General features: G+C 46.2%; 2 protein-coding genes across 2 annotated transcripts; one reads left to right on the top strand and one right to left on the bottom strand.

The window, feature by feature from the left end:
- The first annotated feature begins 4,019 nt into the window (after positions 1-4,019).
- On the top strand, positions 4,020-10,754 carry LOC138374213 (myeloid cell surface antigen CD33-like). The gene is made up of 6 exons (XM_069456926.1): positions 4,020-4,056; positions 4,120-4,500; positions 4,700-4,978; positions 6,614-6,707; positions 7,053-7,251; positions 10,584-10,754. Exons 1-6 carry the CDS (start codon positions 4,020-4,022, stop codon positions 10,752-10,754), a joined length of 1,161 nt encoding a protein of 386 aa, XP_069313027.1.
- A 6,832-nt stretch (positions 10,755-17,586) lies between these two features.
- NLRP5 (NLR family pyrin domain containing 5) lies at positions 17,587-54,132 on the bottom strand. The gene is made up of 12 exons (XM_069456927.1): positions 53,760-54,132; positions 46,758-46,814; positions 44,535-44,591; positions 42,596-44,180; positions 39,426-39,596; positions 37,949-38,116; positions 34,888-35,061; positions 30,868-31,038; positions 28,038-28,208; positions 25,837-26,007; positions 22,881-23,051; positions 17,587-17,719 (listed from the first exon to the last, which is right to left on the bottom strand). The coding sequence occupies exons 1-12, from the start codon at positions 54,046-54,048 to the stop codon at positions 17,587-17,589; spliced, it is 3,318 nt and encodes a 1,105-aa protein (XP_069313028.1). The 5' UTR covers positions 54,049-54,132.
- Between the last annotated feature and the right edge of the window lie 10,441 nt (positions 54,133-64,573).

The raw sequence follows: 64,573 nt of genomic DNA on the forward strand, positions 1-64,573 counted from the left end.
CAGCCCCCGCGCAGCGTGAATGGCCGTGTTTCCCCCATTGCTGGACAACGAGGTGCGAATGCCACGGCCAGGACTGGGGCCTCGCAGGGTCTGTCCCCTGCCAGACTGTCCTCCTGATCTCTCCCTTCCCTGCATCTCTCAACATCTCCCCCAACCCCTGGGTCAAGCCCTCCTGTGACTCTGAGGCTTTGCATATGCAGTTCCTCCTCCTGAAACGCCCTTCCCTCCCCACTCCTATCTCTATGTGCCCTGGTCACCCTGCAGGCTCAGTCTTCAGTGTCATCCAGGGGTGTGTGTGTGTGTGTGTGTGTGTGTGTGTAATTCTTGTATGATACAAAGTGGAGGGTGACATTCATTCGTTCATTTATAGACTGTTCTGTTAACTATTACTGATCACCTACTGTGTGCCAGCATTATTGTATATGCGGGGGTTCATCAGTAGACACAGTGTCAAAAATCTCTGTCTTCATAAGCTCTTGTCCTGGAGCCTAGAAGGAGAAGAATAAAATTGAACAAATAAAGAATATTTGACCGTGTTTGATGACAATATACGTTTAGAGAAAAGCAATGCATAAAAAGGTGAGTATGATACACTGGGGACAGGTTCCGTGTCTGACGGTGTGAGGAGGTGATGTCTGGGCACAGAGGTGAGGGCGGTGAGGAGTCAGACTCCGAGTCTGAGTAGGGAAAAGCGTCCCAGGAGGAGGGAAGAGGGAACAGCGAGCGCAGTGCTCAGAGGCAGCGGCAGGCCGGGTCCTGTGGACATGCCAAGGGCCTGTGTCTGAGAGCAGAGGGCGGCAGGAGGAGGGGAGCAGTGGGGAGCACGGGGCTGACACCCAGGACCCCGGAGCCTTTGGGGACAGCAGAGACACGACTGCACTTGCACTGTGACAGGTCCTGCCAACTGCCCTGGTCAGGGAGCCTGGGAAGGCGCCACTGGACCCCCCAGGGGGAGGGATGGCGGCTGAAGCAGGGAGGCGGGGCCGGGCTGAGGATGTGCTTTGGGATATGTTGAAAGTCAAGCCAACATGGTTTTCTAATGGGCGTGGTCAGTGAGGGGACCGAAAGACACGGATGACGCCAGAATCGTCCCCTGAGCACCTGGAAATAAGGAGTTGTGTTCCATGCAGGTCTGCAGAGAGGAGAGATTTGAGGGGTAGTGTTAATTTTGAGGTGTCACTTGATATGCAAATGGGGATGTCAGAAAGACGACTGGATACAGTGTAACACATGTGCATGGGAGCGGGAGCCTGCCAGTCTGGAAAAGACATTGTTAAGACAGCCAAAGAACAAGTTACAGATCGGGAGAAAATATGTGGAAATAGATCTCTGATAAATTACTTGTATCCAGAATATGTCAAGGATTCTCAAAATTAAACAATCAATAAACAACAGCAATAACAAAAAACCAGTTTCATAAAAAAAAAAAAAAAAAAAAAAAAAAAAACAGCCACTCAGCAACCAAAACACAAAACACTTTTAAAAACGGACAAAGGGTGTGTATGACATTTCCAGAAAAATACACAAATGGTTGATAAGGATACAAAAAGACATTCAACATCACCAGTCACTAGGGAAATGCAAATCAAAACCACAATCTCGAACATCATGTTGTATGCCTTTGACACATATAATGAAAAACAACAACAATTAAGAAACAACCGCAGTGAGAAACTACTTCATGCCAATGCTAGCAATTTCGTATAAATATAAACTTACACAAAGCATGTAGCCAAACACCTGACTCCAAGGTATTTTCCAAAGAGAAACAAAAACTTGTGTTCAAACACAGAAACCTCTGTGTACATATTTATAGCAGTTTTATTTCATAGTCACCTAAACTTGGACGTAAAATTAGTGTTCTTCCATTGTTAAATGTGTACAGAATGGGGGTCTATGGAAACAGCAGAATACCAGTCATCAATAAAAAGGAACAAACTATTGATTCATACACTTTATCTCAGGGATGGCCCTCCAAGGCATTATGCCAAGAGAATGAATCAGAATTTCGGCTACATTTTTTAATGATTTCACTTATGTGACATTCTGTAAAAGGCATGTCAGCAGGGATGCAGAAGTGATCAGCATTTTTTCAGAGATTAAGTGTGGAGGGTTGGTTGACCACCAGGAGACAGCAGCGGGGATGTTTTGGGCAACAACACTCCTCAGTGTCCCGACTCTGGGTAGATAGCTGTGTACACCTGTCAAATCACATGGAACTCCATACGATACAGAGTGAAGTTGACAGTACCGAAAATTAAAAAGCACTAAAAATTTTAAAAATACAAAATGCCACTACATTCTCACTAGAAATGATAAAATATAACGACTGACAATACCAAGCGTTGATGAGGTTGTGGAGCTACTAAAATTCTGGGGCATGGCTGGGAAGAGTGGTAAAAAAAATAATGGCGATATGGCATCTCTTTGGTTCTCCTGGAGAGAGTTGGAACCCATTCTATTAAGTGAAGTATCCCAAGAATGGAAAAATAAGCACCACATGTACTCACCAGCAAACTGGTTTCCCTGAGTGCACATTTGGGAATAACACCAATTGGGTATCGGACAGAGGTGGGGGCTGGGGGGAAGGGATGGGTGTATACCTACTTGATGAGTGCGATGCGCACTGCCTGGGGAATGGACACGCTTGAAGTTCTGACTTGGGGGGGATGTGGGTGGGGGGAGGGGATGGGTGCATACCTACATGATGAGCATGATGTGCACTGTCTGGGGAATGGACACACTTGAAGCTCAGACTCGGGGGGGATGGGGAGGCATGGGCAATATATATAACCTGAACTTTTGTACCCCCATAATGAGCTGAAAAAAAAAAACAACACAACACCATGTGGACAACAGGCTGGCAATTCCTACTAACATTAAACATATAGGTAGTCTTTGATCTAAGGATTCCTCTTCTTGTGTATACTCATGAGTATAAAAACACGTCTGTAAAAAAAGACCTGTATCTGCATATCTATAGCAAAAACTGGAAAATCCCAAATGTGTATCAATAGTGAATAAATAGAAGACTATTGTACACCCGTACAATGAAATACTACCTAGCAATAACACATGGGGAACTACAAAAATACCTCCTTTCCATGCTACACGGAAGTGAAGCATTAATGGAAAAGAAGTTTCTATGAACCCGTGATCGTCCTTTTATTTTACCTGAACTTGCTGCCTGGTTCTTATTTTGGACACGGCAGTGAAACTTTGCAAATCAGTGTACTAGACGCCACGGAAAAACTCCATATCCATATTTCTTATAAAACACGACGCTGCCATGACATATGACAACCCCACCAGTGTCCACAGCCCCGAGGCCAGACGGCACGTGTGTGGTGAGGACGTGAGGCTATGGATGGGGAGCAGCTCAGGGGCAGGGACCAGGTCAGCGGTGTCTGTTTTTGTCTCCAGCCGCGCAGACACACAGATGCTCACTATGTGTTTGGAGAATGAATGAATGAATGAATGGCTTCCACCTTCACTGTACCTAGGAACCCTCTTCATGTCTTCCCCCCGGACACTCACACAGACCCTACAGAATCCCATATCACGCAGGGCCAGCTGCCCCACAGGTCTGCATGAGCCTGTGACTCTGGGAACGGCCAGGGGTGAACAGCTCCCGAATGTAAACGGTGGTGCTCAGAACAGCATCTCAGAGTAGGAGGACCTTAGACACTCATGGGTGTCCAATTCCTCAGATGTCCCCAGAGGTCGTAGTCAAGGCTCTGCTGTTAGAGAAAAGCTCCCGAGATGGGACACAGGATGCAGCCTCTGCTCCTTCTCTGCTCCCCTCTGGGCAGGTGTCTGGGATCCCTGGGCCCTGGGTTTCAGTGTGCTCTGCACAGAGGGGGAGAAGCTCGGACCACACATGAGTCTGAGCTTCCTCCTTTGCCAAACTCTGAAGTCTCGCTTCCTCCCCAGCTCTGCGTGGGTCCTGCCACCCTTCCCCTCCACTGTCCTTCCCCTTCTCTGCTCACACAGGGACTGCAAGAACCCTCCGCTCAGAAATGCTGCTGCCGCTGCTGCTGCCCCTGCTGTGGACATGTGAGTGGCCTGGGGGAGAGGGGCGGTGGGGGCTGAGCCCAGCTGACCTTTGTTTCCCCACAGGGGCCCTAGCTCAGGATCCGGGATATCAACTAGAAGTGAAGGAGTCGGTGATGGTGCAGGAGGGTCTGTGCGTCCTCGTGCCTTGCACAGTTCTTTATCCCCAAAAGTACCGCTACAGGATCAACTCTGTTTATGGCTACTGGTTCCGGGAAGGAGCCAAAGAATTCCAGGATGCTCCCGTGGCCACAAACAACCCAGCTCGAAAAGTGCAGGAGGAGACCCAGGGCCGATTCCACCTCCTTGGTGATCTCCAGATTAAGAACTGCTCCCTGAGTATCACAGATGCCCGGAGGAAGGACAATGGGTCATACTTTTTTCGCGTAGAGAGCGGAATAACAAAATGGACTTACAAATCTCCCCAGCTGTCTGTGCATGTGACGGGTACGGCTCGGGCTCTAGGAGCAGCCCACAGGGGGAGGTGGTGGGGGCTGCAGGGCTGGGCTGGGACCCCCGTCCTGGGAGGGGCTGGGGGTGCAGCCTGTCAGGCTCAGGGGAGGAGCTGGACCAGAGCCTGAGCTCCTCTCAGGGCCGCACCTCAGACCTTCCCTCCTGACCCTGCGTGTCCCCCTCTTCTCCCCAGCCCTGACCCACACGCCTGACATCCTCCTCCCGGGGACCCTGGAGTGTGGCCGCCCCACCAACCTGACCTGCTCTGTGTCTTGGGCCTGTGAGCAGGGGACGCCCCCCATCTTCTCCTGGATGTCACCTGCCCCCACCTCCCTGGGCCCCAGGACCACTCGCTCCTCGGTGCTCACTCTCACCCCACGGCCCCAGGACCACGGCACCAACGTCACCTGCCAGGTGAAGTTCCCCGGAGCTGATGTGACCACAGAGAGAACCATCCAGCTCAACGTGTCCTGTGAGAGCTGGGCCAGGACACCCTGGTCCCTGAGGGTGTGGGGATGTGGTGGGGGAGCAGGAGGGCTGGGGCGGGGGAGGCTTGGTGGCTGTGTGCTGGAGGCCTGGCTGAGCAGGAGACCTGGAAGGACACAAGCCCTGTCCCTCGTGCATTTCTATGGCTCCCGGGGCAGGGGAGCAGCGCCTACCCTCATCTCACCCCCGCCCAGCTAGAGAGGGCCATCCTGTCTTAGATGGTCCGCAGAGCCCACCAGTTGGTGTCTCCCTAGAGGACAGCCCAGGTAGGCCTCTGTCAGGCTGTTGCTGGTGTAGGCTCTGTGCTGGGTTTGGTCAAGGCTGGACTTTCAGAGTCAAATGGTTGCAGGACAGGCCTGCAGTTGGACACAGGTAGCCCCATCGAGTCTCTTGGTTAAGGACTTTTGGGGAGTGAGCAGCAACTTCCTGTCTTCACGTCCCACTTAGTGCTCTTCATTCCTCCCTTCACTGCGCAACGTGGGGGCAGTTTGAAATCGACTTTATTTGTTAGAGCAGTTTTAGGTTCACAACATAATTTAGAGGAAGGTAAAGAGAGTTCCCATATTCCCTCTGCCCCAACAAATGTACAGCCTCCCCCATTATCAACACCCCTGCCAGAGTGGGACATTTGTTACCATCAGTGAACCTATATTGACACATCATTGTCACCCGAAGTCCATAGCTGGCATTAGGGTTCACCGTTGGTGTTGTACATTCCTACTCCCATCATTCTACCCAGCATAGGAGCTCAGCCATGTCAGCATTCCACGGGCTTTGACAAATGCATAATGACACGCATCCACCTCAATAGTATCATATACGAATAGTTTCACGGCCCTAAAAATCTCTTTGGGGCATCATTTTATTTAATGTCAATCCCTCAGCCCATGGCTCTGACCTCTGTCCAAAGACCAATGCTGTCTCCACTGCTCTCTTTCCTCTGAGAATGGCATCTTGTCCCCTCGCTGGAGAGGCGGCACCACTGGGGCAGGGATAATTCCCAGGTCCCTCAGTAGTGCTCATCGAATTGTTGCCGTGCGATGCTCGGAGACACATCCCCGGCTCTGGGTGTTGGGATCCCAGGAGGCACAGCCAGGCAGGCCCAGGAGAGCTGCCCAGGTCTGACTGGAAGCTCAGGGAGCCACCTCCCTGCCCACCCCACTCCCAGCCCCTCTGGAGGCACAAAGGACCCGCTTTGACTCTGAGTGACAGGACCAGAGAGGAAACTCAGACACGCTCCCAGGGAAGGAAGGAGGGAGAAGGTCTGTCAGCATCCCGTAGTTCTCTCTCTCCATCTCTCTCTCTCTGAAATGCCAAGGGCGCCCAGAGCTTCATGGTCCTAATGAGGCCAGGTCTGGGGTGTGTGGCAGAGACCCAGGGTGGAGAGGAACCCGGGCCCTGGAAGAAATGAGGTTTGCTGGACAGGATTGTGGGGCTGGACAGGAGGTGCCAGGTAGACTGTGTCCTTCGTCTCATGGGTCTGGAAATGGCTGGGGTCCTATGATGGGTGGAAGGAGCTAAACCCAGGTTCTGAGGCGAGGGGCCCTCCCTTGCTGGAGAGCAGGGGGCACATGGGTGTGTGTCAGGATTGCAGGTCACCCCAAGTCTCTCTTGTCTGCAGGGAAACCTGACACCAGAGCACGAGTGGTTCAGGGGGCCGTCGGGGGCGCTGGTGTCACCCTGCTAGCTCTCTGTCTCTGCCTCGTCTTCTTCACGTGAGCATCGGCTCTGGGTCAGGCGTGGGCCAGAGGTGGAGACGAGGGACCTGGAGTTGGAGGGACCTGAAGGGCTGGGAGGGCCTGGAGCAAGGGCAGGGGGTGCTGGTGTTGAGGATCCAGCCTACAGCTGCAGGGCCGGGCCTGGGTCTGTCCCCAGTCCCAGGTCCCAGACATGCAGGAAGTGAGAGGGGTGGAGACAGGGGGACCTTGTTACAAAGTCTGGTTATGAAGGCTCTTGGGCTAGTCCACGCTCCACCTGCCACAGTCACTCATTCCAGACCAGTAACAGTGACCCCACAGCCTGAGCAAAGCAGGCCCAAAGGCCCTGGTGTCTCCCATCAGGGTGAAGACCCGCAGGAGGAGGGCAGCCAGGCCAGCGGCGTCCAGCAGCGACACCCACCCTGCAGCAGGGCCCCCCTGCCTGGTGAGTGATGGGGCACCCGGCGTCCAGGCTGCCCCGCAGACACCTCCTCGGGTGGCCCACAGTCTTGCCCCGTTCAGCACGCCCCCAGCTGAGCTCGTCACCTTCCCTCCTGTTTTCGTACGATTTAGTACTATGCAGGCAAGGTAAGGCCAACAGAGCAGGAGACCACCACCATTGAAAAGACAGTTTGTGCCTGTGTACCACCAACCCATGCAGGCCACGTGGAGAAGCACCAGGGTCAGACAGAGGGCAGAGGGAGTGAGGGGGCGACGCAGGCAAGAGTCATTACTGCGGTTTTCCTGGAAAGGAATGGGTGAGACAGGTTTGGGATTGGCCCCTTTGAGTAGTTGCAGCAGACCCTGGGGTTTAGGGGCTGTCTCTAGCTGTCTGGTACCTGGCCCTGTGGTGGTTAGAGCAGGAGAATAGTGTGTGCCATGTAAGAGCTCAAGGAAGGACGGGTTGGTGGCGTGGGCTTTGGAGGGATTGGCTTGCACAGGAAAGGTGCACCGTAGGCGAGTCCTCTGCTGTCTCTAGATAGCTGCCGTCCCCGGGAGAGCCAGTCTCTGCAGGGTCAGCAAGGCCCCAGCTGTCAGACCATCAGAAGGGCACAGTTAACGCACCCCTAAATGTGCTCCTTCTGCTGGGTTATGCGTCTGTCTGGTGGCACTCTTGTCCCCATTGCCCAACTTGAGACCTGGCCCCATCTGGCCCAGTCCTCCATCTCTTCCTCCTGTGCCATGTGCCACAAGCGTGTCCGAGCTTCTTCTGAACACAGCTTAACACACCCGCTCCCTCCGAGCCAAGCCCCTTCTACCCTCATCCTGCCGCAGCCCCACCTCCCATCTCCCTCCCCAGCCCGTGAGTGTCCCCTCCCTGACAGGTCATTGTCCCATCACTCCAGAGATGGAATACACTGCTTCTCCACACTGCCGAACTATGAGCACCCAAACGGCTCGGTCTGGCAGTTGGGGCAGGAAATCCAGGGTCACCGTCAATGCTATCTGCCCCCACGCTCCCCTCTCGGCCACCTCGAGCAGAGCAAGCTTTCTGCATCTCAGCGCCAGTGCTCAGCCGGCCCCAGTGCCCACATGCCTACGTCCACCTGCCCCACCCTGCTCGTCCTTCGAGCAATGACTTCCATTAATGTACTTAACTGTCACTACGGTGCACACCACTGTGAGCGTTTGGAACACAGGCTCAGCAGTCACCCACTCCTTCTGCTAATGTCTATCTGCTCCCACTTGTCAACTATTCTAGGTGCTTGTGCGATTTATGTATTTTTAAGAACACATATTTTACAAATGTAAAACATCCCAGCTATCAAGATCTTACCTTTATTGGGGTGTGGGATGTAAATGATGAACAAGTAAGTCGTGCAAATACACAGGCAACAGGCGGGAAGTGAGTGCTATGGCAGGATATGAAGTGGGAGAACAGGAGGGAAACCGGGGGCTGCAGGGGGCCCTTTGAGCAAACATCTTCCAGAAAAGAAAGAGCACAATGTGAGAGCCGGGAGAGTCACTGAGGACTCCAAACGCAGGGCAGCGCACACCAGGGCTCTCAGACCGGAGCACATCTGACACGTGAAAGAAACAGAGCTCAGGACAGTGCGGTTAGAGCAGAGTTGTGTTGGGGGTGGGGACTGAGTGATGGTGGGTAGGAAACGAACTTGGAGAGACTGGAGGCTGCAAATATTGCAGGGTCCTGCAGGCCACCATGGTTATTTACACATTTTAAACAAAAGAGTGACATGAACTGGTACTCATTTTAATGCTACAGGGAGAGAGGGCATGTTGTAAGAAGTGTAGAAGAGCACAGATCAGGTAGAAGGACACACAGAGATCCAAGAGATGACAGACTTAGTCCTGGGCAGGTACGATGAATCTCACGTGGAGAACTTGGGCTCTGGATACATCTAGAAGATGAAGCCAACAGTATTTGCTAATGAAGTGACAGTGCATGGGAGGAATGAGCAAAGATGGCTCATGCCTTCTGCTTTGTGGGTATCACAGAGGTCAAAGGTGGCTCCACAGATGTCCTGGGATGTCACGGATGTTCATGGATGTCCAAGATGACTCCATAGATGTCATAGACACCAAAAATGATGTTAATGTGGTTGCCCAAAATTCAAACTTAAGGAACCAAATTGTCAATGACTACAATTGTCAACCCTGCAGTAGGAGCATAGTTTGAAGAGTGGATCAATCATCATTTTGGTTACTGTAAATTTGAAGGTGTTAGCAGACATCCAAATGTAGATGGCAAAAATCTGGAGTTCAGGAGAGGGGTTTATGTAGGAGACCCCTTGATGTGGGGGCACTGAACTTCAAGGTCTGATGGTGGATGAACCCACACAGAAGAGATGGGGTCCACAGACAAAGCCTTGGGACCTCCCAGCATTTAGTGTCAGGGAGATAAGTTGGAAACAGCAGGAAGCCTGAGGAGTGGCATGGAGGAGGAAGGAATGACCAGGAGGGTGCAGGGTCGGGTCCTAGTGGCCAAGGGGAGAAGGGGCTTCAGGAAGCAGAAACTGGTCATTTGTTTCAAGTGCTGATTTGTTCAGTAAGATAGGATCTGAGAAATGGCCGTCTGAACTCAACCAAGTGGTATTACAGCTGATCTTGTCAAAAGCAGTTCTGTTTGCCTGGTGGGGGAAGATCTCTTGATTAGAGAGGGTTCAAGAGAGAATGGGAGGAGAGGCTGTGGAAACTGTGATGGCCAAGGACTCCTTTGACAAATGTTGCAGTGACTCCAAAGCCAATAAAGGGCCTTCAACAGGAACTGGTTGAACTCTACACCTTTGCTGGTTCAGGTAGCATCTGACACTATGTACGATGACACCACATGGGCCTATTTCCATAGGGCGTCTCACCTCTCGTGGTGACTGTGTTCCCACGGCTTCCCCACCACACTGTGAGCTCCACAGGACAAGGTTGGGTCTGATAAGACCTCCATTTTTCTACTCTGTCCCGTTCATCTGCACAGCGTCACAATTTGCAGTTGCATGTTTATTACCAGTCTGCTTCTGTCTTCATCTCCTTCAGTGCTGGAGGTCACAGGGCCCACTTCTGCTTTGCTCCCTGCCTGTGGACCCAGTTCCCAGCCCATAGGAGGCCTCAGAGAGCTCTGAGGTTGAGTTCAATAAATGTGCTAGCTTGGGAAGTACCTCACTTCCCTGAGACTTCATTTCTCTGTCTGTAAAATGAGTAAAATAATAGTGTTTTCCACATAGGTCTGTGGGAGTGTTCAGGAGAATTAGAAATCAATCAATAAGTGCTCTATGTGTTCATTAATTGAATGAGTGGGATCATAAGAAATGTTTGATGAAAGAATAGAAAAGTAAATAAATGTCCTCCCGGAATCAAACTCACTTCATGGACCCTCTCTGTTTTCTCCCGGTTGCCCTCCCCACTGCCCTTCTCTGGCCCCCTTCTCTCCTCTCCGCACAGGAACACCAGATGACGTCCAAGTGCCCTGGCCCCACTGACGCAGCAAGCTCTGTGGGGGCCACCTCCACCGTGGGGATGGAGGAGGAGCTGTGTTATGCCTCCCTAAGCTTCCCCAGGACGAATCCTTCGGAGGGCACCTCCAGCTACTACTCAGAGATCAGGACCCAGTGAGGCTGTGACAGGAGCATTGGTCTCAGCCAGAAGGTCCACATCCTCTATGGGAAGGGAGACCAAAGGCTGACTCTTGGAGATTTAACACCCTACGTGAGATAACTTTATAGACTGTATGTGAGTTACGTGTTATATTGACATTATCTTAGACTTTGTAATCAGAGAGACTTGGGAACAAACCTGTGCTTTCTCATTTGCCAAGAGCATGACATCGGGTGAGCTACTTTACTCTCTGTGTCTCAATTTCCTGCTCTGTAAAATGGGTGAACGACGTCCTATCTCACAGGGCTGCTGTGAGGATGAAATAGAGGTACACATGGAAAACACCAGTCCTGGTGCGTAGTGAGAGTTTCCTGCCTACTGGTTACTTCTCCCTCGGCCAGAAAGGAGTGAGTGACATTTGGTTCAGAGGCTCAGCATGGACAGTCACATAAACTGTTCCAGCAACATGTCAGTGTCACTGGCTACTCAAAACCCCACCATTGATCACGTCCCGGACTTGCCCTCCAATATCACCACTTTCCACTTACCTTTCGATACTACCTGTTTCCTACTAGAATTTCTGCTTCCTTTATGTCCTGCTACAGGTAAAAATCACATAACAGCATTTTGGGAATTTTCTAAAACTCAGAGCTGACCATAGTCAAAATACTGCCCTAATTCCCGAACCCAGAGAATAATTTTCAAGCTTCTCAACATGAGATTCTAAGTCAGAGAAGGGCAAATCTTATTTGTAAAGGGCCAGAGAGTAAATATTTTAGGCTTTGCAAGACATAGGGTCTGTTGCAACTATTCTACTCTGCTGTTGCAGTGCAAAAGCAGCCATAGACAATGTGCAAATGAGTTAATTATATGGCTGTTTTCCAACAAAATGTTATGTACAAAAACAGGCAGCCCACAGGCTGTGGTGTGCTGACCTCTGTTCTAGGTGGTCTGAATCTCACCCTGTCTCCTCCTCCGTGGCCACATCTGACCCTCAAGCCATTCTCTGTGGACCCCGTTCTGATGCTCCCCTCCCTGTCCGTGTAGCCACGTCCCCCTCCAGGAAGGCTCATCACCAGGTCCTCATGGGGCTAACACCTTCTCAGCCTTCAAAATGAGCTCCAAAGTGGATGTCTGGGTTCAGATGGCAGAGGGACTTATGGGCTCATAATATTCCTGCTAAAACTCTAATCAAATAATGAAAACCAGTTTAAGCAGCAACAGCCCCAAATTCACCAACAGCACCCAAGCCACAACCAAAGTGAAAGCATTATGTCATAAGCTCAAAATGCCTTTAAATAAACACATGGAAGATTCTGGTGTTGCTTAAAAAAATGCCTGATGCCTAAACCCCACTTCCTTATCCACAGAAAAAACAGTTGAGTAAGACTTCCATCTATGACAATGGCAGGTGGCTGATATGGATCAGCCTGCCCCATAAGACATAAGACGTTGACCGTTAGACCTCTGATCCAGACAGGGTGGCATCGGCCCATTTTTTCCCCTGCCGCTTTCCTCTAAACACAACCATAAGCCCTATAAATGGTCCCGGAGACAATCACAGGAGAGCTCTGGACAGTGGTTAGAAGGAGGAGAGCTGGCTTCAGACCCCATGACTAGAGGAACAACACAGAGGCCATCATCATGTCTCCCCCCACCCCCCACCCACCCATCTGAGGAAGGACACCCAGACCCACCGCTTCCCAGCCCCTGACTCAGCAACAGAGGGCAGGTGGCCTCATTAGGCTCGTTCCTGTCCGGGGTGAATGGGGACCCGCTCTGACAGCATCAGTGAGTCTCACACCACTGGAAGGGGGAGAGTTGGAGCCAGAAATAAGTGGCCATGAAGCGCTGTCCTTGCCTTTCAGGCCTGGCACTGTCCTCTTCTGCACACTGAAGCCAGTGCACAGAGCTGGAGAAAGGGACCCAGTCACAGTGTCTAGATTCCTGACCCTCAGTCTGCTCCTCTGTCAGACACGAAGTCTAGCCCCTCACTTTCAGAGCTTATTTTTATTCTTGCGTGAGGCTGTTACGAAGCAAGACAGGCACAGAAGCAGTACAACGACCAGCAAACAGAGAGGTTTAGCAAGCACATCCTCCTTCCTTGTGGCTCAGCCAGGTGGGGCAGACAGGCAGTGTCCACAGGAGGGACATTGCCTATGAGTTGACAAGAGGAGGGAGAAAAGGAGCTGGAGAGAGAGCCCAGCACCACGCACTGCTGTTGTCTGTTCCCGCCCTGACACCACCCATCCCTCTCCTTCCCGCTGGCCTGAACACGTCCCAGCCTTTGCCCTCCTGGGCTAGCACCGGGACCAGGAGCCTCTGAGGTCAAGCCCTCCTGCAGAGCTGGCAGGTACTTGAGCTCACATGACATACGGTGACAGCTCCCCTGCCCGGGCCTTCCCAGGGGCCAGAGTGTGTCCTGGTGGGTGGAGCATCTTCCCTGGGGGGTGGGGCAGAGCCTGGATCAGACTCCAGTGTAGATGCAGCAGGAGCCCAGGAAAGGGTCTAGTGACATCCCAGATCAGGGCAGCTGGTCAGAGGTGTCTAAGACCCTCCAGGGAGTGTGTCCATCCTCACACTTGGGCTCCTCACCTCCTGTGGGTATTAACTAGGGATCAGGGCAGTTCCGGGGGAAGGACAGGAAACATGGGCATCCCCAGTAACTATTTGGGACTAACAAAGCTGGTTTGGAACATCATTAGTAAGAAATCATTAATCACTCAAAGAGGGGTCCTCATGGCATTTCACAGCTATTGCAAGACCTGGGGAGAAATAAGATTTCCTTTTAATGTAGCTGTCCTGCTACAATAACTTCAAGGCTGCTATTTTTCTTTCTCCATCTGAGTTGATTTGCACTTTTTGAGCCTGGAACACATTTTTTCTCTTTCTATGTTTTCTCACAGTTCTGTCTGGAGCCTTCCGGTCTCTCGCTCTGTGATCTCGACCCCTCCAAGGCTCCCACCCCAATTTCTGCCCAGACACGTTCTGCAGTTCCTTTCTAGCCCAGGCTGTTTAAGCCCCACAGTCACACAGTGGCAAGAAGTCTGGGTCCTGTCGATAGGGCTCTGAGACCTAGAAACAGGAACCTCATGCCCCCCAGCGTGCCCCTAGGTGTGCCTTTCTTTCTGGTCCTCACCCTGCTCAGGGGCACCCACCTGGGGACTGGCTTCCTCCTCACCTGTGGCTCTCCAGGACCTACTACACCAGGTGATCAGCCCTCTCCCCAAGGTAACCCCTTATCTAAGTCCTCCAAACCCTAGAACAGGGCTCACCAGCTGATGTGCCCAGAGCCAGCCTTTCCAGGCCTGACAGCTCTACTGGATTTCCTGGCAGGGCTGGAGGTTTCCAGAAAAGGAAGGAGGAGAACAATTGGAGTTCCTTTCCTGCTCAGGACAGAAGAAGATCCTGGACATGGGAGCCCAATGGGAAGGGCCAGATGGGGACAACATGGTGATTATCTCCCAAACCTCTCTCCCCACTCCTAACCCACCTCCTCATGCCAGAGAGGCACTTTGCTGATTTGGCCCTGCCTCTACACAGAAAAGCAAACTTCTACTCATCTCTCAGGGTTGGTCTCCAAAACTATTTCCTCTGGTTGTGCACGCACAAATGCAGGGAAAGGAAAGGCCGACCTAGGTATATAGTTTTTTCTTTACCAAAATTAAAGCAGTACTTCATGCAAGATCCTGCTACTTGTGTATATACCTTTCTGAAGATTTGGTAAGCCTGCCCATCAACACATATTTATCACCTGCTGTGTGCGAAGCAAGTCCAAAGTGCTTGGGACAGATGCACCTGGGACTCACTTTCCAAGGTAGAGACTTCAATACACAGTTAAGGAAACTTCTCCGCTTACCTGTTCCCTGCCCACCTCCAGTCTGCTCTCCACAGAGGAGACAGAGGGAATTTTAAACACCCAGTGGTGTTACTTTCCTGCTGCCTTCAGGGGCTCCCAGTTGCCCAAAGGGAAACAGGCAAAATCCTTACGATGAGCCCAAGACGTTACAAGGTCCCTCTGACTTGGCGCACGAGTGGAGGGGCCTGTTTCTAGGGCCTTGAACATAGCACACGCCACACGGCAAATGCACACAGAGAGGCGAACACAAATTTCTTCATTGTATTCTATTAAAGGATACTTTTCCCAACAAGGGTAAAAGCATGACTCTCATGCAAATATAAAATTAGCACATTAAGCATTTTAACGCATGGGCGCCAAGCTCCACCTGCCTCGCTGATTGGCTACGGAATGAATAGCCCTGTGCAGCCGCTGATGAGCTGCGGTGTAGACGTCCGCAACGCTGGAGGCAAAGGGTGAGACCCAGCGTGACTGTCCTGCGCCCTCGCGCCGCGCTCCCTGCGCCCCAGACTGAAGACCGCTGGCTGCGCAGGACCGTGCCCAGCCTTGGACCGAGAGGCAGCCACAGGTCGGTCAGGCCGCCAGCCGGGCTCTCAGGCCTGTGAGGCCCCCGAGAGCCCCTTGGTTTTGGACAGAGACCAATTCTGGATCAGCCAGATGGGGAGACTAAGGACTAGGTAGTCAGGTCGCCAGGAGCCCTTTGTGAGTTCATCAGCCTGTCACTGCCACGCTGGTCACCCGGCCAGCCCACAGGGCAGCCAGTGGGTCTTCGGGCCACCAATAACAATCTGTCGGTTAACGATCAGGTGAGTGTCCTTATGAGTCAACGGTTTATCACCTTGTAAATCAGTTAATCAGATACTCCACCCCTTCATAGCCTGCCCTGTTCATCGGTTAACTAGGCTCCCACTAAGTCTCTTAGTCAGTGCCCCGGTAACGCACTCAGGCCTTAGTCACACGGTTATCCCATGTGTGCCAGTTAATCAGTTTAACAGTTAGTCGTCATCAGTTTCCCTAGAAAATCCGTTTTTCCGTTAGGATAAGTAGGTCAGTCATTCCTAAGCCAGTCCTTCCGTTAGAAAATCGGGAACACCTTTGTATCACTTACACTCTGCTACGGAAATGCACACGTGGAAGGTAAAACTGAGTGATGGTCCAAGAAAATTGCAAGTGGGTGCATGAGGAGGCGTCCCATGTATGTTCTAAAGCCTGGCAGAGAGGAGCTAGAAGAAATGAGAATTTTATAGCTAGACTGATCTGTACATCTCCAGCAATAAACCCACTCATGTTACAGATGAGTAGTTAAAAGGAAAACCAGAGAGGGGGAAATAGTTGACCAAGATTATTCTGTGATTTACTGTTAAAGCCTGGGCCAGGACCCAGGCGGGGCTCATTCCAACATCCAACATGAGGTTTTAAATTGGAGAAGGGGCAGTTAAAAATGGCAGTGTGAAAAGAAAGTGGTTATGCAGCATGAAGGAGAGAAGTGCTTCATGACCTGGTGGTCTGGGCAGCATCTTTGTTATGTGAGAAGGAAAAAGGGCAATCAGTGTTGACATTTGGAGGTTAAGGGTTAGGGTTAGGGTTAGGCCTATGTGCATTAGCCATCATGATTCATCATCACGGAGTAGAAGAATAAATACAAGAAATCATATAAAGGACGTGTTGGTAAGAACACAGTTTTTCACTCTGCTAGGAACACACTGGTTGTTCTGCAGCCATGGTAACAAGTGGCTACCCAGACAGACTTAAACCCATTTAGTGGATCCGGGACCACTTGCCTCGGTGAACGTGCTCTCAAGGCGACCCATGGCCGCCCCTTGCTCCTGACGCTCAGCCAGTCGGGGAGCGATTCACTCCGATGAAGACACCTGTGAGGGCCGATCAGCCTAACTGGAGTAACTCCAGGTTCACGTACACCTTACAGATTCAATCCCTGAACCCCACACTCCTCCACATCCCTACCTGCAAAGATCAGAAGTGTGCTCTGCTCAGAGACTGGTAGACCAGCGAGGGAACAGCGCAGGTTCCCCCTACATGCCAGAAACGCTGTGCCAGCCAGAGTGCTCAGCAGAGCTGTTACAAAGTAGACTAGCAGCTACCAAGACAACTACTGGCCCTGGGCGGGGAAGTGCTCAGGAGTTTGTCTTGAAGTGGCCGGCTCAGACCAGCTCTGGCTGCTTTAAAACTGCTTTGGCCGTCCTGTCGTGCCCTTTACCACATTGTAACACTAAAATCCCCACCTAGTGGAAAGCTAATGTCATTGCCATGACTTGGGTTGTGTGAGGTACAGGATGGCAATGCTCGCTGGTGAGTGTGATTCATTGTAAACAAGCAAGGATACAATGTATGTAAAAGCCCTGAGTCACTCAGCAAGTGCCCTTGTAGGTGACACCTCTATATAAACTCATCTAACTCGTCAAGCTGGACTTGTTTGAGTCATTCTTTCGTCTCTCCACTCCCTCTCAGTTTGGGGGGTGGTTTTTCTATACTGTCCTGGGATTTTCCCAAAACAACTAGCCCTTTATTACACTAAATAAATTCAGCTTTGTGTTTATAGTTGAGATATTGAATGACAGTCACACCATCCTTTGATATTTTAGGTGGGTGCTTTAAAACCAGCAAGAGTGTTCTCCAAATTTAGGGGCCCTCCCAACCTCTTTGATCATAAATTGCATCCCCACTAGTCAGGAAGACCACTTGATCCTTTTTCCAGATGCGCTCAGTGTTTATTTTACCTGATTCTCTATGCTCTGAGGTAGGACAGATATGTCACAGAAACTGAGGTCCTGTGTCTTGAAGGTCACGCAAGCCTTCGAATGCAGTAACCCAGTTATACTGGACACAGTATCATCACTACCACTGGGGGCTTGGAGAGAATCAGGACTCATTCTCCGTCTCTGAGAAGGAACTCTCAGAGCCTGCCCCGAGAAGGCAGCTTTTAAAGTTCCTCCATCAGAATGGGTGTGGGTGGGGAAGGTTTTCGTATCTTCAGTTTTTCCACCAATACCGGTTAGTGTTGTCAAAATCGTACCAATTACCATCAATCACGAGTTGGGGCTTGAGTAGCTGCAACTCCTCCAGCATCTTTTGAACTTGCACAGGAAACTGGAACTTCCACAGCCTGGGGAGGGAGGAAGACGGCACGTTACTCCGCGACTTTGCTTTGGACTCCTCTCTCTTCCTCTATGTTCCTGGAGACCCCGTCGAGGATCTCAAACCCTTTCTTATACTTTTACGGGGCAGCAGTACCTTCCCCATACCATAAAAGTAAATCCCTACATGAAAAGGCACTCTCAGATGTGGCAGACACCCCACTGAGCTTTTATAGGCATTTGCGCCTCACAACAATCTCAGCAGGTGTGCGAGATTACTCAGTCCGCCCATGAATTCCTTCTCGAGAGTCGACTTCATTCCGGGTCCTGTTACCGGGTTTGGAGGTACAGTAGGTCCTTACTTAACACTGTTGATCTGTCCTTGGGAACTGTGACTTTAAGCAAAACGACATACAGCAGGTTGTCCAATAGTGTTGTTTCCTTAGAGTTGTTTGGTCATGAGGGAAATAAATCAGTTTTGTTATACGTGGTTTTGCTTAAAATTGCAGTTTCCAAGAACCTATCCACGATGTGAAGGGAGGGCTTACTGTATAGCGACAGACGAGGAGGCAAAGTCCCCACCTTCACCAAGCTTATGTTCTAGAAGAGGAGAAAGAAACCGGTATTTAAATAGATACACAGGATCATATTCACTTTGCAGATGGGGAAACAGGCCCATTAAATGTCAGTTAGGAAAACCCAGGACTGATTCTGCCGTACTTCGGCTTCTAAGTCTGTGGTTACCGCCTGACCCTGCCAAAGGCCACGCTGCCTAGGAGCCGCTGTTGCAAATATGCCCTTTGAAGACAGCGTTCTGCCTTTTCAGCCCAGCTGGTCACTGTAACAGATCTTTGACCGTGTCACGATCTCCAAATCCATTAAGCCACGTTTCCCAGTCCATCTCCCCTTTCCCACCCTCGCTTTCCTCCTGCCCCTCTCGGACCCCAGAGTCCACCACAACCACGCTGGGGTCCTTCTTGGCTATACCCACATGCCGAAACTTGAACCCTGGATGAACCCGACCGCCGCAAGCTGACCACACTGGACAAAACAGTTACTCAACTGAAAAAACTGCTATTGACATAAATGTACCACGAGCAACCTCAAACGGGCTGTTGATGCTGCCAGCCTTCTATTTCCCTGGCCACATTTTATAATAATTCCTCCAGTTATAACTACACTTTTTTGCTCTTGAGGGCACCCTTAACTTGTATTTTAACTAGGAATATGAGGTACTAAATGACAAATACTTTGTCTACCCTGTAATGTAGAAACCAGTCAAGGAACCATTTTCTCATGAAGGAAACCCCTATTCTTTTTTTATTATTATTATTTTTTTAATAAGAGGTAAGGAAGGGTGGGGAGCTCGGAAACCCCTATTCTTAAAGGACAGTCCTGATTCACTTCCTGTGAACTCCGCCAGCCCAGAGCTGTTCAACACGGTGGCCCCGACCTCTCATCCAGCAGACCTTGCCCCTCAGCACTGGGCACATTCTGACACCGTCTTAATAAAAGCCTCTTGACTTGAGCCTCCACCACCCTCCAGCCCTACCCAGTCCCTTCTCTCTCCTCCTGTGCAAAACTTTTCTCAAATAGCTCACGCACGACATTTCAACGTCCTCTTGCATTCTTCAGTCCGCCCAAGCCTGACTTCTGCTCCTCACCGCTCTACTAGGACCACGCCATGAGGTCACTGAGCCCCGAGTTACCGCGGTCAACAGATCCCCTTCTCATCTCATGTCACCTCTCAGCAGCAGCAGACACGGTGGCTCATTGTCTTCTCTTAGCCTGCGATGCCACATTCCACTGGCTCTCTCCCTTGAGCCCTGCTACTCCTTGCCCTGCCGCTGGCTTCTCCTTCTCATCTCCCGATGACAAGAGACGGCACTGTAGTGTTTAGCATGTTCTAGGTACCGCCTAAACTGCTCCATGTGTCAACTTGTTACGTTCTCATGACCACCCTAGGAGACGTGCCCCATAGCACAGATAATAAAGTAGAGAACAGAATAAGAAAGTAAGACAAGACCCCCAGCCGCCCAGTGAGGGTCCAGAGCTGACCACTGTCTTACGTGGCCCCTCAACTCTGAACTTCCAGGGGTTCAGTCAGTCTCACCAATAATCCCTTCCTAGGGATCGTGACCAACAGCTTTAAAAAAGCCTGTCCCCTTATACCAATGGCTCCGAAAATTATATCTCTAGCTTGGCCCCCCTGAACAGAGCTATATACACGAGGAGTTATATCTTAGCCACTTAAAAACCTCTTCTTGGATGAGTAAACATCTCATAGTTTTCCAAAATTCACTTTTGAGCCCTATAAAGCCTAACATCTGCCTCTTCTGCATCTTCCATTTCAGCAACTGGCACCTCCATCCTCCACCTGCTCACATCAGACACCCATGTGCGGTCTCCTGACTCTCACCACTGGCTGGACCACCGCACCCAACCTGCCCAGTCCCGCCTGTCACCCTTCCCTTTCCACAGCTGCCGCCACTGTCCTCAGCTCAGGCTAGCACCACCCCTCCCCTGGGTTATGGGGACAGCATCTTCACAGGTCCACCTGCTTTTAATCCTGCAGGTCATTCTCTACCAGGTAGCCAGAGTCAGCTCTTAGTAACTAAACCACCTCCTCTACGCTGCTGGTTAAACTGTGCCGGCCACTTCCAACCACACTGTGGGTTTTACTGTAGCCCTGGCCCACAGGTGTCACCAGCCCCTGCCTACCTCTCCTTGACCTCCTCGATCCTGCAACTTGGTTCCAGACACACTGTCCCAGGGCAAGAAACCAAAGGGAAAATTCATCTCAGCTCTTTATTCATAGACGGTTAAACCCCCAGATATCGAAGTCTCCACTTCAAATGCCCTGTCTTCCAAGGAGCCATTCCTAAAACCTCCAGACCACACAGGCTTGCTGTTCTATGTTCCCAAACCATACCCTGCACTTTCCCTTCATAGCCTTAGTCTCCGTATAAATTGAAGTGTGTCTAAATCCTTTGCTAGATCATACTTTCCGTGAGATTGTTTTTGTCACTGCCTCCCCGGGACCTGGCTTGTGGATCAAAAGAATCTTGGAGGGTGACAGTTGCCTACATATTAACACAACTTTGTGGGACATCACTTGCGTCCCTCTGAGGGCGCACCCTGTACCAAGGGGGAAGGAGAAGAGGAAGAGCAAATACTCTCATTTCTCTCGGTCACTGGGACGGCTTCCTCCCGTACCCAGGACTAGTGAGGGGCAGAGCTTGGCTCTGAACCAGGCACATACCCCACGGCCCTGCTGTACCACCGTCTACTCCACTCATAAACAGAAGTCGGCTCAGATTGGAAGATGGTGCTAGAGAATCTGATATCTATAGTCTTTAGGGGGTGAGGGGTATTGAGGGGAAAGAAAATCACCTGCTTCTTAGAAGGCAGAATATGGGCATCTGTGGTAAACATTAGGCTATGTTACTGAGGTGAAATTCGCATCATGCAAACTGAACCATTTTAAAGTGAACAGTTCAATGGCATTTCTCACGTTCACTACGTGTTGTACAACCACCACCTCTATCTAGTTCCCAAACATTCTCATCTTCCCACAAAGAAATCCGCACCCATTAAACGGCTGTTTTTGACTCCCCTTCCCCACTCTCCAGCCCCCCTATGGATTGGCCTACTCTGGATGTTTCATAGAAATGGAATCATACAACGTGTAACCTCTGTGCCTCGTCCATCCACACTGCAGCCTGTGTCAGTACTTGGCCCCTTTTCATGGCTGAGTAGCGTGCCCTCGTATGAACAGACCACACTTTGTCCATTCATTCATCCCCCTGCGATGGAAGTGTAGCCTGTTTTCAGTTTTTGGCTATTGTGAGTAGCACTTCTGTGAACCCATACACATTTGTACCTGACTGTCTCTTTACAATTGTTTTGGGTATCTACGTAAGTGTGGGATTGCTAGGTTATATGGAGATTGTCTCATCAACCTCGTCTTTTGTCACTACTCCTTCTCTCACTCCAGGCCTGCTGCTCTGGGAGTCTCTGCCCTTGAATCTCTCAGCCAGAAAAGGGCGTGCCTCATCTTCATGCAGCTGCCTTTGCTCTTGAGGACTCAAATCAAATACCTGCTTCTTAGTGAGAACTTCTGACCACGCAATCTAAATTCATCCTGTATTGATCACTCCCTCATACTATTTAGTTTCTTTCTTAGTACTTACCACCTGTAGTCATCCTAAACATAAGTTTTTAATTATGATAAAATATATAACATAAAATTGACTATCTTAACCATTTTTTTTGAGACAGGGTCTCTTTTTATCTCCCAGGCTGGTGATCATAGCTCACTGTAACTTTGAATTGCTGGGCTCAAGGGTACCGTCCTCTCTCAGCCTCCTGAGTAGCTGGGACTACAGGCACACCTGGCCAATTTTTTAATTTTTTATAGAGACAGGGTCTTGCTATGTTGCCCAGCATGGTCTATGAACTCCTGGGCTCAAGCGATCCTCCCGCCTTGGCCTCCCAAAGTGTTGAGATTACAGGCATGAGCCATCATACCTGGCCATTAACCATTTTTAAGTGCATAGTTCAGTGGTGTTAATTACAGTCACGCTGCTGTACAGCCATCACCACCATCCATCTTCAGAGCTCCTTTCATCTGTGAAACTAAAACTCTGTACCCATTAAACACTTCCCCAACCCCTCCCCCCATCCCCTGGAAACTACCACTCTACTGTCTGTCTCTATGAATTTGACTATTCTAGGTACCTCATATACACATGGAATCATACAGTATATGCCTTTTTATGACTGGCTTATTTCACTTGGCATAATGACCCTAAAAGATCATATATATTGTAGCATGTGTCCGAATTTCCTTTCTTTTTATGGCTGAATACAATTCCATTATAGGCATATGCTACATTCTATTTATCCATTTGTCCATGAACACCTGGTTACTTTCACTTCTTGTCTCTCCGCCCTCCCCAGCCCACCCAAACAAGCAAGCTCCATGACATCAGGCACCCTACCTCCATCTCCCAAATCCTGGTCTCTCCGGCATCCAGCAGTGTTCAGAGCATAGTGGGCACTCATCGGTTGCACAAAGATCTGGTTGCAAAGCCACACTCTCAACTGCTCCCATAAACCGCTTCTCCACCAACTAACACGACCATAAGAGAAGGTTTGTATCTCCAAGGACAGTTGCCTGGGACTTACCCAATTACCCGTAGCTTACAGATGGGATGTGCAAAGGTTGAGCACAGCTTCACCATTCCTTCGGGACTGAAGTTGTTCTGCGCCAAGTTCAGACAGGTCAGGCTCTGGTTGCAGGAGAGGGTGGAGGAGAGAATGTCGCAGCAATTGGAGGTCAATCCACATGCCTGCAACCTGCAGGGTCAGGACACCCAGGAAATAAGCCCAAAGAGCAACGATGGTGCCTTCATTCGACCCAAAGGAATTTCACCTTGATGTTTAAAAAAATAAAGTGGGGGGCTCTATCCCCAGAGTTTCTGGTTTAGTAATTCCCAGGGAAGGACTCAAATATTTGCATTCCCAATGCATTCCCAGGTGACACCACTGCTCTTGGTTCTCACTTTGAGAGCTGGATGAGACTCAAACTATAGTTGTGGAAAGAATGAAAGATGAAGGCCAAGAATGCTTGTTTTTTTTTGTTTTTTGTTTTTTTTTTTTTTGAGACAGAGTCTCACTCTGTTGCCCAGGCTAGAGTGAGTGCCGTGGCGTCAGCCTAGCTCACAGCAACCTCAAACTCCTGAGCTCAAGCGATCCTCCTGTCTCAGCCTCCCAAGTAGCTGGGACTACAGGCATGCACCACCATGCCCGGCTAATTTTTTCTATATATATTTTTAGCTGTCCATATAATTTCTTTCTATTTTTAGTAGAGATGGGGTCTCGCTCTTGCTCAGGCTGGTCTCGAACTCCTGAGCTCAAACGATCCGCCCACCTCGGCCTCCCAGAGTGCTAGGATTACAGGCGTGAGCCACCACGCCCGGCCCAAGAATGCTTGTAACAAAGGAATGTAACAAGGAACGTGGGGAAAGACTTGCTGAGAAAGTGAGATTGTTTCTCAAACTCAAAGCCAAGGAGAAGTAGGCTAGGAGAAGGGAGGATGTATCACTGTACGCACTGACATGAGAAACTGCCCACACCAGGCTGTGGAAGGAGAGGATGGCGCATCCGAGAAACAGAAAGCCGACCGGACGGCCGGAGCACAGTCCGAGACAGTGGTAGGGAGCGAGGTTGGACGTTTTAGGCCGTATTAAGGATTTAGGGTTTTATCTGAAGAGCAACAGAAAGCCAAGGAACATCATGACATGCAATAATGGTATCGTAGAGGAGTGTTCTGCTATTTTTGGAGATGTGTGTGGAGATACTTTTGGAGAAGCATGTCAAAAATACATAACTTGCTATGAAATAGTTCGCCAGAGAGAAAAAACACTGATGATTATGCAAACTAGGTGGTGGATGTATAGGGTTTCAGTGTGTTCATTGTTCAGGACTGTGCATTTTGCAATTCTCACAAAAGAGTAAGAAGCTAGTGAGATGCACTCAAGTTGTTTCAGCCACCTATAGCTAGATGGTGCGATGGGATCCAATGCAGGCTTACTTTCTTTTTGGCTTTGCTTCTAAAATAACATCTAAGCATTTATAAAGACAGAAAATATCCAGTAGGGAGGGCTGAGGATCTAGGCAAGGGGCAGGTAAACCAGTGATGGTATAAGGTGCTGCGTAGACAGGGGACTGTGAGATCCCCAGTGGGGGTGAAATCAATTACCGAGGGGACGCTTTCTTCCTTGATACAGAAGGAGGGGCATGCGGCGCAGAGAATAGTTGGTTTCTTGACAGAAAGTGTAGGGCTTTCCTAGTAAATGGCTTCAGATTTATTCAAAGGGGTAGGGTCATTCGGTAAGTACCAGGAAGAACAAGGTGGGCCCCAAATGTCTCCAGGCGATGCAGCTGGTTTGAAATCATTGTTTCAGGGAGTGGGGAAACAAGTGGAGCAGAAAAACGTAACACTGGGGAAACAGACTTACATCAGTGACAACCAACCGCATGTGACCAACCCACACTTGTAGTTTTTTTGCTCCTGCCACTCTCAGCGACCTCTGAGGGGGTGGAGGAACTGGATTCACTGGAGCTTGGAAGATTTGTACGTGGACACACTCAGGCATGAAAGCTGAGAGACAGCACTTATAAGACTGACAAAGATAACAGAACATGGAAGTAAAAGCAACAGAACAGAAGCTAGGGATGGGACATGATTGCACAGAGAGACATCGAGGGGACAAAGAAAGTGGCAAGGAGCTTGAACGATGTGTGACTTAGAGAAGGAAATGGGTCCTCAGATCAAGCCCTTTGCCCAACAAAATAGGAATATGACCTTCCCTGGCATCTCGGAGGTTTACAAGCCGTGCGGTGCTGGCACACGGTCAGTACTCAGCACGGGGCAGCAAGTGTTACGTTCTAGAGTAGTTCACAGCGCTGTGCAACCACTGCCTCTATCTAGTTCCAGAACATTTTGTCACCCCAAAAGGAAACCCTGTACCCATTAAGCAGTCCCTCCTCTGGCCCTGGCAACCCCTCACCTACTGTCTCTATGGATTGGACTATTCTGGATGTTTTCATAGAAACGGAATCACACTCTATGTGCCTCTTTGTGTCTGGCTTCTTCCCCTTAGCATCACATTTTCAAGGTTCATCCCTGTTGTAGCGTGTGTCACGCTTCATTCCTTTTTGTGGCTGAACCACAGCCCATCGTATTGGAGCCCTGGGTGATTCTGATGTTCAATACAGTTCTAGAACCACTAGTGTAATCACCTGCTTTTGCCCACCTTCCTCACTGGACCGTATATGCCACGATGCCACACTCTTCACCGCGCACGTACACCGTTCAGCACCACGCCCAGCACACGGGGCTGTGCAATGAGTACATGGCTTTCTACCTCCAGACCTTGCTCCCACCCGAGCACTTGCTGTTTCATTCGTCTCATACGTAGGCGTGGAGCTGGAATTTACACCCAGGTCTGACTCTGCCAAGGCTATGTCCTGTCTAACTTGAGGGAGTCATGAGAACGTTGACCTTGTGCAAGCAGCTTCACTCTTGGGGCCCCACTTCCTCCAGCCCAGCCCTCACAGGGGTGATCCAGGGGGTTACCCAAGTCTCCTCAGAGAGCCCTTCTCGTAATTCAGTCCCTCGCAGAGCGCCGTGACCCCGCTGTCACCCAGGGCGTTGGCGGTAAGGTCCAGGCTCTTCAGGTGTTTGCTTGTCATGATCACACAGGACAGATTCGTGCAGCAAGCGGCGGTGAGGTGGCACCCCACCAACCTGCAAGACACAGGGGAGTGCACGTCTGTGTCGTCTGAGGAAAGTGCTACAGTGGGATAATGTTCAGGACCATTAACGGGGATCCCCCTCAGTCCTTCCTGACAAGGGACATTTCTGTCCCTTCCTGTGAGTGTCTTAGACTGTGTGGTGTCTGTTGAGTCAGGAAGAGGGTGGTGGTGGAGGGTGGGGGAAATGTTGGGTGTGATTGACGGTATCTTTGGAAAAAGAAATGAGCACACCAGAGTTTGTTTCCCACCTGGAGTTTGCTTCAAGACCTCCATGACAGGGGAGGAAGAGAGGAATGAAGCGTGAACGAGTAGAAGTTGGTAGAGCCCCTGGCAAAGTGGCAGAGCCCTGACGGGGAGACAGAAGGCAACAGAAGTTACAGAAACACAGATGGGGTGTGGGGTCTGAAAGGGGGGAGTCTCCTGCTTCTATTTCCAGGTAGAGTGGGGTGGAAATGGCCCCCACGATAATGGCTGGATGGTTTACCTGAGTAGAAGTGACTGAAACCATCTAAGTCCCACATCCCTATGCTCTTAGTGTGCTAGGAGCAGAATGACACCTTTGGGGCTGAGAGGCATGGGGGGCTCCATCGTGAGGGTTCACACCTGGAGACCCTGGGGATGACCTAGTCTTTGATGCTAGCTTGGATAAATGATGACACTCTACCTGGGAAGAGAAGCACAAGGCTCCCCCTGCATCTGACCCCAGACCCTACCTGTGTTTCAGTAACTTCTATCACCTTCTCTCTCCCTCTCAGGGCTCTGCCAATTTCTACTCATGCACACTGCATTTCTCTCTTCCTACCTCATCATGGAGATCTTGAAGCAAACTCCAGGTGGAAGACAAACTCTGGTGTGCTCATTTCTTTTTCCAAAGATACCATCAATCACACCCAACATTTTCCCCACCCTCCACTCTCATCCCTTTCCTGAGGGACCAGATAATCTCATATTTAAATGCAACCCCGAAGAAAGGACATTTCTAACTAAGATTGTTTCTATACTTTGCGGAAGTAGGGCTGGAAATGCCAGGTTAATTAAAACAAATAGGGGAATCAGTACTTGGGGCACTCAGAAGTTTGTGAACTGTGATCTATATTCAACTCCTTTATTATTGGGAAGGGAGCAATCTCAAAATGGCCCCATGTTTTGGTCCATTAAGCCTACCTTTGTCATTGATAAAAATACTACCAAGTGCACAAAGAGTGACAAGGTGCTTGTGACTAAAACGCTGGACATATGCCAAGTGTCTAGCTGGAGATGTTTGACATCACGAAACACCGTTACATGGACTACCATCCGTGTTTCATTTATTATAATCTGTGTATTCTCAGAGACGGAATGTGATATCGAAGCCAAGGTTTTGGTTCTTAGGGAGTTCTAGTTCTCCGCTAGATACGATTGGTGGTGGGGTGACTACAGGAGATTAGACACGAACTATTTAGAGTCCTGTGCCTGCCGCCTGGTTAGAATGACCTGACCACTGGCTACTGCGATTCCTTCTTTGTAAAACATTAAATGCACGTATACGTCTAGGAGAGAACCCCAGGAGACACCCAAACTACAAACAGCAATGACTGTGAAGTTAAAGATGTATCCCTGCTCATTGAGATCTTTTAGCTTTTCTAGTCTGCGTAAGGATGGAACACTCCTATCAAACAGACGCATTCCAAAGAGGGGTGAAGAAATTTGAGACCCAGAAGGAAAGAGGTTGAAAGAGAGACAAGAGCGCCCCCATTCCACGTGCAGATGAGCAGCTGGAGGTTAACTGCAGGCAAGACCACCTCCTCTGAAAACCAGCAGGTTTAGGTACCAAGGGTAACTTGGAACTCACGGTTCCTGAGTGTTTTCTCTGCCCTTCCCAGGACTGTGGCAACGTCAACACGTCAGCTCACCTAGAGCATCCCCTGGCACATCACCACCCACAGACCCTGGGACTAGCTTTTGGTTCCACTCTATTGACCTTCCAGGACCCCCAGGCCCCGATGCGGAAGCCTCATCCCCAGCCCCCCGCGGGGAACTCACTCCAGGTCCTGCAGCTGACACCACGGCTTCATCAAGACCTTGCACAGAAGGCTCACGCCCTCGTCCTGCAGCGGATTCCAGTTCAGGCTCAGGTGTGTCAGGCGTGCGTTGCCCGTCAGCACTACCGCAAGGAAATCACAGCTGTCAACGGTCAGGCTGCACTGGTCTAGTCTGTGGGGCACACAGGGGAAGGAGAGAGAGTTACGCTAGCTCCCCAGTGTGACCCTGGGCCAACTGCTCGACTTCTCCCGGCCCAGCTGCTCCCGTGCAGGGAAGGGTAGCATGTGTGTTTAAGGCGTTGTGGGCTTAGACGATGGGCCCATCACAAAGCGCCTGGCACAGTGACTGACATGATGCTCGGGGCGGATGCTCATCAAGGTCCTCGGACCTTTCTTTTTTTCATACTCAATGCAGTTCCTATGGCTGCTATAACAAATGAGCACAGACTCAGTTGCTTACAACATGTATTTGCTATCTTACAGTTCTGGAGGTCAGAGGTCAGTCAAGTTGTCACAGGGCTGCCTTCCTACTGGTGGCTGGAGGGAGCTGTTTCCTGCCTTCTCCAGCCTCTAGAGGCACCTCAGCCCTGACACCTGGCCCCCAGCCAGCAGGGGCCTCACCCTAAGCTCCATCGTCATGCCCTCTGCTGCTTTCCTTGTCCCTACAAGGGCCCAGTGACTGCACTGGGGCCACCCAGAAAATCCACCAGGGTAATTTCCGCACCTCGGGAAGCTTAACCACATCCACAAAGTCCCTTTTGCCATGTAAGATCATAGTTACAGGTTCCAGGGATTAGGACATGGGCATGTTTTGGGGGCGGGTCACTATTCTACCTATAATAACTCAGCATCTCCCTGCCGTCCCCTCACTGGGGGACCTTGGAGCTCATCCTTAGGCAGCCACACACGTTCAGGTTATGGTCTTTAATGGCATTTCTGGCTACACGTGTAGCATTAACACAAGTACTTTTTTGCTCCTATGACATTATCATAGACTAAGTGGTCAATAAAGCAAAGTGACCCCAAGGCAGAGTACGTGGACGGTGGAGCTGGCCCTCTGCATCTGCAGATTCAACCAACTGTGCATCAAAAATATTTTTAACCCCCCCAATATATAACAATAAAGAATAATACAACTAAAAACACAATATAACCATTTACATAGCATTGACATGGCATTAGGTATTAGCAGCAATCTAGAGATGATTCAAAGCACACGGGAGGATGTGTGTAGGTCATGTGCAAACATTTCATACGAGGGACTTGAGCATCCCTGGAGGGAGTCTGGGATCGGTGGGGGGTCCTGGAATCAACCCCCCATACACACACAGATAAAGAGGGAAAACCGTATTGAACAGGAACAAAAATCTCTCATTCTCACAAACCAAAGATTTATGATAAAAGAGTAATTTGGCAGCATGAAGAGGCAGTTTTTAAAGCAGCTACACAGGCACCTAGTTTTACAATAGCGAGAGGACACGGTTCACGTCGGTCTGTGTGTGGGGTTGGTGCTCCTGGGAGTCACGCAACAGTCTCTGTGGCTGTGGCTTTGGCCTGAGCCACCGCTGTCACCTGAAAGTCTCATTATCTCTCCCACACCAGGATTTAAACTACATAGAAATAGGAACCGTATCAGTCTTTCACCTCCGTATCACTAGCAGCTAAGTGTTTGCCCATTAGCAGGTGCTTAGTAAATACATCCGATCCTCATTGGTCACAGACTCTGTATTTGGGATTTTTGCTGCTTGCTAAAATTTATTGGTAACCCCCCCAAAATCATCACTGGTGGCGATTCCGGTCCTTCTGAGATGCCCGAGTGCAGAGCAGGCAGAGTGACCAGTCTCACGCTCCAGTTGAGGTTGAACTTGTTTCGGCTCACACACTATAAACAAGCGTCCCTTCTGAGGGGCATTTAGTGCTGCATTTGTCGATTTTTTTGTGCTTTGTGGTGATTTTGCTGTTTAAAATGGCCCCCAAGCATAGCTCCAAAGTGCCGTCTGGCTGTGATATCCCTTACACGTGTTAGATAAGCTCTGCTCGGGCACGAGCGACAGTGCTGCTGGTTGGAGCTCACTGTTAATGAATCAACAATATGTATTAAATAAGATGCCTCTGAACAGAAACATGCAAAACAAGATGAATTATTTGATCAGTCGATGACAACGTGGCCAGAGGCTCACAGAAAGCTAAGCCCACATCGCCCCAGGGCAATGGCTCAGTGTTGGCTAATTCAGTGTTTGGGGTGACTTTACAGAACATGATATCCTCAAATTACAAGAAATGGTTGTTTGCATGACAACTTCCCACTGTAAGAAAACACAAATGCAGGTTGGGCACAGTGGCTCACACCTGTAATCCTAGCACTCTGGGAAGCCGAGGTGGGAGGATTGCTTGAGACCAGCCTGAACAAGAGTGAGACACCATCTCTACCAAAAATAGAAAAAATTAGCCAGGCATGGTGACACAGCCCTGTAATCCCAGCTACTCAGGAGGTTGAGGCAGGAGGATCACTTGAGCCTAGAAGTTGGACGTTGCAGTGAGCTATGATCATGCCATGACATTCTACCTGGGGCAACAGAGTGAGACTCTGTCTCAAAAACAGAAAAAAAGAAAAACCCAAAATAAAAAACAAACATGGAAACATAAAGGCAGAGGTGGAATTTTCCAAGGTAGGATGAGATCTGGGAGATGATTACCAGGACAGGGTCCAGCACATACCAAGTCCCTCCAAGACGATTTCCACTCTCCCCACTGCTTTGTGCTCTGAGCACAGACCATGCTATTTGTGAGAGAGTGATGAAGCCGCCCCCAGTGAAGCAATCGCGACTCACATCAGCCTCTGCAGACTGCAGCTGGACAGCCTCATGGATTGGCTCAGCAGGTAGATGCCCTCATTCCCCGGATGGTTGTTCGACAGGCACAGGTGTGTCAGGCTCTGGTTGCTGTCCAGGGCTGAAGCCAGGGCACGGAAGCTCACAGTTGTGAGGCTGCACCTCTCCAACCTGCAGGAAGAGAGCCCCGAGGGGAAACGAGGGGAGTCTCACCTCTCCCTTCTCTGCAAGGAGGGAAAGAAACATCACCCATGTTGACCCGTCCTTGCAGATGAATGGTGAGGTCACATCATGCCTGCCTTTAACTTGCAAACTCAACTCCAGTGCTTCCACCCCCAAATACCCTAAATTGTATCCTGGGTGATGACGTCTGCCAGTCACAGCGGGGAAATGGGTGGGCGATGTGCACCTGCTCTCTGCTATTTCTAGTACCCACATGGCCTATGATAGCAGCCTGCCAAAATGAGTGATTTTCCTATTTAAAAGTATGACATTTAACACATCATGACCCTTAGACATAAGCTAGACATAAGCTCCATCTGTTTTGTCAAAGCTCGAGCAGCTTTTTACGTAGCTTTGAAATGATTCCAAACACTTACATAGTTTGCTACACGAGTGACGTTTTGCTGTGACAAGAACTTAGAGTGAACCGCGCCCCACGACCCCTCCTGCCGCGAGAACGTGACCAGATCTCAGCGGATCCCACGTGTGAGTTACTGACCTCGACTGCCAGACTTCAAAATACAAATAAACCCGAGAGTTTGACAAACTCGGAGAGCCCGGCCGTGGCAGGCTACACTGTCAGCGGCTTCTCCAAGGAGGACAACCCAGGCTGGGACGGGGCCACACCCTGTTTCCGTTTGACTCAGAAGCCTCGCGGCCAACACCAGAGTCTCACTCCCGTGTCCAGCGACCTCACACGTCGTCACAGAGATCACTGTGTCCATCGAGCCAGTTTCTGCGATAACCGCTTATATCCACCGTGAAATTTAATTAGACTTGACTTTCCACAGAGGCCTGCTTACATCCGAATTGAGCAACTTGACTTTAATAATGTTTGAACTCACTCACCATGTGGCTAATATACCTCGTCTATTGAGTGTATTCCTGGGAGGTTTTGTTCTTGTTCTTCTCCTCCCTTTAAGCATTGTGAGCCTAAGGGAAAAGAATTCTTTGTATGGCAATCAACTGACTTGTGGAATCATACTTGGATCATCTCCCTCTTTTAGGCATACAAAACAGAGCTATCGTACTTGGAAATAAGTTGAGTGGTGCCTCTGTCATAGGGTTGGGGCAAAGTTAAATGAACACGTTGCAAATACCGCACGCGCAGCATCACCGGCAGTGATTTCTTCTGATGAAGAGAGACACGCTGGCTGGGTCAGACGGATGGAGAGAACGGTATATTCACTGCTAGTGAGATTCCCACTGCCACCCCCGCCCTTTAAAGGGTAATTTGTGCTACAGGTTGAGCATCCCTTGTCTGAAATGCTTGGGACCAGAAGCATTTTAGATTTCAGGCTTTTTTTTTTTTTTTTTGGTTTTGTAATATCTGTATTATATTTACTGGTCGAGCATCTCTCATCTGAAAATCCGAAGTGCTCCAGTGAGCCTTTCCATCGAGCGTCATGTCAGTGCTCAAAAAGTTTCACCTTTTGGAGCATTTCAGATTTTTGGATGAGGGATGCTCAACCTGTCCTTGTTTTTCAACTTTTGCTATGACTTTAGAACTAATGTGACATGCCCCTGCCACAGCATGCTCCAGAGCACGGGAGAGCAGCTTTGCCTAGACTGGGGGACGTCAGGGAGGAAGTTGCCAGGTAATAGCTCAGTCCCTTGGGTATCACACCACAGCTCACCTTTTAGCTCTGCCCTTTTCTCCCTGTGGGACCTTAGACAACAGACTTCCTTCCTCTGGACTGGGTTTTCCTCATCTGTAAATGGGATGAGCACAGGCGCACCTGGCAGGCCGCTTGGGACGTTGGAGTTGATTGGATTAGAACGCTCAGCCGAGCCCGGGGCTCAAGGATGCTAAACAACAAGCTGTGACCCTGGGGTTTCAGCACTGGCTTCACGAAATTAAGGAAGAGAGACTAAAAACATATAGATACTGGGTCCAAACAGGCGAGAATAGAAAAAGGATGGAAGACAGAAACATAGCGCGAAAATGTATTCATTAACAACCCAGGTAGGGTATGGAATTGTCTAACCCAGTTTATGGAGCTGACTCTGGGTACTTCTGACAGTTTGTTACACAGCTTTGAGAGGATTTCAAACACTTACGTAGTTTGTGACGTGAATGACATATGTTTTGTTGTGATAAGAACATGGAGTGAACTCCCCCTTCCCTGAAAGAATGTCGTGTCGTACCTTATCAGACCCCACATGGGAGTTATTGACCCCAACCACTGGGCTCCAAAATACTTACATACCTGAGTTTGACAGACACGGTGCTTCCAACAGAACGTCTTGTGGTGATGGAATGTTCTAGATCTATGCTGTCCAATATGGCAGCCACTAGTCACAAGGCTATTGAACAGTTGGCATGTGGCTAAGGCAATGAAGTAAGTTTTAATTTTATGCATTTCCTTACCTTTATATCTAAACAGCCACGTGTGGCTGGGGGCTCCAGTATTAAACAGGGAAGCGTCGACCACATTTATCCAGATGTGAACTGGAAGCCCACGGGCTAAAGAGCCCTCAGGGTTACGAGGGCTGTCCGGAAAGTACCCAGCCATGTAACCATTGTCCTTATATTAGCAATGGCTGGAGACTTTCCAGACAGCCCTCATATTTTTTTTGGACCATGAAGTATTCTTAAAAAAATGTTTGTATTACTAGAAAATACTTAAAAAGCCAGAAAACTCACCAAAAATAATCCAAATTCCAAGCTACACTTAAAGAAAAACCCAATCTGTTGGAACAAAGAGATGTCTGCCTTCTTCAGAACACTTTAGTTAATCCAACAACTCTGGTATTGGGCCAAGATCAAAGATGGCCCAGAGCTGTGCCGTCCAGAGTGGCAGCCACCAGCCTCCCGTGGCTACCGAACACTTGACGTGGGTCTAGCGTGATCAAGAAACTGAACTTGATGTTTAAATTTCGACAGCCACGTGTGACGGGTGGCCACCACATTGGATGGCACAGCTCCGCCGAACCAGCCACCGCTTCGAATCCTGCTGCACGACCGATAATGTTCTCACTGTGCTCTAGTGACTCACTCTAGAACTGTCCCCTCATCTACCCACAGGGTCAGCAACAGCGCCTGCTCCACAGCTGGCTTGAGCACTCAGTGAGGCAGGCGTGGCTGTACTTGGCTCAGCTCAACAAGCGTTTCATAAATGGTTGCTGTAACTGTTACTTCTTCCCTGTCTCCCTCCGTGGGGAGAGTTATCAGCAAGAAAGTGATATCCTTTCGAACTGTCAGGTGCCACAGACGCAGAACTTCTGCCCCCTCGTGTTTCCATGTGCAAGCACTTCCTCTACAACAACATGCCCGGGGTTGTTCCCGTGGCAGCTGCCTCTTCTCCACAGGAGGAGGTGGGAGTTTTCCGATCGGGGTTCTGGGTGATGCTCTGCTCAGACCCTCCTTTGTGGGCCAGTCTGTGCCCAGAAGACCAGAACGCCTGTGCGCTGGTCAGGACTTTGCCAGGCAGAACTTGACTTTGCCATCAAGTTCTCCGAGTAAGCGGGCGGGTAAGCCTGTCCGATCGTGGAGTCGAGCACTCACTAACCCATGTGGCCACACGCCGCCCTCATGCTCCAAGACGGCTTTATCTTGGAAGGTTGCTGTTTGATTTCCATTTGGCTGCCTCCTGCTCCCAGCTTTTGTGCTCATTTAGAGTTCAGTAGCAAGGACAGATGTGTTTTATCGGGTCTTTCTTCCTCCCAGCACTGGGGCACTCCCACGAGGCCCCAACTCCCATGCCCACCCTGGGCATATGCACCTGCCAATTCCCCTCCCTCACGACTCGGGGGACCTCAGTTAAGACAATCCCAGTGACAGGAAGTGGGACTCACGTCAGCTTCTGCAGGGTGCACTGTGGGGCCTTCAAGGCCTCGAAGAGAGGCTTCATACCCTCGTCCGTCACCTTATTCCCTGCCAGGCTGAGATATTTCAGGCTGGTGGACCGTGTGGTAAGGACCTGGGAGATCATCAGGTAACCGTTTCTGCTGAGTCCGCAGTGATCCAACCTGCAGAGACAGGCAGCGTGAAACACGTCCCTGCTCCCGCCCAGAGCAATCCGCTTCCCCTCGCTGTGTGCACGCCAGCTGCTCCCGCCCAGAGCAACCTGCTTCCCCTCGCTGTGTGCACGCCAGCTGCTCCTGCCGTACCCGCTTCCCCTCGCTGTGTGCACGCCAGCTGCTCCCGCCTCTTCTTGTCCTTGGACGCCGCTCGCTGCTGCCTCAGGGTCTGAGCAGCTGCTGTTCCTCCATCGGCAACATCCCTTCCCCTCCCCCAGGTCTTCATGTGGTTCATTTCCACATTCAGGTTTCTCAACTGTCACCTTTTTGGAGTAAGCTGGACTTACTACCTTAAACTGTGCCCACCCTGCCTCACTCTGCTCCTCTCTATTCGACATTATTACATCCATAGCAGCGATCACCAGCTAACACCCCATTTATATTTACACTTGTTTGCTGCCCGTCTTCCCACCTAGAACACGCCACGTCTGCGAGGGGAGAGGCCCGGCTGGCCTTGTCCCTGCTGCACCGTTAGCAGCTGCGGTAGTGCTGCTACACGGCAGGCACCCAAGCATTTGCTGCCAGGCACAACCTCCCGAAGTGACTGGCGGTATTTGCAAGAGCTGAGTGTGGATCTACCTCACGAGCCAGCAATTCTACCCTTAAGCCTTAATCTTCTATTAAGCAAGTAGCTTAACATCTTTGTGACTCAACCTGCCACTTGGAAAATGGGGCTAATGATGCTACCGACCTTAGTGGTGCTTGTGAGGACTGGAACATTAGAATACCCACCAAGCACTTAGGGCAACGCCTCGGTGGGGCAGAGGCTGACGGGGCAAGCCTGTTTTTGCTTCTTCCGGGACACAGAGCTGGACTACGTTTTCCAGCCTGCCTTGCAGTGGCCACGGTCACATAACCGAGTGCTAGCTAAGAGAGCGTGAAGGGAATTTGAGTGAGTGATTTGAACTACCTCCAGGCCAGGCTCATAAAACCTCTCTGCTCTTGTGAGCTGAACCTCTAACACACAAGGGGGATTTGGAAGCTGTGTGTTAATGCTAGAACCCCTGCTAGCCTAGCTGTAGGACCACCCCCCAGCCCCGCCAGTCTCAAACCATCTTATTACATAGGCAAGAAATACTTCTCTTGTTTCAGAACCATTATACATTGTCAGCTGTGTTTGTTACAGAACCCAACTAATAATATGCTAGCATGTGGAAAATAATATCATTTCCTGTGTTGAATTTCAGACAGAACTTTGAGTTCTCCAAACATACATGTTCATGGTGTGTGTGTGCACAGGCAAGATTTTGTTTTGTTTTTATCTCCCTGTGTAGCCTGCGAGCACGTGAGAGCAGGAACCTTGACTCGTTGGCTGGCACATCCCTGGAACCTATTAGAGTAACATTATAGATCTCTGTACTTATTGAATGAAAGAAAATGCCAACTCCCCAATGTGATATTCAGTTGAAACCCTCCACCATGTGGCCCAATCTATCTTTCAAAGTCATCTCCCATTTGGAGGGTTAGCCAATCATTCCATCCCTCCATCCAATAAATATTTGGCGGCATAATATGGGCCAGGTGTTTGGAACAGAGCAGTTCTAGGTTCTGGGAACATAGCAGTGAAGGAAACAGATCTATACTCTTGCCTTCATGAATTACCAGAAATTAAACACACACTTCCGGGACACAGGCAGTCACCTCCCACCAGGTGACCCTGCACTTACTCCCCTTCTTGGTCCCAAGTAGCCCCTGTCTCTCTTCTGACAACATGTGTCTTATTTATTCTTTGAATCCAACTTCCAGTTACCCTATTTGTGAAGCAGGGAGAGAGTGGGAGAGAGGGAGAGGGTGGCAGCTGCTCCTGTTTGTTCCCAGAGAAGATGTAAAACCCACATGATGTTGGGAAAACATATGTGTTTCCATCCTTGAAGGACACCTATGCTTTAGTCCACTTCCTCAAGTTACATTTTCAGAAGTGCCGTTCCCCAGTTACCCGGCAAAAGCATACATGGCGCAAATAGTTGACATGTCAGCTAACGAAGCTCAAGGTAGGGGTCCCTGCTTGTCTCAGATTACCATAAACATTGAGTAGTAGTATCTTTAGACCAGGCTAATCTAATTGACCAAGCACATGCTCAGGGTTTGCAAACTGCAGTAAAAGCCCCAAACTGCAACCAACCAACCAAAACCTCCCTGGATAGGCAAATAGTTAGACCAACTGTGGTGCATCCATACTCTGGAATGGCTCTTAGCAATGGAAAGAACAAACCGACACATGCAACAGCTCAGATGGATCCCAACGGCTGATTGAACAAAGCCAGTCTCAAGCAGTGACGCACTGTATTGATTCTATTTTTATAGCATTGTCAAAATGACAAAATCGCAGAGATGGAAAACATGAATGGTGGCCAGAGATTAGGAATGGTGTGACTACAAAGAGAGAGCATGAGGGTGACGTCACGGTATCTTGGTGATACTGTGCACATTACACAAGTCTACACGTGTGATAAAATGACACAGGATGAAGTACAGGCATTGTACCAGCATCGATGGCCTGGTTTTTATATTGTGTGGTAGTTATGCAAGATGTAACCATTGGGAGAAACTGCCTGGAGGGTACATGTGACCTCTCTGCAATATTTTAATTTTTATGAAATGTTGCAAGTTATTTATGGTGATAAAATATTTATAACAAAATTTACTATTTTAATTATTTTTAAGTATACAGTCCAGTGGCATTAAACTCATTGTTGTCCAACCATCAACACCATCTACCACCAGAACTTTTCCACCTTTCCAATTCTAGTATTTTTGTAACTTTCTGTAATTATGTCAAAATAAAAAGTAAAAACAAGCAAAGAAACAAGAGGCATAAACCCTACCCAAGACTCACCTCAAAGACTCTAGGAGACAATTTGGGTGTTTTAATGCTTCACATGCTGTTTTTACATCTTCATCCTTCAGGTAGGTGTTTCCCAAGTTGAGGTATTTTATGTGATGGTTGCTGATAAGAACATGCCAGAGATGTCGGAGACCAGATACAATCTGTGTATCTCTCAATCTGTAGAAGATGTAAAAAATTGAGGAGATGACTTACATGCTGGTGACATTTAGCTGCATCCTTATTTTTCCTTCTCATCCTTTTCCCATTCTAACTTTCAAGTTTCTCATTATTTGTATTGAATCTTAAAGCAACAAATATTTGAGCATCTATGATGTGCCAGGCACTGAGAATAGAGTATTAGACAATACTAACAATCCTTGCCTTTGTGGAGCTTGATCTAGTGGGAGACACATTCGATAAGGAGTCAAACAAAAGAATTATTGCTTAAGCATGAGATATAGAGTCCATTGAGAATGGGACAGGCCACAGAGAGATACATATTCGTGACTGCACTGAATACCGCAGGCAAGTGTAACATGGTGGCGTTTTTATGTCTAAACATAGAAAAGCTACAGTAAAAATGCAGTATGGTAATCTTATGTGACCACTGCAACATATATGGTCCATCACTGACCAAAAAGTCATTATGAGATGAATGACTTAAATCCCTTTGTACTTCCTGAATCTCTCTACCATTATCATGTATTAATTATTAATACAATTGTATTAAATACAGGGAGGACACAGATTAAGGCAAATTGTAGTGCACAATAGGAGCTAAAACAGGATGGCTAATGGAGTGGAAGCTGTGGGGTAGGGGAAAACATTTAAGATAACTGAAAGAGAAATTACATTTGGTGTAGGATTTAAGGTGGACGGGGAATTATTTGTTATTCTGGGATCACCAAGTTCCTTGGTACATCCCAGCTTAAGGAAACCGCTTATAGAAAGAAGGACAAGGAGGGGAAGATGTTTGTAACCAAGAACTTGATGTGCTCTACTCTTGGGCATCATGGGGACTTCACTTGGTCTTGGAGGGAAAAGTAAAGAGTAGAACTTTTGTGTGAAGTAGAACTAGCACTTCATACCTCCTACTCCAGGTGCTTGGTACAGTGTCCTGGGTTCCACAATAGACCCAGTGTTATTAGGTGTTCATATATTTGCTACCTTATTAATTAGCCTAAAAGCATCTCACAAAACACACATTTTGATCTTGCTATTGCCTCATGTTCTACTGTTTGCCTGAGATGAGCTTCCCTCACCTTTTCCCTACCAGCCAACTCCTACTCATCCTTCAAAACCCTGAGTAAATGAACCTGTTTCAGTAAACCCTTCAACAGGGTCTTTAGTCACTTTCCATTTTGTGCTTTTGGAAACTTTATTCCTGTATCTTTCATAGAATATGTTTGTGGGGTTATAGATGGGTCTTCTCTCAGTAGATGGGGAAGGGCTGTGGGGGAGGGGTGACAGGAAGGGATTTTCTTACATTAGCTTCTGTATTGTACAGGTTGGACTCTCCAGCATGGTGCAGAGTTTCTTCATGGCCGATTCACTCAGGATGCTGGTGCCCAGGTGGAGTTGTTGCAGGGTTGGGTGGTTGCAGAGCACGTGGCAGAAATTTTCCCACTGCTGATCAGTGAGGACCTTACCCATCACCCTACGTCAGAGAGAGAAACAAACATGTGCTTCCATGGAATGGACTCTAACACGAGCTACTTCCATGTTAGGGGAGGAACCAGCATACAGAAGACAGAGATGGCTTTAGAGGCTCTGAGGCCAATCTAGTGGGTACCACCTTGTGCTTTGCATGACTGGCTCTATATCCACACTACTTCATAAATATTCTGATACCCCAGGGGGTATACTAGCATGATTAGGAGCTGCCAGCTCTTGAATCAGTTTCTTGCTTAAATTCTAGCTCCCCCTTGAATGTAAAATTATGTAACCACTATGGAAAACAGTGTGGAGCTTCCTCAGGTAGTGATCCCTCTTCTGTGCATAAACCTCAAAGAACTGAAATTGGAATGCTAAAGAGATATTTGCTCTGCCACATTCATTGCAATGATATTAACAATAGCTCAGATGTGGAAACAACCCAAGTGTCCATCAGTGCATGAATGGATAAGGAAAATGCGGCTGATCAGCCACATTGTATTTAGCCTTACTTATTATTATTCAGCCTTAACGAGGGAGAGCCCTCCATTTTTGACAAAACGTACCAGGCTGGAGGACATTATGCTAAGTGACACCCGTCAGTCATAGAAGGGCAAATACTACATGATTCTACTTCTGTGAAATACCTAGAATGGTCAAACTCATAGAAGCAGAAAGTGGAATGGTGATTTCCAGAGGGGAGGGGGAAACAGTTACTGCTCAGTGAGTATGAAGTTTCAGTTGTGCAAGGTGGGAAAGCTCCAAAGATCCGCTGTACAACGCGGCACCTATAGTCAATACTGTGTTGTACACGTAAAAGTCGGTCTCCTGCTCGCTGGCTGTCATTTCACCTCTGAGTTTACACATTTCCACATTTGCGAACAGGGTGCTGACCTATCTCACAGGTTTGCCCTGAAGAATAAATAAAAATGAGTGAAACTAGAGTACATTAGGCCAAGTGAAATCAACCAGGTACACAGAAAAACAAACATTGTATGATCTCACTTACATGTAGAATCTAAAAATATCAAATTCCCGTAAGCAGAGAGTGAAATAGTAGTCACCAGAGGTTGGGAAGGGGAGAGTGGGGAGATATTGGTTGAAGTGTACAAAGTTTCAGTTAGGAGGAATAAGTTTGAATGATATATTGCACAGCACGCTGATCCTAGTTAATAGCAGTGTATTATCTTAAAATCGCTAAAAGGGCAGTTTAAAAATGTTCTCATCACAAAAATATTATGCAAAGGTGAGGTGATGGATATGTTAATTGGCTTGATTTAATTACTCTACAATGTATACGTATACCAAACCATCACATAGTGCCCCATAAATATATATATTTGTCAATTAAAAATAAAAAAGAAAACAGTGGTAAGTGTGTAACAGTGCTCATTAACACACAGTGGCTGTGATTTTTGTGATTGTATGTAAATATAGCCAGCTCAGGGCTTAGCCTGTATTTGTACACATTTTCAGCCAATCTACAGGAAACTGCCCAGGCTGCGGACTCCCCTGGCTATGGAAAGGACAGAACAAGGCAACAGGCAAGGTGCTCTTTCTTTCCGCACTGACGTAAGCTCCTCTTCTAACAAAGAAGGCTTCAGCGTGTAATTGTTTTCTTACCAAGAGTCACTGCCATTTTATCAAGGCCTTGGCATATACCACATGCTGTGCCGGACTCCATTGGTATGAGAATTTGATGCTGTTTTAAACCTGAGGGTGGCGCCATTTCCCCCTTATTTTAGATGGCCACAGGGCTTGTAGGCAGCAGAGCTAAAATTAAAAATCAGATTTTCTCAGTGTTCTTTGCCAGTATATACTGGTGGCTGGTTTAGCTCTGACAGCATCATTGGCCACTCCCTGTTTAAGTGCCAGGCATGGTTCCTAAGTGCTTTAGCTCCTAAAGCACTGATAGGGAGATGCCATTACCGCTGTTTTACAGATGAAGAAACTAAGGCACAGAGCAGTTAAGTAACATTCCTGAGGTCACACTGCTCAGAAGCAGCAGGCCTGGGATATAAATACTGATAGAGGCGTAGCAATGTCCATATGTACGTATATATATATATATATTTTTTTTTTTTTTGAGACTGGGGTCTTGCTATGTTGCCCAGGCTAGACTCCAGCTCCTGGGCTCAAGTGAGTCTCAGCCTCCCAAGTAGCTGGGACTGCCAGTGCATGCCACCACACCTGGCTAAGTTATGTTTTTGTTGTTGTTGTTTATTTTTTTTTTTAAAGAGATGAGGTTCTCACTGTGTTGCCCAGGAGGCTGGGGTACAGTGGCTATTCAACAGATAGGATCATAATGCACTGCAGCCTTGAATTCCTGGGCTCAAGCGATCCTAACTGCCTCAGTCTCCCAAGAAGCTCGAACTACAGGTACACGCCACTGCTTGGGGCTAGCTCACATTCTCGACTAGGGTACTATTGCGGATAATGAAAGGATGGAATTCAGACAGTCCAGGGAAGGATATTTTCTAGACCTGCACTCTTCAGTATGCACCAGCTACATGGGGCTAAATATAAATAAGTTGAAAGGGAATAAAATTAAAGCTTCACCTCCTCAGTCTCACATTTCAAATGCTCAACAGGCACGCGTGGGCTGGTGGCTACGCTGTTGGACAGGCGTTAGGAAACATTTTCATCCTTGCAGAAAGTTATGCTGGACAGTACTGCTCTGGAGCCCACACGACACAAGCAGTTCAGACATAGGAATGATCATGTTGATAGGAGCAGCTTTTAAAAAGAAAAGCCCCACATACTCCTGGGTTCCAAACCCAGAGTCTTTCCTTTCACAGTCTTGGGAGGAGCCTGATATTTTGAAAGAGCTTACTGGCCACTGACAATGAGCCGAAGTCGGGCCTGTCATTTTAGCCAGCTGGACCACATCTGGGTGGTTCATCCTAAAAGAATTATCTGGGACCCCGACATTTCTGGAAGTCTTGTCAAATCCTAGCAATAGGCTCGGCAGATGGTATAGAATAAAACTGCAGGGGTACTTACCACCGGGGAAGCATAGGCCACGCCTTCCCATCCTTTGTCATGCTCTCTTTGACTTCCACCCGAATTCTCCGTAAATAGCAACAATGCTGGAGACAGAAAGAAGAGACTACTAAGTCCATGTTCTGGTGAATCGCAAGCCACACATCTTGGAAGCTGCTCAGTGCCGAGTGAACAAATTCTTCATCTTGTGTCTCGAAAAGACAGTGGAAGGCGTCCAGGATGTCTACCGGGATGGTGTGTTTGCTCCACAGACCTAAAAGAGAGACCCAGTGCAGGAGTGTCTGCTTTACCGTCAGGGCAATGGGACAGCCCAGCAGAACCTCCAGGGCCCTCAGCACTTCTTTGCTCATGAGGCCAAACAGGAAACGCTTCATCTGGAGCAAGTGGAAGCTGAAGGCTGCTTGTTTAGGCTGCACCAAACTCTTTAGCTTCTCAGTGAACAGAGGGCAGAGATTCGGCTCTCTTTCCAATCCCTCCAAGACATAGTACAAGGCGGCACAAAACTCCTGGAGGCTGAGGTGGAAGAAAGTATAATACCCCTCGCAGTGGCTGTCTTGGACCAGGATGTTCATGTGAAACAGAGCGGTGAGCTCAGACTCCCTTAGTCCATGAACCGCGAGGTCGTCATTGTCAAAGGCAGACTTCATGTCCCACATTCCCGCCACCGCCATGCGGCACAAGCTCTTCAGGACGGCTCTTTCTTCCTGATTGAGACAGCGCCGGGATGTCTCTTGCGGAGTGAGCTGATAGAACACAAAAGTGGCGTACAGGCCAGTGAAAGTGAGGGAAATGGGGACAACGCGCTCCCCGCCCGCCTTGCACAGCAGCAAAGTCGCGCAGATCAGCGAGTGCACGGTGAAGACCTGGCACTGGTCCAGCAGATGACAGCTCTCCATCAGACGTAAGATCTCCATCCTTTGGTGCTCACTGGAAACGTGCTTCAGCAATAATTGAAACCTCCTTTCCACCGAGATCCCTCCAACCAACAGGTAACGGGGAGCCACGACCACCGATTTGAGCTTGTCCACGGCCACGTTGCTGACGGTGACTATCAGGGAGGATGCAGGGAGCAGGACTTTCTTCAGCAGACTGTGTATCAGGACAGACGTGGGTTGCTTCTTGGCCCAGTCTCCACAGAGCTTTGTGTTACCTTTGAGGGCAGAGTCCAGGTCATCAAAACTGTCAACAACAAACAAGAGCCGTTCCGGCTGGGACATGATCTCCATCACCGGAGCCTGGGAGTCCGGCCACTCCTTGGAAATCAACTCTGCAAAACTGCTCTCCCTCCTCCATTGTAGATCTCTAGTGTGGAGAAAGAAGACGTAGGAGAACATGCCCTGGTAGAGGTCACCTTGTGCCCAGCACAGCATGATCCTTCTGGCCAAAGCTGATTTCCCAATTCCCGATTTTCCATGCAGAACCACGGTGCGGGGCTGGAAGCCCCTCTGGTCTGGTTTGAAAGCACCAGCCAGCATCATTTGCATTTCCCTCCAGTCAGAAGCAGATTTTTCAGGACTATGGTCAACATCCATCTTCGTGGAGAATTTGGTCATCACGTGGTGCTTGTAGTCCCACCTGTCACCTCCTTGGTCCAAAGTCAGACCAGAGAAGGTAGAGGAAAAAAGCAGGAAAGAATTTGAAGAGAGTCTGGATTTTAGTAAAAATAGGACACGACAAAAACCCTAGACCCAGAATCAGTGGGTGTGCCAAGCCAGACAGGCTCTGTCTTTCATCACTTCCCAGTGATGTGCTGTAAACCAGCCTCATCCCCCTTCCAAAGGCCACTTCCTTGAGAGTGTCCACTTGTCCTTCCAACCTGACGCACTACATATTTGTTAGCTTATTGTCTCCAGTGGACCTCGCCACTTAAACTAAATGGATTTCTTTCACCCTACTTCCTTCCAGGATGGCAACAAATGAATAAATCTGTTTTCTTCACCTTGTTCTTTTGTCTCTGCTGCTGTGGCACCACCTTGTTCTATAGCTTGTGAAATTTCTGGAAAAGAGAAAGGAGAAGAATAAACATACTTATGTTTATTATTTAAATCAGAAATGTCAGACACCCCTAAAGCCCCTAAGATAAGCTTAGTCATGCCATACTTAATCGTCTGCTAGTTTGGAACAAGGCAACCACTGGCTCAGCAAATAGGGCAAAGTGTACTAGTACAATGAGCAAAAACTCAACATTGAGGGGGTTCTAGCCTTATTTCAACATATTGGTTCTAGCCTTATTTCTCCTCTTTACTCTTAGGAGTGTCTCCCACTCCTAAGATCTTAGATCTTAGGATATCTTAGAGCTCGGTGTGGTGATGCATGCAGTAGTCCCAGCTGCTTGGGAGGCTGAGGCAAGAGGATCACTTGAGCCCAGGAGTTTGAGGCTGCAGTGAGCTACAGTGGTGCCTGTGAATAGCCACTGCCCTCCAGCCTGGGTGACAAAGACATCCTGTCTTAAAAAATAAAAAGAATTAAGGATCTTGAGTCAGACACAGGATTCAAATGTGAATTCTGTCATATATTACTCAGCAACGAAAATGGAAATGCTGATACATGCTTCAACACAGATGAACTTTGAAAACATGCTAAATGAAAGAAGCTAGTCACAAAAGGCCACATATTTATGATTCTATTTATATGAAAGATCCAGAATAGGCAAATTCATAAAGATAGATGACAGATTAGTGGTCATCTAGGAGTCGGTGGGAGAGGGAATGGGAGTGACTGCTAATAGGTACAGGTTTTCTCTTTGGGAGAGGAAAATGTTCTGGAATTAGGTGGTGGTGATGGTTGGATAACCCTACAAATATTCCAAAATCCATCAAGTTTTATACTTTAAAAGGGTAGACTTTATGGTATGGGAGTTATATCTCAATTTAAAAAGCCTCAAGCAACATTTTCTCAGGGAAGTCTGATCTTATTAATACTTGACTATTCAAATCCCATTTCATACAGCCATAGCACCTTGGATCATGCCATCATTTTATATCTGTTTACTTAATATAGAACTTTGGAGTATCTATGTCATGGAGACAAAAAATAGTTTTCTTATTGTATATATCCATCACAGTTCTTTAAGTGGTAGTTATTCACTAAATACTTGTTAATAGGAATTAAGAAAAAAATCTAATTTTGAACACTTGACTACTTTCACTCCATGTTTAGAACCGATCAAACAAGCTTGTGCTTGATGTGTGATTGCAATAGAATTGTGGGTCTTAGAATTTGTTTTCATAAAAAAACTCTTATACACTATTGGTGATATTGTAAATTCATATCATCATTTTGGAATACAGTATGGAGGTTCCTCAAAAAGCTAACAATCACCATATGACCCAGCAATTCCACTATGGCTATATACTCAAAGGAATTGAAATCAGGATGTGGAAGAGATGTCTGCACTTCCATGTTCATCGTGGCATTATTCACAATAGCCAAAATATGGAAACAACCTAAGCTTTCATCAATGGCTGAATTTCAAAAATGCGGTGTATATACCCAGTAGAATACCATTCAGCCTAAATAACCAGAAAATTCTGTCATTTGTGACAACACGGATGAACCTAGAGGACATTATGGCAAGTGAAATAAGACAGGCATAGAGAACCAAATACTGTATTATCTCACTTATATGTGGGGTCTAAAAAAGTAGAACTCAGAAGCAGATTAGGATGGTGGTTACACAGGGCTGGGGGAGGGTGGGGAGACATCAGACAACAGGTAAAAAGCTACAGTTAGGAGGAATAAGTTCTGGTCTAGTGCACAGCAAAGTGGCTACAGTTAATAATGTATATTTCAAAATAGCTGAAAGGATTTTAGATATTCTCACAACAAAGAAATGATAAATATTTGAGGTGATAGGTGTGTTATTTAGCCTGATTTTACCATTGTATAATGTATACACATATTGAAACATCACATTGTACCCCTAAATATATGCAATTATTATTTGCCAATTGAAAATTAAGCTATAAAAAACTAGGTAATCACAATGGCAGGCATGGCTCTGTCCGTGTGCTGATCTCAAGAGTGCTTAGGGAAGGGACGGACAGAGATGAATGAGGATGAAGAAAGGGAAAGTAGACCCCCTGCTACCTAAACTACATGAGCTTCCTTCACTCAACTTCCCTCCAGGATGGCAACAAGTGAGTAAATCAATTTTCTTCACCTTGTCTTTCTGTGTCTGCCTCTGTGGCACCACCTATTTCCATAGCTTGTGAAATTTCTGGAAAAGAGGAGAGGAGAATAAGCTTCAACATATTTAATTTATTATTCAAATCAGAGATATCAGACACCCCACAAAATCCTGAGATAAGCTTCATCATGTTATATTTCATCTTCTGACCCTTTTGGAACATGGCAACCATCAACTCAACAAAAGGGAAGAGTGAACTAGTACAATGAGCATGAGATTCAAAATTAGAAGATTCACAACCAAAATTATCTCTATACACTAGCAATAAACAAATGACATTAATAAAACAATTCCAGGCCAGGCATGGTGGCTCACGCCTATAATCCTAGCACTCTGGGAGGGTGAGGCAGGAGGATTGCTTGAGGTTGGGCGTTTGAGCCTGAGCAAGAGTGAGACCCCTGTCTCTACTAAAAATAGAAAAATTAGCAGAGTGCAGTGGTGCATGCCTGTAGTCCCAGCTACTCAGGAGGCTGAGGCAGGAGGATCACTTGAGCCCAGGAGTTTGAGGTTGCGGTGATTTATGATGGCACCACTGCACTCTAGCCAGGGCAACAGAGCAAGACTGTCTCAAAAAACAATTCCATTTACATTAGGATAAAAATATTTAGGAATAAATTTAAAAAATGAAATGTATACTGAAGATAACAAAATATAATTGAAAGAAATTAAAAACATCCTAAATAAATGCAAAGACCATCCTGTGTACCTGGCTTGGAAGACTATTGTCAAGCTCATTGTAAAATTCATATGGAAATCTAAGGGACCCAGAACAGAAAAAAAAAAAAAAAAAAAAAAAAGGCTTGAAGGTGGAGAATCATACTTTCTGATTTCAAAACTTACTATAAAGCAATAGTAATTAAGTCAGTGTGGTACTGGCACAAGAATACATATACAGATCAATGGGAGCTAATTGAGAGTTCAAAAATAAACTCATACATCTATGATTTCACATAGGAATGCCTAGGAAATTTAATGGGACAGAATAGTCCTTTCAACACATGTTGCTGGAACAATTGAATATCCACATGCAAAACAATGAAAATGGACCCCCCTACACCTCATGCCATACAGAAAAGTTAACTCAAAATGGATCAAAGACCTAAATGATTTTAAGAGCTATGACTATAAAACCCTTAAAAAATATTGGCGTAGGGGGAGAAGGAAAAATGGTGGAGTAAAGGTGGCCTCCTGGTTCTCTGTTCCCAGAGAAAGAGGTGAAGAACTAGGTCTGCCATGCAGGAGAGGATCACTTGCCTGCAAGAATAGCGTTGTGAAACTGCAGAGAAACAGCGTGGGACACATAACACAGAGGAGGGAAAAAAAAGGTGAATGGGAGATAGGATTGCGAAGTCTGGAGACTGTGGTGATTCCTATTTCAGACAGCATAAATTTTAAAATAGCAAGAGTAAAGAAAGACAAAGATGGTCACTACATAATGGTGAAAGGAAAAATCCAACAAGACGACTTAACAATTCTTAGTATCTATGCACCCAACACAGGAGCACCCAGATATGTAAAGTAAACCCTGTATGAACTAAATAGCATGATAAACAGTAATGCCATAGTAGTGGGGGATTTCAACACCCCACTGTCTGAAATGGACAGATTCTCCAAACAAAAAATAAGCAAAGAAATAATAGACTTAAACAGAGCTCTAGAACAAATGGGTCTAACAGACATCTACAGAACATTCCACCCAAATAAAGCCGAATATACATTCTTCTTATCACCTCATGGAACTTTCTCCAAAATCAACATCCTAGGCCACAAATCAGACCTCAAGAAATTTAAAAAAATAGAAATTGCACCATGTATCTTCTCAGACCATAGTGGTATAAAACTAGAGATCAATTCCAACAGAAATGCTTACCGCTTCACAAAGTCACGGAAATTAAACAATGTATTGCTAAATGACTTCTGAGTGAAGAAAGTTTCAAATGGAGATCAAAATATTCTTCGAATTAAATGATAATGGGGACACAAGTTATCAAAACCTGTGGGATACTGCAAAAGCATTCCTAAGAGGAAAACTAACAGCATTAAATGCTCACATCCAAAAGACAGAAAGCTCACAAATCAACAAACTAATGAACTGTCTCAAGGAACTGGAAAAGGAAGAGCAAATTAATTCTAAATCTACCAGAAGAAAGGAAATAACTAAGATTAGAGCAGAACTAAATGAAATTGAGAATAAAAGAACTATACAGAAGATCAATAAAACCAAAAGCTGGTTTCTTGAAAAGATAAACAAAATTGATAGCCCTCTTGCTAGATTTACAGGAACTAGAAAGGAAAGAACTTTAATAAACTCAATCAGAAATGAAAAAGGAGAGGTCACTACAGACATCACAGAAATACAAAACATTATCTTTGAATACTATAAAAATATATATGCCCAAAAGCTATAAAATGTGGAGGAAGTGGACAAATTCTTGGAAACACACAACCTCCCCAAGCTCAATCAGGAGGAAATAAAACTCCTGAACAGACCAATATCAAGCACAGAAATTGGAGCAGCAATAAAAAAATCTTCACCAAAAAAAAAAAAACAGTCCCGGACCAGATGGGTTTACACCCAAATTTTACCAAACATACAAAGAAGAACTCATACCTACACTGTTGAAATTATCGCAAAACATTGACAAAGATAGTGTCCTCCTCAGCTCATTCTATGAAGCCAATATCACCTTGATACCAAAGCCAGGAAAGGATGTAGCAAAAAAAGAAAACTACAGACCAATATCCCCCATGAGTATAGATGCAAAAATTCTCAACAAAATGTTAGTAAACCAAATCCAATAGCACATGAAAAAAAAAAATAATTCACCACAACCAGGTGGGCTTTATCCCAGGGATACAAGGCTGGTTCAACATATGCAAATCTATAAATGTAATTTACCACATAAATAAAAGAACAAAGACCATATGATTCTCTCAATAGATGCAGAAAAAGCATTTGATAAAATCCAGGACACTTTTTTGATAAAAACCCTCAACAAAATAGGCATAGATGGGACATTCCTTAAAATGATTAACACCATAGATGAGAAACCCATGACCAATATCGTATTGAATGGGGAAAAAGTGAAAGCATTCCCGCTTAGAACTGGAACCAGACAAGGTTGCCCACTATCCCCACTTCTATTCAACATAGTGCTGGAAGTCCTTGCCAGAGCAATCAGACAAGAGAAGGGAATTAAGGGTGTCTGAATCAGGGCAGAAGAGGTCAAACTCTCGCTCTTTGCTGATAATATATTATACCTAGAAAATCCCAAGCATTCAGCCAAGAGACTCCTGGAATTGATAAACGAATTTAATAAAGTTTCAGGATACAAAATAAGTGCACACAAATCAGTGGCATTCATATATGCCAATAACAGTCAAGCTGAAAATCAAATCAAAGACACAACACCTTTCACAACAGCATCAAAGAAATTTAAATATTTAGGAATATATTTAATGAAGGAGGTGAGAGATATTTATAGGGAGAACTACGAAACATTGAGAAAAGAAATTGTAGACAATGTGCACAGATGGAAATCCCTACCATGCTCAGGAATTGGTAGAATCAATATTGTTAAAATGTCCATTCTACCTAAAGTGATCTACAGAATTAATGCAATCCCTATTGAAATTCCACCATCATTCTTTACAGATTTAGAAAAAATAATTCTATGCTTTGGAACCATAGAAGACCTTGTATAGCCAAAGCAATCTAAAGCGAAAAGAAAAAAATGGAAGGCATCAGTCTGCCAGATTTCAATCTTTACTATAAGGCTATAGTAACGAAAACAGCATGGTACTGGCACAAGAACAGAGATACAGACCTTTGGAATAGGACAGAGATCCCAGATATAAAATCATCCTCATATTGTCATCTAATCTTTGACACAGCAGACAAAAGTATACATTGGGGAAAAGAATCTCTATGCAATAAATGGTACTAGGAAAGCTGTATATCCGCATGTGGAAGACTGAAACTGGATCCCCACCTCTCACAAAAAGCAACTCATGTTGGATAATAGACTTACACCTAAGGCATGAAATCTTAAGAATTCTGGAAGAAAATTTGGGAAGACTCTTTTAGACATCACCTAGGTAAAGAATTTATGGACCCCCAAAGCAATCAGAGCAGCAACAAAAATAAACAAATGGGATCTGATCAAATTAAAAAGCTTCTGCACAGCCAAGGAAGCTGTCCTTAGAGCAAATAGATAACCTACAGAATGGGAGAAAATATTTGCTTTCTACACATCCAATAAAGGGCTGATAACAAGAGCCTATATAGAACTTAAGAAAATCGACAAGAAAAAAATCAAACAACCCCATCAATAAATGAACAGACATGAACAAAAACTTTTCAAAAGACAACAGAATAACGGCCAGCAAACATATAAAAAAGTGTTCAACATCTCTAATCATTAGTGAAATGCAAATCAAAACCACAATGAGATATCACCTAACTCCAGTGAGAATGGCCTCTATCAAAAAGTCCCAAAATAACAAATGCTGGTATGGATGAGGAGAGATTGGATCACTCATACACTGCTGGTGGGACTGCAAATTAGTACAACCCCTGTGGAAAGTAATTTGGAGATAACTCAAAGAGCTAGAAATAGAAATACCATTTGATCCAGCAATCCCACTACTAGGCATCTATTCAAAGGGGAAAAAAGACATTCTATAATAAAGACATCTGCACTCCAATGTTTACAGGAGCACAGTTTACAATTGCAAAGATGTGGAAACAACGCAAATGCCCATCAATACATGAGTGGATGAATAAAATGTGGTATATGTATACCATGGAATACTACTCAACTACAAAAAACAATGGTGATCTAGCACCTCTTATATTATCCTGGATAGAGATTGAGCCCATCCTTCAAAGTGAGGTATCACAAGGATGAAAAAACATGTACCACATGTACTCGCCACCCAATTGGTACTAACTAATCAACACTAAGGTGCTCACATGGTAGTAATACTCACTGGGTGCCAGTCAGGTAGGGGTAATGGGGGGTGGGGGATAGAGTGGGTGGGGTGGGTAAACCCACAGCTAATGGAGATGGGGTGCACTGTATGGGAGAAGGACACACTTGTGGCCCTGGCTTGAGTGAGGCAAATGTGTTTCATGTAACCAAAATGTTTGTACCCCCACAATACCCTGAATTAAAAAAAAATATTGGTGTAAACCTGATCTTGGGTGAGGCTTTTTTAGATATGGCACCAAGAGCACAAGAAATCAAATAAACAAATTTGCCTTTGTAAAAATTAAAACCTTTTGTGCTTCAAAGAACACTATCAAGAAAGTGAAAAGACAACCAAGAGAATGGGAGAATATATTTTCAAATTATGTATCTGCTAAGGGTCTAGCATCCAGCATAAAGTAGTATTACAACTCAATAATAAAAATAGGCAAATGATTTGAATATACATTTCTCTGAAGATATAATGGCCAGTAAGCACATGAAGATTCTGAATGTGATCAAGGAAATTCACATCAAAATTACAATCAAGTGAACAAAACTATATCAAAATGAAGGCAGTTTGGACTCTTTCTAGGTGTTAGATTTCACAGTCGACAAGACAATATGTGTTAATATGAATAGTCCTCAAGGTACAAGTAAAAAAAAGGTGGGAGAAAATGATGTCTATAGTATACTACGATTGTGTACAGGAAAATAAATGATAGTAAATACCTAGGATATTTGTGAAAGTATATCCAAGTATCTGCTGTCAGTGTTTGTCTTCGGAGAATATACTGGATGGCGCACAGGAAGGAAAAGAAGATGTACTTTTTATTGTTTCTTCTGTATAACTTTTGGATCTTGTGCCATGTTTATGTAGCACTGTAATTTTTATACCCTCACCTCCTGTGAATACCACCAACATGTCTTCCACACAGGGCATTTCCAAGGTTTGGAAGAAATAGCCCTTCAAGTCCTCTGGAGTTGAAGCCGAAAGCTTCATCTGAACGGCTGATGAGCAGGTGTGTAACACCTATGGCATGAAGGGCTGACCTGGCCCCTCAATCACGGGAAGCTTTAATTTTTCGGTCTATAGCTGAAGAGAGATTTTTCTCCTGATAAAGGAACTTTAATTTTTTTAATTTTATTTATTTTTTATTTAAAAGTATTGTGGGGGTAAAAATGTTTTTGGTTATATGGCCTGTCACCCAGATAGTGTTCATCGTACCTGTTAGGTAGGTTTCCGTCCATCCCCTGCTTGATTTCCACTGAGTTTTACTTCCCTCTGTGCACATGTGTGCTCATCAGTTAGTTCCACTTTAATAGTGAGTACATGTGGTATTTTTCCATTCTTTAGATACTTTACTTAGAACTTTTTTTTAAAAAAAATGGTCTTTCTCCTAAATACCCTACGATAATCACACAGTCTGATCTAGTCCATTGCTGTAATATGGGGACCAACAGTCTAAGCAAGGCCAATCCTTCAATCTGTGCCTTGAACCTCAGTTCTTCACCCCAGAGCTGAGTGGCAGACCCATCCCTCACCTCAACTGAACTATTAGTGTTCTTAATAAGGGAACAAAGCTTTATTACCCACTTTCTATGTTATCCTGTCAAACCTTTACAATGGTACATATGCTAGATATCACAGCTCCTGTTCCAAGATGGGGAATCCAAGGGTCAGAATAAGAGGAGATGTGCCCAAAGTCAGGAGTAACAAGTGACAGTTCCAGAACTCAAGCTTACCACTCATGCTCCAAATCCTATTAACTTCAACTGAATTCCATCTGGGTAGAGGAATCATCTACCTGTTTCTCCTTCTGCATCATTTCACAGGCTAGAGACTACACTAATTTCCAGCCAGTGAGGATGACCAAGGAGGTGCTTCTCACAGTTCAGACTCTCGCTGCAGAGGTGGACACAATTACACAACAATGACACCCTCCCCATTCCTGTGAGAACTTGGGATCATCCCTTTTCTCTCCTGCCCCAAATTGTTACTCACTTTTCATCTCATCCTTTGCTTTCTCAGAGAGTGTTGGCAGGTTCATCTCTTCAAAGATGTTAATGGACATTTCCAAGGCATGAGGTCCTACATAATACTCATGCAAGAGGAAGACTAAACGTTCCACATCAGCGTTATCAACTTCAACCAATGGAATAGAGCACGTTGTCGATTCAGAAGACTTTTTCTTTAGTAATTCCTTAAATGTCTGAAATTCTTCCTTGTCTAGCTCCTTGAGACACCATTGCAGTCCATCGATGGAAAAGGAGGATGGTTTGTCCTCTGCCATCCTGATGCAAGGTTGAAAGCTCAGGTTTTGGTGGAAAAGTGGATTCTTTGGTAATGTGGAGTGAATGGGACCTGTGGGAAGAGTGACAAGATACTAAATAGAATCTTGCAGCAAATTTTCAAGCTCATACAATGAACCGCAATCAACTCGACAGATGAGCAACATTCTCTGCTCCTTTTCAGTTCTTCATAGACAAAACCATAGTTGCCATATCTATCCTGTTACCAAAATATAAGTTCAGATATTTTGCTGTCTGTACCCTTAGTTGCCAAAACAGCACCTGGCATGGAAATAGATTCTATATACATGCCGTGAAATCCTCTTGGCTAGGACATCATACTCAATGACACTGGAGAGCAGGTTCCTCCCAGTTACTGAGAACCAGTTTTTAATTTTTAGATTAGTTGATTTCCATTATGCCTGTTAATACAAGATCGGTTTATATAAACACAAGAAACAATTTTGGTATAAACTAAGCTAATATTTGCAAGTTATCTGATGTTGAATTTACATGGATTGGAAGAATACGTGTCTTCACCTAGGGAGCTGCAAGGTCTGTTTTTCAAGTTGCATATAACTCACACATAGAAAACAAAGAATAACAAAATTTTCATTAAATAAGTAAGGATCATTTTGTTTTTGAAGTTTTTGTTCTACTTTCGTAATAAAACTACATGGCCCCAAGGAAAAAAATTTTTTCTAGTGTGCCAATGGGTTAAACGCAAATATCATTAGACACAGCCTTGTTTAAACAGCGAGACTGAAGACCGTTGGGAATTGACCAATAACAGCTGGGCTAATTCAAACAATGAAGTACTCTGCATCCTTAAAAACCCTCAACAATCAGCCCAAGAATGTGCCTCAGTCCGTAAGATGCTTAACGCCGCACACACGCGCGTAGAGTATCCTTGGGTGATAGGCAGAAAATGAGTACTGATCTCAGGGAGCAGGAACTAAGTGGGGACTAGGAAAGGACATTTCACTTTATACTTTCTCATGTTGTTTGCTTTTTCAGATTAACACTATGAGGCACCTCCCATTAAAAAAAAAAAAAAACATTTTAGTAGAAACCAATAGACAAAGATGCATTTCACTAAAACAGCTGAGATATTCTCACTATTACCCATCCACCAAAGACCAAAAAAGCAGGTGCGGGTGAACATTATTGACCATGGAACATTGAGGTTTATGTGCTAGTTGCTCAAAACAGAACTGCAGCAAGAAAATATGCTATTATACACATTCTTATGAATATTTAGAAAAGAAACATTGGTAAAAGGAAAACTATTTATTTCTAAGAACATGTTAAAAAGATTACATCCTCACCACAGAGTAATTTTGTAGTTCCCCCACCCCCAATTTAACCAAAAAACACCCGGAAACATGGAGATTACAAATATTGGGTTAAGCGACTAAATTAAGGGAAGGTTATTTAAATGAGAATGAGACTGTCATATCTAAACACTTTTATACGCACAGTTTGAATTAAACATTTGCCTCGTTGCACCAAACCATCCACTGTAGGGGTTAGAGAAACAACATGGCTGCAAAAAGCAACAAAAACCTCAGAGGTTCATAAAAAAGATCTGCATGGTCAAGGAACATTATTTTTTGGATGGGATGATGGAGCCAGTTCATATGCTCAGAGCTAAGAATAAACAAAGGTAGAAGAAAAAAGAAGAGACAAGGAGTGCAACCTCTTTTCTCAGTCCTTAGGTGACTCACAGCATCTCACCTAAACTTTATGTACATCAGTGTTTAAAGTGTGTTTTTGTTCTTACTTCATAGTGCAAAGTTGAGGTCCTGTGCAGTTGAATAGGTTGCTGTTTGGGGAAAAAGCACTTTACCGCACACCTGATTATAACGTCCCATCTTTCTTTCCCCCAAAATCAGAGTGGTGGGAACCAACAAATCAAACCCAAAAGACAAATGGATGGGGCTATAGCTCAGGTGAGAGGATTAACCTGGGATAGGCACTTTCTCTTGTAAAACTGAGTGGGGAGGAGAGGTTGGGGAGAAGGTAAGGAGACTATTCCAATCCAGGCAGGACGGGGGGGCGGGGGGAGCGAGGCATAAATTAAGCCTGGTGGTTAAGGTTATTTTCTGAGGACGCACGATGTATGTACCTAAGCTTTCACTTTGTTCCTAAGCTTCTTCTATATCCCTGCTGCTCCTGCAGCGCCTTCCTCCACAGATGTCTCGAACAATTTGAATGAAGCGGTTGATTATAGGGCTTGAATCAGTTTGAACACTGATTCGCTGCCTGCCATCCTAGACAAGCCATTTAATTTATCTGTGGCTCAGTCTCCCCACTTTGCAACCAAGACAAACACCACCCTGGGGATTATGTGGCATTTCAGTGAGTTATAGTTAACACTATTAACACAATTAACACAGTAACACCCCTGGACTCCCACCAAACATGGACCAGGCATTAGCTGATCCTGACGTTTGAGTTACAGTACCCCCTGCTTTGTCCTCTATTTTTTAACTTATTTTTTATTCTGAGATAGTCTGGCTCTGTTGCCCCAGCTAGAGTGCAATGGTGTCACTGTAGCTCACTGCAACCTCAAACCCCTGGGCTCAAGAGATCCTCCTGCCTCAGCCTCCCAAGTAGCTGGGACTACAGGCATGCGCCACCATGCCCAGCTAATTTTTTCTATTTTTAGTAGAGACAGGGTCTCACTCTTGCTCAGGGCTCAGGCTGGTCTCGAACTCCTGAGCTCAAGTGATCCTCCTCCCTCAGCCTCCCAGAGTGCTAGGATTACAGGTGTCAGCCACTGCACCTGTCCTGTCCTCTGTTTTAGACCTAAAGTCTGGAAAGGGTGAAGGATTTACCTAAATACCCCAAATGAACAGGTTTTGGAGGTGGGGCTTTTCAGGAAAATGCGGCAATTGGACTTTGCTCTCTGAAGGGATCCTTTGGTCCCTGGCTAGCCCAAAGGGAGAGGGTGGAGGAACATAGGGCCCAACAAATAGGTTCTAATCCCCAACAGAGAAGGAAAGGAGAGAGAGCAGGAACAAGGCAGGAGAAACACCGACTCGTCTCACCTCCAAGATCAGATCCCACTCCCAGGCCAACTGGCAACACTAGAAATATAAAAAGGCTACGCCCAGCTCCACGCCCACGTGGTGGCGGCCTATGGGGAGCGCTGAGCCAGTGACGTTGTTGCTGCCCATTGGCTGCAACGGCTCTGAGTGGCCAGGCCTGGAGTAGATGTGGAACAGGCGCTTTCTGCCCCTGTATGCACCACTTACAGGTGCTGCTCCTGCTGCTACTGGTGAAGATGCTTCACTTGCCCTTCAAACACCTGTGATCAGGACCCCTGGGATGGCTACCGCATTCACCTGGTTGTCCTGGAACAGGGTGTGTGTGTGTGTGTGTGTGTGTGTCTCTGTGTGTGTGTGTGTGTGTGTGTCCTTATACTATGCAACCTGGAAGTTGTACTTAACATTTAAAAAAAATTATTTTATTGTAAATTAACAAATTATGATTGTATATATTTATAGGGTACAATGTGATGTTATATGTACACAATGTGGGATGATTGAATCAAGCTAATTAACACATCCATCACCTTGAATACTTTTTTTTTTGTGGTAAGACATTTGGAATTTACTCTCTTAGCAATTTTGAAATACACAATACATTGTTTTTAACTATAGTCACCCTGCTGTGCAATAGATCTCAAAACTTATTTCTCCCGTCTATCTGAGACCGTGCACCCTCTGACCAACAACCCCTCATTCCCTCCTTCCCCATCTCCCAGCCTCTGGTAACCACATTTCTGCTCTCTGCTTCTATAAGTTCAATCGTTTTAGATTCCACATATAAGTGAGATCATTTAACATTTATCCTTCTGTGCCTTGCTTATTTCATTTAGCACAATGTCCTCCAGGTTCATCTGTGTTGTCATAAATGACAGATTCCCTTCTTTTTAAAGGCTGAATAGTATTCCATTGTGAATCTATACCACGTTTTCTTTATCCATTCATTTGTTGGTGGACACTTAAGTTGTTTCCATATCTTGGCTATTGTGAATAATGCTGCAATGAAGGTGAGAGTGTAGATACCTCTTTGACATACTGATTACTTTCTTTTTTTTCTTTTAGAGACAGGGTCTTTCTCTGTCACCCAGGCTGCAATGCAGTGGTGCAATTAAAGCACACTGCAGCCTCAGACTCCTGGACTCAAGGGATCTTCCTGCCTCAGCTTTCTGAGTAGCTAGAACTACAGGCACATGCCACCATGCCTGGCTAATTTTTAAGTTTTATGTAGAGATGCAGTCTCACTATGTTGCCCAGGCTGGTCTTGAACTCCTGGCCACAAGTGATCCTCCCACCTCGGCCTCCTGAACTGCTGGGATTACAGGCATGAGCCATCACACCCCGAACATAACAATTTTAAATCGTTTGGGCATATACCCAGAGGTAGGATTGCTGGATCATATGATAATTCTATTTTTAGTTTTTTGAGGAATCTCCATGCAGTTTTCCACAATGGCTGTACCAACTTACATTCCCACCAACAGTGTACAATCAGTGGTTCCCTTTTCTCCACATCCTCGGCACTTGCCATCTGTTGACCACTCTTTAACGTTGCTGCTGTTGTTTTTCCATCTACTTTTTCCATAAAGCTCCCTTGTCTTGGACAAAATCATGCATAACACGATATTTGTGTTATGTTCAAATTGTTCCAATGCAACAGTCACACAGAACATCTGCATTTTCAAAAGAAGCCAATGACAGAACCGAACATACCTCTTCCGATTCCCTGTTCTTGGTTTCGGCTGCCATTCCTTCCCAGGCTAGAGCTCCAAATCTTTAGGGCCTTTGTACCTTTAAATTGTATATCTTCAAACTTTACACCTTCATAGATAATCAGGGAGTTTGTTTCTTAGGGGTGGACTACCGATTTAGAATGAACCCATAAAAATCCACCAGCAACCTCCACGCCAACATGTGTTGTTTTGGGATTTTTTGATAAAGGCCATTCTCACTGGGGTTAAGTGATATCTCATTGTGGTTTTGATTTGCATTTCTCTGATGATTAGAGATGTTGAGCATTTTTTCATATGTTTGTTAGCCATTCTTATATCTTCTTTTGAGAAGTTTCTATTCATGTCATTTGCCCGCTTTTTGATAGGGTTGTTTGATTTTTTCTTGCTCATTTTCCTGAGTTCTAAATAATTGTTGTTATCAGTCCTTTATCTGATGTGTAGTATGCAAAAATTTTTTCCCATTCTGTAGGTGGTCTGTTTATTCTTGTGACTGTTTCTTTGGCTGTGCAGCCTGGTACTGGCACAAGTGCAGGGACACAGACCACTGGAACACAACAGAAAATCCAAATATAGAACCATCCTCATATAGTCACCTAATTTTTGACAAAGCAGGAAAGAATATACTCTGGGGACAAGAATCCCTATTCAATAAATGCAATCACATTGTAAAAATGATAGTTTTATTTCCATATTTACAATCTTATATTTATTATTTCCTTTTCGTGCCTTGTTGCACTGACTAGGACTTTCAGTATGATGTTAAATAGAAGTTGTGACAGTGAGTTTTCTTGACTCACTTTTTAGTTTTAGGGGATGAGCTTTTACTATTCTCCAATTTTACTATTCTCCATATTTACTAAATATGATGTTAGCAGTTATTTTTTAGAAGCTCTTCTCAAATTAAGGAAGTTGTCATCTGTTATATGTTTGCTAAAGGTTTTTTAAAAATCACGAATTGATGTTGAACTTTTTTTTCCATTTTCCTGAGCTGGTTCTGCTTTATTTTATTTTTTTTATTTCAGCATATTATGGGGGTACAAAAGTCTAGTTATGTATATTGCCCATGGCCCCCCATCCCTCCGAGTCAGACCTTCAAGCATGTCCATTCCCCAGACAGTGCGCATTGCGCTCATTATGTAGGTACATAATGGTGTACATTATGTACACTCATTCCCCTCCCCACCCACATCTGCCCAACACCCAATTGGTGTTATTCCCAAATGTGCACTTAGGTGATGATCAGGGAAACCAATTGGCTGGTGAGTACATGTGGTGCTTATTTTTCCATTCTTGGGATACTTCACTTAGTAGAATGGGTTCCAAAACAGCAATAAAAAACCTTCCCAAAAAGAAAAGCCCTGGACCAGATCACACCCGGATCACACCCAAATTTTACCACACCTACAAAGAAGAACTGGTGCCCATCCTACAAAAATTAGTCTCCAGCATTGAGAAGCATGGAATTCTCCCCAACATATTTTATCAAGCCAACATAAGTTTGATACCAAAACCAGGAAAGGATGCAACAAAAAAAGAAAACTACAGACCAATATCCCTTATGAATATAGATGCAAAACTTCTCAATAAAATCCTAGCAAATCGAATCCAAGTGCTTATCAAGAAATAATCCATCACGACCAAGTGGGCTTCATCCCAGAGATGCAGGGATGGTTCAACATATGCAAATCTATAAATGTAATTCACCACATAAATAGAAGCAAAAATAAAGACCACATGATCCTCTCAACAGATGCAGAAAAAGCATTTGACAAAATTCAACACCCTTTTATGATAAGAACGCTTAACAAAATAGGCATAGACAGGGCCTATCTAAAAATGATACAAGCCATATATGACAAACCCACAGCCAACATCATACTGAATGGGGAAAAATTGAAAGCCTTCCCACTTAGAACTGGAACCAGACAAGGTTGCCCACTGTCCCCATTACTTTTCAACATAGTACTGGAAGTCCTTGAGAGAGCTATCAGGCAAGAGAGCAGAATCAAGGGTGTCCAAATAGGGACAGAAGAGATCAAGCTCTCACTCTTTGCTGATGATATGATATTATATGTAGAAAACCCCAAGGATTCAACCAAGAGACTCCTGGAATTGATAAATGTGCAGAAGCTTTTAAATTTAATTATGTCCCATTTATTTATTTTTGTTGTTGCTCTATTTGCCTTTGGGGTCTTAGGAAAAACTCTTTTTTTTTTTTTTTTTTGAGACAGAGTCTCACTCTGTTGCCCCGGCTAGCGTGCCATGGCATCAGCCTAGCTCACAGCAACCTCAAACTCCTGGGCTCAAGCAATCCTCCTGCCTCAGCCTCCCGAGTAGCTGGGACTACAGGAATGCGCCACCATCCCTGGCTAATTTATATATACATATATATATATATATTTATCTGTCCATATAATTTCTTTCTATTTTTAGTAGAGATGGGGTCTCGCTCTTGCTCAGGCTGGTCTCGAACTCCTGAGCTCAAACGATCTGCCTGCCTCGGCCTCCCAGAGTGCTAGGATTACAGGTGTGAGCCACCGTGCCCGGCCAGGAAATACTCTTATAGACATTAGCCTAGGCAAAGAATTTATGACTAAGTTTTCTTCCAGAATTATTATGGTTTCATGCCTTATATTTAAGTCTTTAATCTATCTTGAGTTAATTTTTTTATATGATGAGAGAGACGGATCCAGATTCCTTCTCCTTTCCAATTCTCATACCTCTCTCTAATCACTTTCTAATTGCCAATTTAAAGCCACTAACTTAAATTCAAAGTAGCTAGTTAAAATTGTTAATTTAATTAGCTAATACCACCAACAAAATGTTAAATAGCAGTGAAGTTAAGACTATCCTTGTCTTGTTTCTGATTTTAGTGGAAAAGTTTGTGTTCATGATGGAACAGTTTAATGGGTATTTTTTCCTACAGTTGGGAGAAGAAATGGTGTCCATAAGCGGTGGTTTCCACACTTTTAACATCTCATTAACTCTTCCTCTCTTCTTTCATTGCCTTATGAGAGTTCTCAGATGATAGGCGAGGCAATCACAGACGTCATCTCACATCTGTGGCTCTTTGCTGGGGTGTGAGAAGACTCCGTTTACTTTAGAAGAGTGCGTTTTTTTTAAATTTCAGCATATTACAGGAGTACAAATGTTTAGGTTACATATATTGCCTATGCCCCACCCGAGTCAGAGCTTCAAGTGTGTCCATCCCCAGATGGTGCACACCACACCCATTGGGTGGGAATATATCCCTCCCCTCCTACCCCCCACCTGCCCTACACCCAATGAATATTACTACTATATGTGCACATAAGTGTTGATCAGTTAGAACCAATTTGATGGTGAGCACATGTGGTGCTTGTTTTTCCATTCTTGTGATACTTCATTTAGTAGAATGGGCTCCAGCTCCATCCAGGTTAATACAAGAGGTGCTAGATCACCATTGGTTTTTTGTGGCTGAGTAGAACGCCATGGTTTTTAATTGGAAACCATCCCTGCCTAAGTAACCATGATTACTTAGTGATTACTAAGGCCTGAAGGAGAAGGACCAGAGATTACATGCAGCCGTTAGTCTCAGTGCCTTCTCAACCTATCGCGAGCTGTGCTGCGGGGCCGAGAGGGCGTGAGAAGGGAGTGGGTCATCGACCAGGAAGCCCAGAGACAAAGCCTGAGGGCAGGTAGCGGGACCAAGGGCCAATCCCAGGCTGGGGTTGGGGTGGAGTTGGCTACTTCTGGGAGGTTTCCTGAATCAGGACATCAGAAACTTGTGAAAGAGTCAAAGTCTGGTTGGTGAGTGACGCTTCTCCTCTGTCCTGCAGACCTTATTCTTTCTCTGGCACAGCTCTCCCCACTGAGCCTGCTGGCGTTTTCTCCTCAGGAGGAGGACTTTGCTGTACGCCCTTCCTGCTCCAGTTGGAAGCTTCCACCTCCGCAACCAAGGGGAGTCCACGGTTCGGTGAGACCTTGCGCTGAATTTCTCCCTTCTTGTATCATATTTCCTACTTCCAGTGCTCTCACGCTTGCTGTTTACACTGGCCATTTCCCTTTAACCCTCCTTCCATGCTCCCTGGCTCCGTCAGGTCTGGTGAAATTTCTTTTCCTGGTCCCACTTGTTTGACCTACTTGCTGTGTAATTTCATGGCACCACGTGGGTCTCATACTGAACATGCTTAATACTAATTACAGTTGCTTTCCATTATTTTGCAGAATCTGTATCTATGAATTCACCTACTCGCTAAAATCTAGTGTTGATCCCAAAACCAATACTTGCGGGGCTTTCAAAGTCAGTCAGGCATGCAAGAAGCTAGGAGAGATTTGAGCTGAGGTCAGACAAGGCAAAGCTGGTGGGTCTATTCCGTGCCATGTTTTCTTTTTTTTTTTCTTTTTTTTTTTTTTGCATTTTTGTGTCCCTCTAGTGCAGCTGAAGTGCTGTCTAGTGTTCTACACACAAGAAGGCTGTGATGTGCCCTGTGAAGACAATATGTGTCAGATAAACATCATTCAGACATGTTATAGTGGTGTTGGCTTTGGGTTCAAAGTTCATGCATCAATGATATGTCTTAAACAAGGTGTTTTTAAACAGGCACGTATAAAATGAAGTTATGTGTTAACTGGTTGACAAAAATGGTGTGGTTAGAGGTTCACAGGAACCTAACCCTATATGTAACCTTGTAGGAGTAATGACTCTGTGTTCATTAATTCAGTGTCCCTGGCAACTTTATAAAACATAACTACCATAAACAATGAGCATTGACTGTACCCACAGCAGCAAGCGATGAACACTTAATGAGCACCTCCTGTGTGCCACATACGGGACCATGCTGTATCTGGGAATGGAGGATTGGACAAGGCAGGAAGGGATTTCGTAAACACCCATTTTCAATGCTAGTTTATGAGCAGATGAGATCAGCTTTATTCAAGGCTGTGCCACCAGTTCCTAGTGAAGCTCTTTGCTTAGCTTCTACGAGCTGTTTGATGATAGCTTAATGTTCGTTGAATCTCAAATAAGCTTTTCCCCTAATCTTTATCCTCCCTGTCAATACCCGGAAAGGTTTTTCTCCACGATGTTCAAAATTTCCCGTTGTGTTCCCTCCCCCAACACAGAACCCTATGTCGGGGAGGGAAACATTCATTATTCACATTTAGGGTGAGCCTTCTGAATTTGAGTTGATAAGTTCTGTCTTGAATCTGTAACTTTTGTAGGACAGGAGTCACTAGTTCGGTAAGGCAGAAGAATCAGGTGCTAGTAATATCCTTACTCCTGGGAAGGGATGAAAGCAGTGATCTTGAGTCTAGATGGGGTTGCCAGATAAAGTACCCAGTTAAATCAGGATTTCAGATGAACAACAAATGATTTTGGCGGGGGGTACATATGTTCTCAATATCACTCACTGTTTATCCAAAATTAAAATTTAACTGGAATTGGCACCATCTGGAATTACATTTCAGAGAAACAATAGTTATTTTTTTCATTTAAGTATGTCCCAACTATCATTTATTGTTGGCCTGAAATTTAAATTTAACTGGGAATCCTGTATTTTTCTTTGCCAAATATGGCAGCCCTAGTCTAGTATCTACCATTACTGTCTCCTCTCTTCCGTTATCCTTGCCTTGAGTTCCCTCTGGGGTGGGAAACAGATATTGAGAGCTATGTTCAGCACAATAGGTTGGTTCTTACGTGATCAGAAGAATGGGTTGCCCATTATCTTCAACATGTTTCTTATAGAAAGAGGTGTTTGCTTTAT

Source organism: Eulemur rufifrons, chromosome 24 (genome assembly GCF_041146395.1).
Source record: "Eulemur rufifrons isolate Redbay chromosome 24, OSU_ERuf_1, whole genome shotgun sequence".
Classification (NCBI taxonomy): domain Eukaryota; kingdom Metazoa; phylum Chordata; class Mammalia; order Primates; family Lemuridae; genus Eulemur; species Eulemur rufifrons.

What these genes read in the sequence shown, in the direction of transcription:
- LOC138374213 (XM_069456926.1), top strand. Translation starts at nt 4,020, where the DNA reads ATGCTGCTGCCGCTGCTGCTGCCCCTGCTGTGGACAT. An exon ending in GCTGTCTGTGCATGTGACGG is followed by an intron (nt 4,501 to 4,699) that starts GTACGGCTCGGG and finishes TCTTCTCCCCAG; the next exon opens with CCCTGACCCACACGCCTGAC. An exon ending in CTCTGCCTCGTCTTCTTCAC is followed by an intron (nt 6,708 to 7,052) that starts GTGAGCATCGGC and finishes GTCTCCCATCAG; the next exon opens with GGTGAAGACCCGCAGGAGGA.
- NLRP5 (XM_069456927.1), bottom strand. Translation starts at nt 54,048, where the DNA reads ATGGCAGAGGACAAACCATCCTCCTTTTCCATCGATGGACTGCAATGG. An exon ending in GGCAGACACAGAAAGACAAG is followed by an intron (nt 44,592 to 46,757) that starts GTGAAGAAAATT and finishes TCTCTTTTCCAG; the next exon opens with AAATTTCACAAGCTATAGAA. An exon ending in AGCAGAGACAAAAGAACAAG is followed by an intron (nt 44,181 to 44,534) that starts GTGAAGAAAACA and finishes CTTTGGACCAAG; the next exon opens with GAGGTGACAGGTGGGACTAC.